This window comes from Lolium perenne, chromosome 6, assembly GCF_019359855.2.
Source record: "Lolium perenne isolate Kyuss_39 chromosome 6, Kyuss_2.0, whole genome shotgun sequence".
Classification (NCBI taxonomy): domain Eukaryota; kingdom Viridiplantae; phylum Streptophyta; class Magnoliopsida; order Poales; family Poaceae; genus Lolium; species Lolium perenne.
This window is the reverse complement of record NC_067249.2, coordinates 262,113,420-262,185,508: the sequence shown is the minus strand read 5'-3', so window position 1 is coordinate 262,185,508 and position 72,089 is coordinate 262,113,420. Positions and strand designations below refer to the sequence as shown.

Below are 72,089 nucleotides of genomic sequence, written 5' to 3'. Positions count from 1 at the left end.
GCGAGGAAGAGCGCAAATGATATCAATATTCTGAAGCCATATTCATACTAGAAGGAGATTCGAACATAAGATACTTTCATAGTATTGAAAATGAGAACATAGGAGGATACTTATTTATTCTCTAGATTAGGATGAGGGAATGATTCAGGGCCATGAGAAACTTAATTCACATTTAAAATTACTACAAAGATTTGTTGGGTATATCCGAGGAAGGCAAGTTGATGAGGACATCCCTACCAAACTACTACCTCCGTCATTACAAGATGAAGACGAAGCTGCTGTGAAGCTCAAGTTCAATAAAGTCAGGATTGGATCCATTACAAGGGCTCATTAGAAGCTACTTAAAGAGCAGGTGAATCCACTCCCAAATGGTACTTTGATCGATGAGAACTTTATACTGCCTAAGTCATTTTACTTGTGTATGATCAGGTACGAAGATGGAGCAAGCATTGCACGAGGAGGAGAGGAGCAGCTGGACATGGAGCTGAACATGAAGACAACTCATGGACGCGCGAGGGAGGAGAGGGAGGCATGCGCGAAGGAGGAAGAGAAGGTCTAGGCCGGCGCCACGCCCGGTCCAACCGGCCGCCACACCGGCCGGTCCGGCCCCCACGCCGGATGAGCCTGGCGCCCGCCGGGTCCTACGCCGGTACCAACCGGGCCATGTCCAGAAGCCCTGGCACCCCTGCCTGGTTCCAGCCCGGTTCCAGGTCCGGTTCCGACCGGCCCCCAGGTCGGCCATGTCCGAGTCAGTCTCGACCAGATCCCGATCTGGGTCGGTTATTATTGTTCTTTTTCAACTTCTAGTCGTCCTGAACCCCTATATAAGTGCCCAGGGCGCCCCCATAATAGGTTTGGACCACGTTTAAGATAAACTCTAGTTCATAGTTGATTGCTACACAACTCTATTGAATTCTATACACCAATTCGCATCGATCTGGCCTTTTACTACTGAAAGTTTGTGTGATTTGTTGTTCCATAGGGGACTAGAAGATTGCAATTTACCGCTTTGTGGTCGACGGCTACGTGCGCAAGTGTGTGGAGTTGCGAATATTTTGCAAGGTTGAGAGCTGTTGCATTGGCGACAGGAATCAATCGAGAGACTTCGTCGGCGTTATACAAGTTACCTCCACCTCCTCATCGTGTTATGTCCGTTGTGTTCATCGTGTGTTTATCACCACCTCCGTGCTTACTGAGAAGATCGGGCAACCCCTTATCATCTTGGTGGTATCAAGATTTTTTTTACTCTTTTTTTCTTATTGAGGGAGTTGTGGAAGATGTTTTTACTCTTTTTTTGCTCTATTTTTCACGGTTACTATAGCTACAGTAAAAAATTATTCTTATATTTGACGCTAATCCTTGTAACACGGCCAACAGAAATTGCAAAGCACCAAAACCCTAATGAGCAGCCTGTCGAGCGGTAAAACTAGTCTCTTCTGGGGAAGTTCCTAGTCACTTATATCGAAAGGCTGTGTCTATGATTGGGAACAAGCAAACTGTATGATATGTGGACTCGGAGCAACAAAAAGCAAACACTAGATGATAAACTAGAAGATCTAGAAACACAAACCGTAGACAATCTACTAGAAAACGAGATGGAGGAAAAAGATGCGCAAAAACAAGACACAAACAACAACTAAAACTCGAAATTAGTGCAATCTAAGGCTATGGAAAAACCCTAACCCTAATATTTTTGGCTTTTCCTGGATAGGAAACACTCACAACTCAACTATAGGGTGGATTGTGGATGGCTACCGAGGAAACGCTGAAATCTGATACCAAGATGATAAGGGTGCCCGATCTTTTCAGAGCACGGAGGTGGTGATGAACACATGATGAACATAGCGGAGATAACACGATGAGGAGGTGGAGGTAACTTGTATGATGCCGACAAAGTCTCTCGATTGATTCATGTAGCCAATGCAACATCTCTCAACCCTGAAGATATTCGCACTCCACACACTTGCGCACGTACCCGCCGACCACGAAGCGGTAAATTGCAATCTTCTAATCCCCAATGGAACAGCAGATCACACAAACTTTCTGTAGCAAAACACCAGATCGATACGAATTGGTGTATATAATTCAACAGAGTTGCGTAGCAATCAACTATGAACTAGGGTTTATCTTAAACGTGATCTAAACCTATTATGGGGGCGTCCTGGTGAAAGGATCGTATGCCGCACCTAGAGGGGGGGTGAATAGTTGCTAATCAATTTTTAGTTTTTTTTTAATTTAGGCTTGACACAAAGGTAAATTCTCTAGATATGCAACTATGTGAATTTACCTATATGACAAGGCCAACTACTAAGCAAGATATAGCTACGCAATATATAGAAGAGATAATTGGATAGAGGTAACCGAGAGTGGAGCAAGCGGAGACACGAAGTTGATTCCCGTAGTTCCCTTCCTTTGCAAGAAGGTACGTCTACGTTTGGAGGAGTGTGGTCGCTACGAAAGCCAGACCAACGCCACGAAGGCTTCACTCAGGTCTCCTGTGAGCACCGCCACGAAGGCCTAGCCCACTTCCACTAAGGGATTTCCTCGAGGCGGAAACCAGTTCTTACAAGGTTCTTGGGGCACACATCCACAACTAAATTGGAGGCTCCCAAATCTGTAACAACACAACAATCAACAACAAACAACTAGGGATCCAAAGACGAACACTAGCAAGGGGGCCCTCAACAAAATGAGGGGGAAATGCAAATCGCTTTGGTGAATATGTAGATCGGGGTCTTATCTCCTTCGATTCTCCAAAGTACAAAGGATTTGGGTGGTTGAGGGAGGAGATCTGACGATTTTGGTGTTCTTGGTGGCTCAGCAATGGTGGAGGAAGACTTTAGGGTTTGAGCAACCTTCCAAGGTAGGGGAAGGGTCGTTTTTATACCCCACCAACTATTTTGCCCGTTGGAAGCCATTTGGCGGCAGTGCTGGCCGTGAATCGGCTGAAGTGCCGGCCCCTTCAGAAACAGGCCCAGTTCATCGACAGAGTAGGCCTGCAGTGCCGGAGACGAACCGCCGGCAGTGCCGGGGTGCAGCCACCGGCAGTGTCGGCCCAACTCCACCGGCAGTGCCGTCCACAGGAAACGCTCCAACTCCACACTTTTCTCCTTTTTGAGTGGATCAGGATTATCAGATGTGGTACTTTTCTTTATCTGTCACTCACTTAGCACACAGTTAGATTGTCACCGGTGTTGTTAACAAACAAGCAAAACCCTAGAGATCATCAAATGCTCTTTCAATCTCCCCCTTTTTGGTGTTTGATGACAATACCGGGATTTCGCAAAGTAATGAGCAAAAATAGCATGGTGTTCGAAATAAGAGAGAAACTCCCCCTAGATGTGTGCATACATGAATTTTGTGTTTGAATATAAATGCACACATTAGGTATAGAGCAAGTGTAACTTTCCAGGTAGTAAACACAATGCTTACAAGACATATATGACAGATAATAGATGGGGGACAATAAAAGTTGAGATGTGGATATCATACCCTTCCATAAGGAAATCCTCAACTATGTATAATCTCGAACAAGAGTCCCATAATCATATCATGTATAATCTCGAACAAGAGATAAATCCATAGACAAGTTGATATATATAAGTTGATCATACCATTTCATAACGACAATCTCAACCATATTGAATTCCGAAAACCATAACAATATGTCACACACTAAACGGTCTTGCCACCACACATAGAATAGAGTTTTTAAACACCAAGACACAAACGATACAGTTCAACAAAAGCACAAATGATAAAAAGAGGACACAAGCTTTAAAGAAGTGGTAAATGAATATGCTTGTGCCTCCACCCTCGCAAATCCCGTGCAAGTAAATCCCGTGCAAGTCCTACTAGACCTTCTTCTCCCCCTTTGGCATCAAGGCACCAAAAAGGATAAAATAAGCGATGCTACGACATCCCATGGAAGCTCAGATATCCTCGGAGGATTCCTCCGTCTCTTCGTCATCTTCTGATTCTGCAGGCTTGGGCTCATCAACTTCATCATGACTAGGGGAGCGCTGCCGGCGAGAAGGATCGGGTAACCCCAGCTGCTCAAACTCAGTCACATTGCCATGCTTTGACAGTCATTCTTCCTTAGGAGTAATGACCTCTTCTGACCCACTCTCAACAGGAATGTCCAATTTGCGCATAATGAGCTTGGTGTTCCTCATGTCCATCTTCCTTTCCCTATGAGCTTGGTATTAACGCCTGTTGATGTCGGACTTGAGACAAAATATCTTGGCAAGCTTGGCCTCAATACGAGCAAACCATCCATTGTTAGCAGAGGGTACATACTCTGTGTCCAAGTCCTCTTCAACTGAATCATCATCACCGGGAAGACGAGGAGGAAGGGGCTGAGTCTTAACCTTGAGATCCTTGTGTTTGTGAGGCAAAAGGGTAACATCATCAATAAGTTTGCCATACCCAGCATTTTCCCAACGAGAGCAAATGAAGCACATGAAGTAGGGTGCAAACACCAGAGCCTTGCGAGATATGATGCAAGACCAAAACTCATTCCACAGAAAATCCATCACATCAAGCTGAAGGCCGGAGTCACGGTTCTGGTGAGTGAGATATAGAAGGTTTCCAAGATATCCATAAATTTGATCAACGCAACCAACCTTGGGATTGAGGACCTCTCGGTAAATGCGAAGAAGGATGTCATAAACTGGGTGAAGAAACTTCTGAGAGCCATACACCACTTCTCCTTCAAGATAAACATCAGCAAGAAGAGCCTTATCAATGGGCTTGAGAGTGTTGTGAGCCCGAAAGTATCCCCAGGTGCCATGTAACATGCGACCCTCGGTCATCCAAGTCATCGTCTTGGCATCATCATTATAGACATACACCGTCGCAAAGAATTGACCAATAACATCAACACAGTAAGGGTGATGAAACTTCATCAGGGGAAAAAGACCAAGTTGCTCACAAACCTCTCGAGCTTCTGCAAAGTACTGAGCATGCTTATCCATGTGAGCAAAGTTAATATGATGCATAGGAGCAACTCGATAGGTGGTATCAGCATAGAGATCAGAATAAGTCTTCTCTTGATATTTAGTCCAGAACAGCTCAGAACGGGTGTGCCTCGCAGCCTTCTGATGATGGCACCGTGAGGTTCAGGTGCAGCTAAGCCCTTCTCCTGACGAGATGCTTTCTTTACCGGTAAGATCCCAGCTTCAAAATCAGTAGGGACAGCCTGTTTGCCCGAGTTCGATCGGCGAGGACCACCTGCACCTGAGATAGCAAGGGATGGATGGAAAAGATGATAAGGTACACTAAAAGAGAGAAAATCTAACAATCAGTGCATGGCGAATGAAGTGTTCGAGTCAATTGTAGAGGCTAGATAAGATCTGGCAACAGCATCGCCGGCAGTGCCGCGGTGGTATGAGCGGCAGTGCCGGCCCAACCGGCAGTGCCGGCCTAGTGGCAGTGCCGGTCAAACCTGGAACATGCCAGATCTGCTGCAGACTCACACATTGTTCCTCAAATTTTCATCACGTGATGCAAGAGATCATCTACCACTATGGCAAAATCTACGGAGCGATTCATCCAACTATCTTTCTTCTAGGTAGGTCAACCCATCCTAGAGATGGAGAGAGAGGGAGAGGAAGCTCACCGGAGGATGAAGCCATGGAGGAGGGTGGCCTGTCCGATTCCAACCGACCAGGGGAGGAGGGAGGGCACAGGACGGCGGCCGGAGGGCTGTGCGGCGGCGGCGACGGCTGGGTCATCGTGTGGGAGGAGAGGGACGCGGGGGGAAAAGAAATGAGCAGTTGCCATAACTCTCCCCCCGAATCCATCACTTAACCCCACCTGACAGCGGCAGTGCCGCTCGGCCGAGGCCGGCAGTGCTGGTGCGACTGGTAGTGCCGGGGTGAAACCACCGGAAGTGCCGGCAAGCCAGCCCCAAGCCCAAAAACCCTTGAAATTTTCAGAATGGTTTTTTAGGAAAGGTGGGGCTTAGGATAGAAAGATCACACTGTTGATGGTACTTTATCACCCATATTTGCAAACATTGCAAACAAAGACCAAGCATGAGTGATTTCCCATAAGAACAAATGAAAGTCAAATAAAATCCATAAAAGATCCAAATAACCCCAACACTTCACAAAGAAGAGTGTGGTGGCCTAGGCCACCATGTAGGAGTGTTATATATGGTTTGGCACCGCGAACATATATCTTGGGCCCAAAACCAATACTCGTCATTGAAGCTCACATATCAATATGTATGATATAAAGAGAATGATTTCTTACTATTGGCATTATGGGGGAAGGGATAGCTCAATAGTTTAAACCGCACTTCCCCTATTTCCATGCCCACATCTAAACCAAATAAAGTTTTGAGACGAAGTTGTGTTTGCACGATGGTCAAGCTATACTCCTTGAATCAATGATATTTAGCTCATTCCTCAAATAGCAAAACCTTGCTTCATCAAGAGGCTTCGTGAATATATCGGCAAATTGATCTTTGGTAGGAACAAAGCATAGCTCAATATCACCACGGGCAACATGATCCCTAATAAAATGATTCCGAATCCCAATATGCTTCGTTCTTGAATGTTGCACCGGATTATAAGCAATCTTGATGGCACTTTCATTGTCACATAAAAGAGGCACTTTGTCACAAGTGACACCATATTCCTTTAAAGTTTGCCTCATCCATAACAATTGAGTGCATCCACTTGCGGCGGCAACATATTCAACTTCGGCGGTGGAGAGAGATATACAATTTTGCTTCTTAGAATACCAACACACCAAGGACCTACCAAGGAATTGGCAAGCCCCGGAGGTTGATTTCCTATCATCCTTGTCTCCCGCCCAATCCGCATCGGTGTATCCATTAAGAAAGAAACTTGAGCCTTTAGGATACCAAAGACCATATCTTGGGGTATCAACTAAATATTGAAAGATTCTTTTGAGAGCCATCATGTGACTCTCCTTAGGAGAAGCTTGATACCTTGCATACACAAAAACACTCAACACTATGTCCGGTCTAGATGCACAAAGATAAAGCAAGCATCCAATCATGGAGCGATATACCTCTTGATCCACGTCTTTACCATTGGGATCAAGTGCAAGATGACATTTAGTAACCATTGGAGTGGCTACTCCCTTCATCTCCGTCATGTTGAACCTCGTGAGCATGTCTTGGAGATATTTTGCTTGATTGATGAAAGTCCCTTCTCTCAATTGCTTGATCTCAAAACCAAGAAAGAACCTCATCTCTCCCATCATAGACATCTCAAACCTATAGGTCATAAGCTTTGAGAATTCATCATTGAAAGCTTTGTTAGTATAGCCAAAGATAATATCATCAACATATAATTGGCAAACAAAAAGCTCCCCATTGACCCTCTTAGTAAAAAGAGTTGGATCGATTAGCCCAACATCAAAACCACGGTCTATCAACAATTCTTTAAGGTGCTCGTACCAAGCTCTAGGAGCTTGTTTGAGACAATAAAGTGCTTTATCAAGCTTATAGACATGGTTAGGAAAGTCGGGATCCTCAAACCCTGGGGGTTGCTTAACATAAACCACTTCATGCAAAGGACCAGTAAGAAATGCACTTTTCACATCCATTTGTTGTAACTTAAAGTTGTGGTGTGATGCATAAGCAAGAAGGATACGGATGGACTCAAGGCGAGCCACGGGAGCATAAGTTTTTCCAAAGTCAATTCCTTCAATTTGAGAGAAACCTTGAGCCACCAATCTTGCCTTGTTCCTCACAACATTTCCAAACCCATCTTTCTTGTTCTTGAAAATCCATTTAGTGCCTATAACATTGCGGCACTCCTTTGGCTTCTCTACTAAAGTCCATAATTTATTGCGCTTGAAGTTGTTGAGTTCATCGTGCATAGCTTCCAACCAATCCGAATCTTCAAGAGCTTCAAATACTTTCTTGGGTTCCACTAAGGAGATATACGCATGATGATTGCTAAAGTTAGCCAATTGCCTTCTTGTGGAAACTCTTCCTCTTACATCACTTAGGACCTTATCATGAGTGTGTCCAAGAATTTCCAACTTCCTATCTCTTCTTGATAGACGACGGGCCTCGATCTCCTCCTTGGTTCTTCTTGTCCTTGGAGGTATCACTTGATCAACTTGATCATTTGGGTCCCCGTCTTGACCTTCAATTTGAGCTTCTCAATTTCTTGAGACTTGAGAGTGCTCAACATCATGTGCTTGATCTTGGACATTATTCGGTGAGAGGAGAATATTGAATGGATACTCATCGGATCCATCATGAATCTTAGATTGATCTTGTCCTTGATCTTGCACACTAGAGGGAGGGTCTTGTTCTTGTTCTTGGGTGGGTGCATCATTAGCTTCAAGAGATGGAGTATGTTGATGTTGAGAAGATGAGGGCTCCACCGTGATGGAGCATAGTCCTTCCCGAGACGCCACACCGTGTCCCTCAATGGGGCGGAAAAATCCCACACCCATTCTTATTATGGCATCTTGAGGTATTTCATCACCTGCACAAACATCAACTTGCCCCACTTGGGAGCCATCATTTTCCTCGAACTTCACACTACAAGATTCGATGATAATCTTGGAAGATATATCAAAGACTCTATAAGTGTGAGATTCGGCACCGTAACCAACAAATATACCCTCGAAAGCTTTAGGAGAAAATTTAGATAAACGAACTCCTTTGATTTTATAGAAACACTTACACCCGAACACCTTGAATATGAGATATTAGGCTTGTTACCGGTGAGTATTTCATATGGAGTCTTTTTCAAGCCCTTACAGAGATAGAGACGGTTAGAAGAGTGGCAAGCGGTGGAAATGGCTTCGGCCCAAAAATTATAGCGGGATTTATATTCCGCCATCATAGATCTTGCCATATCCATAAGAGTCTGGTTCTTCCTCTCCGCAACACCATTTTGTTGAGGGGTGTATGCAGTGGAATATTGATGTCTTATCCCATCACTAAGAAAATCATTGAGTGTGTAGTTCTTGAACTCGGAGCCATTGTCACTTCTTATTGCCATTATAAGGAGGTTGTGTTGATGTTGCACCTCGGTAGCAAAGTCAATGAAGATTTGTTGAGTCTCATCTTTCTTCTTGAGAAAGTAGACCCAAGTGTATCTTGAATAGTCATCAACAATTACCAAGCAATATTTCTTCGCACCAAGACTTGCATGAGTGGTAGGACCAAAGAGATCCACATGAAGGAGCTCCAAGATCCTCTTGGAAGAGATGATAGTCTTGCTTGGGTGCGGAGAGTCATGCATTTTGCCTTCAACACAAGCCCTCCAAACACGATCTTTGGCAAAAGAAACATTTTCCATTAGTCCCACAATATGGTTCCCCTTGTGAAGACTTTGCAAAGTTCTCACGTTGACATGGGCCAAGCGGCGATGCCACAACCAACCCACATCCGCCTTTCCGAATAGGCACATCGCACTTGAGGTGGTGGCTGATACGTCTCCAACGTATCTATAATTTCTGATGTTCCATGCTAGTTTTATGACAATACCTACATGTTTTGCTCACACTTTATAATGATTTTATGCATTTTCCGGAACTAACCTATTAACAAGATGCCAAGGTGCCAGTTCCTGTTTTGTGCTGTTTTTGGTTCCAGAAAGGCTGTTCGGGCAATATTCTCGGAATTCGACGAAACAAAAGTCAAACATCTTATTTCACCGAGACAGACCAGAACACCGAAGGGGAGCCGGAGAGGAGGCCCAGGGCCCCCACACCACACTCGGGCGCGGCCTAGGAGGGGGCGCGCCGCCCTATGGGGTGGGCCCCCAGGCACCCCCTTGTGCCGCCTCTTCGCCTATATAATCTCTCGTGATGTGAAAACCCTACAACAATTGACGAAACTCCAGAAAGACTCCAGGGACGCCGCCGCCATCGCGAAACTCCGTTTCGGAGGACAGAAGTCTCTGTTCCGGCACGCCGCCGAGACGGGGAATTGCCCCCGGAGTCATCTCCATCGACATCACCGCCATCTTCATCGCCGTTGTTGTCTCCCATGATGAGGAGGGAGTAGTTCTCCCCCGAGGCTGAGGGCTCTACCGGTAGCTATGTGGTTCATCTCTCTCTCCCATGGTGTGATCTTTATATGATCATGAGCTTTGTATCACTATTAATCTATGTGCTACTCTAGTGATGTTATTAAAGTAGTCTATTCCTCCTCCATGATGTAATGTTGACAGTGTGTGCATCATGTAGTACTTGGCGTAGGTTATGATTGTAATCTCTTGTAGATTATGAAGTTAACTATTACTATGATAGTATTGATGCGATCTATTCCCCCTTTCATAGCTATTGTTGACAGTGTGTATGCTATGTTAGTACTCGGTCTAAATTGCAACGGTCTATTATGCACTCTAGAGGTTACTTTAAATGAACTCCGGATGTTGTGGAGCTTGTTTACTCCGGCTTGAGGGTGCTCTTGTAGCCCTACACAATGAATGGAGTTTGTTATCCAACAAGAGAGTGTTTAAGAGTAGCATTTATTTATCCAATTATGTGATCATTGTTGAGAGTGTCCACTAGTGAAAGTATGATCCTTAGGCCTTGTTTCTAAGCATTGAAACACCGTTTCCAACAAGTTCTGCTACATGTTCGCTTGCTGCCATTTTTATTTCAGATTGCAATTGTTACTTATAATCATCCATATTACTTGTATTTCACTATCTCTTCGCTGAACTAGTGCACCTATACATCTGACAAGTGTATTAGGTGTGTTGGGGACACAAGAGACTTCTTGTATCTTAATTGCAGGGTTGCTTGAGAGGACTATCTTTGACCTCTACCTCCCTGAGTTCGATAAACCTTGGGTGATTCACTTAAGGGAAACTTGCTGCTGTTCTACAAACCTCTGCTCTTGGAGGCCCAACACTGTCTACAGGAATAGAAGCGTGCATAGACATCAAGCTATTTTCTGGCGCCGTTGCCGGGGAGGTAAGGTAAAAGGTATTCACATCCTCCGACTACTAAGCTATTTCCTAGCACTGTTGCCGGTGTGTGAGTGCTCGAAGATATCTCCTTTAGATCCTGCAATTATATCTTTTTGTTTCTTGTTTTTATTTTCACTAGTTAGGATTAATGGAAAACAACAAAAAAATTAGAGATCTTTATGTACTTTATCTTGAACTAGGCCATGATGTGTTTGAAGAGAGAATTAAAAAACCCATGGAACCCTGTTTGCAAAATAGTTGTAGCAATGTTATTAGCATGAACTCTTTGAATACTATTATTGCTAATGCTATGGAAGAATTTAAGCTTGGGGAAGCTGGTTGTGATATTTTTAGTCCCCCAAGTTTTGAGGAGAAAATTTTCTTTGATGATACTTTGCCTCCCATTTATGATGATTATAATGATTGTGGTATTTTGGTGCCACCTACTATGGAGGATAAAGGTTATTATGATTATACCATGCCTGCAATTTATGATGATTACAATGATGAATATGATATTTTCAGTCCACCTGCTATTGAGGAGAAAATTAATTATGATTACAATATGCCTCCTATATATGATGATTATGGTGATGAGAATAATAATGAAGGCTATCTTATTGAATTTTCTCCCACTACAATTAATAGTAATGATTATGCTTATGTGGAGAGTAATAATTTTATGCATGTAGCTCATGATAAGAATGTTTCATGTGATAGTTATATTGTTGAGTTTTTTCATGATGCTACTGAAAGTTATTATGAGAGAGGGAAACATGGCTATATGCATCTTAAGAATATTAAGTTTCCCCTCTTTATGTTGAGAATTTTGAATTCCTCGTGTTTTATATTCCTGTGCTTGTCACTTTATTCTTCATGAATTTATTTGTGTACAAGATTCTTATGCATAGGAAGTGGGTTGGGCTTAAATGTGTTTTGAATTTGCTTCTTGATGCTCTCTTTTACTTCAACTCTTATTTCTTGCGTGAGCATCATTAAAATCACTGAGCCCATCTTAATGGCTATAAAGAAAGCACTTCTTGGGAGATAACCCATATTTTATTTTGCTACTGTTTTGTTGTGTCTTGGAAGTTGTTACTACTGTAGAAACCTCTCCTTATCTTTATTTTATTGCATTGTTGTGCCAAGTAAAGTCTCTAATAGAAAGTTCATACTAGATTTGGATTTCTGCGCAGAAACAGATTTTTAGCTCTCACGAATTTGAGTAGATCTCTCTGTAGGAGAACCTAAAAATTCTGCAAAAATTCATGCGTGTTCCTCAGATATGTACGCAACTTTCATTAGTTTTGAGTTTTCTGATCTGAGCAAGTTAAGTGCCTCGAAAAAATTCGTCTTTACGGACTGTTCTGTTTTGACAGAATCTGCCTTTTACTTCGCATTAATATTGCCTCTTTTACTGTGTTGAGTGGATTTCTTTGTTCCATTAACTTTCAGTAACTTTGGGTAATGTCCAGAAGTGTTAGGAATGATTGTGTTACCTCTGAACATGTGAATTTTTGATTATGCACTAACCCTCTAATAAGATTGTTTTGAGTTTGGTGTGGAGGAAGTTTTCAAAGATCAAGAGAGGAGGATGATACAATATGATCAAGAAGAGTGATAAGTCTAAGCTTGGGGATGCCCCCGTGGTTCATCCCTGCATATTTCAAGAAGACTCAAGCATCTAAGCTTGGGGATGCCCAAGGCATCCCCTTCTTCATCGACAACTTATCAGGTCACCTCTAGTGAAACTATATTTTTATTCCGTCACATCTTATGTGCTTTACTTGGAGCGTCTGTTTGCTTTTATTTTTGTTTTTGTTTGAATAAACTCGGATCCTAGCATTCTTTGTGTGGGAGAGAGACACGCTCCGCTTTTTCATATGAACACTAGTGTTCTTCGCTTTTACTTTTAATGTTCAATGACAAAAGTTGAAAGCCGCTGCATTTATTGCTATTTGGTTGGGAACATGAAATGCTTCATGTGGTAATTGGTATATGGTCTTGAATAATTCGATACTTGGCAATTGTTTTGCTCAATAGATCATGTTTAAGCTCTTGCATCATGTACTTTGCACCTATTAATGAAGAACTACCATAGAGCTTGTTGAAATTTGGTTTGCATGATTGGTCTCTCTAAAAGTCTAGATATTTTCTGGTGAAGTGTTTGAACAACAAGGAAGACAGTTTAGAGTCGTATAATGCTTGCAATATGTTCTTATGTAAGTTTTGCTGTACCGGTTCATACTTGTGTTTGCTTCAAACAACCTTGCTAGCCAAAGCCTTGTACTGAGAGGGAATTCTTCTCGTGCATCCAAAACCTTGAGCCAAAATCTATGCCATTTTTGTCCACCATACCTACCTACTATGTGGTATTTCTCTGCCATTCCAAAGTAAATTACTTGAGTGCTACCTTTAAAATTTCATTCCTTGTCTTTGCAATATATAGCTCATGGGAAAATAGCCTTAAAAACTATTGTGGTAAGAATATGTAGCTTATGTATCTTATTTCTTATAAGTTGCTTGTTGAGCGGTAACCATGTTTCTGGGGACGCCATCAACTATTACACTTTTGTTGAATATCATGTGAGTTGCTATGCATGTTCGTCTTGTCTGAAGTAAGGGTGATTTATCATCATCAAATGGTTTGAGTATGTATATTGTTAGAGAAGAACATTGGGCCGCTAACTAAAGCCATGTATCATGGTGGAAGTTTCAGTTTGGACATTAATCCTCAATCTCTTATGAGAATATTATCTGTTGTTGAATGCTTATGCATTAAAGAGGAGTCCATTATCTGTTTTCTATGTTGTCCCGGTATGGATGTCCTTAGTTGAGATCTATCAAAAACGAGAAATCAAATGCGATTTATCTCCTTGGACCTTTGTACAGGCGGCATAGAGGTACCCCTTTGTGACACTTGGTTGAAACATATGTTATGCAATGATAATCCATGTAAATCCAAGCTAATTAGGACAAGGTGCGAGCACTATTGGTATTCTATGCATGAGGCTTGCAACTTATAGGATGTCTTATGCATAACACATATGAATTATTACTATCGTTGACAAAATTGTTTCTATGTTTTCAAAATAAAAGCTCTAGCACAAAAATAGTAATCCATGCTTCCCTCTGCGAAGAGCCTTTCATTTACTTTATGTTGAGTCAGTTTACCTACTTCCTTCTATCTTAGAAGCAAACACTTGTGTCAACTGTGTGCATTAATTCCTACATACTTGCTTATTTGCACTCATCATATTACTTTGTGTTGACAATTATCCATGAGATATACATGTTGAAGTTGAAAGCAACTTCTGAAACTTATATCTTCCTTTGTGTTGCTTCAAAACTTTCTACTAAGAATTTATTGCTTTATGAGTTAACTCCTATGCAAGTCTTATTGATGCTTGTCTTGAAAGTACTATTCATGAAAAGTCTTTGCTATATGATTCATTTGTTTAGTCATTGTCTTTACCATTGCTTCGAATCACTTCATTCATCGCATATGCTTTACAATAGTATGATCAAGATTATGTAAGTAGCATGTCACTACAGAAATTATTCTTTTTATCGTTTACCTACTCGAGGGCGAGTAGGAACTAAGCTTGGGGATGCTTGATACGTCTCCAACGTATCTATAATTTCTGATGTTCCATGCTAGTTTTATGATAATACGTACATGTTTTGCTCACACTTTATAATGATTTTATGCATTTTCCGGAACTAACCTATTAACAAGATGCCGAGGTGCCAGTTCCTGTTTTCTGCTGTTTTTGGTTCCAGAAAGGTTGTTCGGGCAATATTCTCGGAATTCGACGAAACAAAAGCCAAACATCTTATTTCACCGAGACGGACCAGAACACTGAAGGGGAGTCGGAGAGGAGGCCCAGGGCCCCCACACCACACTGGGGCGTGGCCTAGGAGGGGGGCGCGCCGCCCTATGGGGTGGGCCCCCCAGGCACCCCCTTGCGCCGCCTCTTTGCCTATATAATCTCTCGTGACGTGAAAACCCTATAACAATTGACGAAACTCCAGAAAGACTCCAGGGACGCCGCCGCCATCGCGAAACTACGTTTAGGGGGACAGAAGTCTCTGTTCCGGCACGCCGCCGGGGCGGGGAATTGCCCCCGGAGTCATCTCCATCGACATCATCGCCATCTTCATCGCCGTTCTGTCTCCCATGATGAGGAGGGAGTAGTTCTCCCCCGAGGCTGAGGGCTCTACCGGTAGCTATGTGGTTCATCTCTCTCCCATGGTGTGATCTTTATATGATCATGAGCTTTGTATCACTATTAATCTATGTGTTACTCTAGTGATGTTATTAAAGTAGTCCATTCCTCCTCCATGATCTAATGTTGACAGTGTCTGCATCATGTAGTACTTGGCGTAGGTTATGATTGTAATCTCTTATAGATTATGAAGTTAACTATTACTATGATAGTATTGATGCGATCTATTCCCCCTTTCATAGCTATTGTTGACAGTGTGTATGCTATGTTAGTACTCGGTCTAAATTGCAACGGTCTATTATGCACTCTAGAGGTTACTTTAATATGAACTCCGGATGTTGTGGAGTTTGTTTACTCCGGCTTGAGGGTGCTCTTGTAGCCCTACACAATGAATGGTGTTTGTTATCCAACAAGAGAGTGTTTAAGAGTAGCATTTATTTATCCAATTATGTGATCATTGTTGAGAGTGTCCACTAGTGAAAGTATGATCCTTAGGCCTTGTTTCTAAGCATTGAAACACCATTTCCAACAAGTTCTGCTACATGTTCGCTTGCTGCCATTTTTATTTCAGATTGCAATTGTTACTTATAATCATCCATATTACTTGTATTTCACTATCTCTTCGCCGAACTAGTGCACCTATACATCTGACAAGTGTATTAGGTGTGTTGGGGACACAAGAGACTTCTTGTATCTTAATTGCAGGGTTGCTTGAGAGGACTATCTTTGACCTCTACCTCCCTGAGTTCGATAAACCTTGGGTGATTCACTTAAGGGAAACTTGCTGCTGTTCTACAAACCTCTGCTCTTGGAGGCCCAACACTGTCTACAGGAATAGAAGCGTGCGTAGACATCAAGCTATTTTCTGGCACCGTTGCCGGGGAGGTAAGGTAAAAGGTATTCACATCCTCCGACTACTAAGCTATTTACTAGCACTGTTGCCGGTGTGTGAGTGCTCGAAGCTATCTCCTTTAGATCCTGCAATTATATCTTTTTGTTTCTTGTTTTTATTTTCACTAGTTAGGCTTAATGGAAAACAACAAAAAAACTAGAGATCTTTATGAACTTTATCTTGAACTAGGACATGATGTGTTTGAAGAGAGAATTAAAAAACCCATGGAACTATGTTTGCAAAATAGTTGTAGCAATGTTATTAGCATGAACTCTTTGAATACTATTATTGCTAATGCTATGGAAGAATTTAAGCTTGGGGAAGATGGTTGTGATATTTTTAGTCCCCCAAGTTTTGAGGAGAAAATTTTCTTTGATGATACTTTACCTCCCATTTATGATGATTATAATGATTGTGGTATTTTGGTGCCACCTACTATGGAGGATAAAGTTTATTATGATTATAGCATGCCTGCAATTTATGATGATTACAATGATGAATATGATATTTTCAGTCCACCTGCTATTGAGGAGAAAATTAATTATGATTACAATATGCCTCCTATATATGATGATTATGGTGATGCGAATAATAATGAAGGCTATCTTATTGAATTTGCTCCCACTACAATTAATAGTAATGATTATGCTTATGTGGAGAGTAATAATTTTATGCATGTAGCTCATGATAAGAATGTTTCATGTGATAGTTATATTGTTGAGTTTGTTCATGATGCTACTGAAAGTTATTATGAGAGAGGGAAACATGCCTATATGCATCTTAATAATATTAAGTTTCCCCTCTTTATGTTGAGAATTTTGAAGTTCCTTGTGTTTTATCTTCCTGTGCTTGTCACTTTGTTCTTCATGAATTTATTTGTGTACAAGATTCTTATGCATAGGAAGTGGGTTAGGCTTAAATGTGTTTTGAATTTGCTTCTTGATGCTCTCTTTTACTTCAACTCTTATTTCTTAATGGCTATAAAGAAAGCACTTCTTGGAAGATAACCCATGTTTTATTTTTCTACTGTTTTGTTGTGTCTTGGAAGTTGTTACTACTGTAGCAACCTCTCCTTATCTTTATTTTATTGCATTGTTGTGCCAAGTAAAGTCTCTAATAGAAAGTTCATACTAGATTTGGATTTCTGCGCAGAAACAGATTTTTAGCTGTCACGAATTTGAGTAGATCTCTCTGTAGGAGAACTTAAAAATTCTGCAAAAATTCATGTGTGTTCCTCAGATATGTACGCAACTTTCATTAGTTCTGAGTTTTCTGATCTGAGCAAGTTAAGTGCCTCGAAAAAATTCGTCGTTACGAACTGTTCTGTTTTGATAGATTCTGCCTTTTACTTCGCATTGCCTGTTTTACTGTGTTGAGTGGATTTCTTTGTTCCATTAACTTTCAGTAACTTTGGGTAATGTCCAGAAGTGTTAGGAATGATTGTGTTACCTCTGAACATGTGAATTTTTGATTATGCACTAACCCTCTAATAAGATTGTTTTGAGTTTGGTGTGGAGGAAGTTTTCAAGGATCAAGAGAGGAGGATGAGACAATATGATCAAGAAGAGTGAAAAGTCTAAGCTTGGGGATGCCCCCGTGGTTCATCCCTGCATTTTTCAAGAAGACTCAAGCATCTAAGCTTGGGGATGCCTTGGGCATCCCCTTCTTCATCGACAACTTATCAGGTCACCTCTAGTGAAACTATATTTTTATTCCGTCACATCTTATGTGCTTTACTTGGAGCGTCTGTTTGCTTTTATTTTTGTTTTTGTTTGAATAAACTCGGATCCTAGCATTCTTTGTGTGGGAGAGAGACACGCTCCACTTTTTCATATGAACACTAGCGTTCTTCGCTTTTATTTTTAATGTTCAATGACAAAAGTTGAAAGCCGCTGCATTTATTGCTATTTGGTTGGGAACAGGAAATGCATCATGTGGTAATTGGTATATGGTCTTGAATAATTCGATACTTCTTGGCAATTGTTTTGCTCAATAGATCATGTTTAAGCTCTTGCATCATGTACTTTGCACCTATTAATGAAGAACTACCATAGAGCTTGTTGAAATTTGGTTTGCATGATTGGTCTCTCTAAAAGTCTAGATATTTTCTGGTGAAGTGTTTGAACAACAAGGAAGACAGTGTAGAGTCTTATAATGTTTGCAATATGTTCTTATGTAAGTTTTGCTGTACCGGTTCATACTTGTGTTTGCTTCAAACAACCTTGCTAGCCAAAGCCTTGTACTGAGAGGGAATTCTTCTCGTGCATCCAAAACCTTGGAGCCAAAATCTATGCCATTTTTGTCCACCATACCTACCTACTATGTGGTATTTCTCTGCCATTCCAAAGTAAATTACTTGAGTGCTACCTTTAAAATTTCATTCCTTGTCTTTGCAATATATAGCTCATGGGAAAATAGCCTTAAAAACTATTGTGGTAAAGAATATGTATCTTATTTCTTATAAGTTGCTTGTTGAGCGGTAACCATATTTCTGGGGACGCCATCAACTATTACACTTTTTGTTGAATATCATGTGAGTTGCTATGCATGTTCGTCTTGTCTGAAGTAAGGGTGATTTATCATGATCAAATGGTTTGAGTATGTATATTGTTAGAGAAGAACATTGGGCCGCTAACTAAAGCCATGTATCATGGTGGAAGTTTCAGTTTGGACATTAATCCTCAATCTCTTATGAGAATATTATCTCTTGTTGAATGCTTATGCATTAAAGAGGAGTACATTATCTGTTTTCTATGTTGTCCCGGTATGGATGTCCTTAGTTGAGATCTATCAAAAACGAGAAATCAAATGCGATTTATCTCCTTGGACCTTTGTACAGGCGGCATAGAGGTACCCCTTTGTGACACTTGGTTGAAACATATGTTATGCAATGATAATCCATGTAAATCCAAGCTAATTAGGACAAGGTGCGAGCACTATTGGTATTCTATGCATGAGGCTTGCAACTTATAGGATGTCTTATGCATAACACATATGAATTATTACTACCGTTGACAAAATTGTTTCTATGTTTTCAAAATAAAAGCTCTAGCACAAAAATAGTAATCCATGCTTCCCTCTGCTAAGGGCCTTTCTTTTACTTTATGTTGAGTCAGTTTACCTACTTCCTTCTATCTTAGAAGCAAACACTTGTGTCAACTGTGTGCATTGATTCCTACATACTTGCTTATTTGCACTCATCATATTACTTTGTGTTGACAATTATCCATGAGATATACATGTTGAAGTTGAAAGCAACTGCTGAAACTTATATCTTCCTTTGTGTTGCTTCAAAACTTTCTACTAAGAATTTATTGCTTTATGAGTTAACTCCTATGCAAGTCTTATTGACGCTTGTCTTGAAACTACTATTCATGAAAAGTCTTTGCTATATGATTCAGTTGTTTAGTCATTGTCTTTACCATTGCTTCGAATCACTTCATTCATCTCATATGCTTTAAAATAGTATGATCAAGATTATGTAAGTAGCATGTCACTACAGAAATTATTCTTTTTATCGTTTACCTACTCGAGGGCGAGTAGGAACTAAGCTTGGGGATGCTTGATACGTCTCCAACGTATCTATAATTTCTGATGTTCCATGCTAGTTTTATGACAATACCTACATGTTTTGCTCACACTTTATAATGATTTTATACATTTTCCGGAACTAACCTATTAGCAAGATGCCGAGGTGCCAGTTCCTGTTTTCTGCTGTTTTTGGTTCCAGAAAGGCTGTTCGGGCAATATTCTCGGAATTCGACGAAACAAAATCCAAACATCTTATTTCACCGAGACGGACCAGAACACCGAAGGGGAGCCGGAGAGGAGGCCCAGGGCCCCCACACCACACTGGGGCGTGGCCTAGGAGGGGGGCGTGCCGCCCTATGGGGTGGGCCCCCCCAGGCACCCTCTTGCGCCGCCTCTTCGCCTATATAATCTCTCGTGACGTGAAAACCCTACAACAATTGACGAAACTCCAGAAAGACTCCAGGGACGCCGCCGCCATCGCGAAACTCCGTTTCGGGGGACAGAAGTCTCTGTTCCGGCACGCCGCCGAGACGGGGAATTGCCCCCGGAGTCATCTCCATCGACATCGCCGCCATCTTCATCGCCGTTGTTGTCTCCCATGATGAGGAGGGAGTAGTTCTCCCCCGAAGCTGAGGGCTCTACCGGTAGCTATGTGGTTCATCTCTCTCTCCCATGGTGTGATCTTTATATGATCATGAGCTTTGTATCACTATCAATATATGTGCTACTCTAGTAATGTTATTAAAGTAGTCTATTCCTCCTCCATGATGTAATGTTGACAGTGTGTGCATCATGTAGTACTTGGCGTAGGTTATGATTGTAATCTCTTGTAGATTATGAAGTTAACTATTACTATGATAGTATTGATGCGATCTATTCCCCTTTCATAGCTATTGTTGACAGTGTGTATGCTATGTTAGTACTTGGTCTAAATTGCAACGGTCTATTATGCACTCTAGAGGTTACTCTAATATGAACTCCGGATGTTGTGGAGCTTGTTTACTCTGGCTTGAGGGTGCTCTTGTAGCCCTACACAATGAATGGTGTTTGTTATCCAACAAGAGAGTGTTTAAGAGTAGCATTTATTTATCCAATTATGTGATCATTGTTGAGAGTGTCCACTAGTGAAAGTATGATCCTTAGGCCTTGTTTCTAAGCATTGAAACACCGTTTCCAACAAGTTCTGTTACATGTTCGCTTGCTGCCATTTTTATTTCAGATTGCAATTGTTACTTATAATCATCCATATTACTTGTATTTCACTATCTCTTCGCCGAACTAGTGCACCTATACATCTGACAAGTGTATTAGGTGTGTTGGAGACACAAGAGACTTCTTGTATCTTAATTGCAGGGTTGCTTGAGAGGACTATCTTTGACCTCTACCTCCCTGAGTTCGATAAACCTTGGGTGATTCACTTAAGGGAAACTTGCTGCTGTTCTACAAACCTCTGCTCTTGGAGGCCCAACACTGTCTACAGGAATAGAAGCGTGCGTAGACATCAGTGGCCCCCGAGAAGTCCACCACATACAAGTTATGTTCGCGATACCCAACGAAAGAGACTTTTAGAGTCTTGCTCCACAAGAGGACCACAATATCATTATCAATAAAGACGGCAAAACCCATCTTACCAAGGGCGGAAACGGATAATAAATTGTAACCAAGGGTTTTGACAAGCATGACATCCACAAGAGTAATGTTGTGTGCAACTACAACCTTGACAAAACCCAATACCTCGGATGTAGAATTATCGCCAAAGGAGACGGTGATATTATTTATGTTGGGCGTCAACTCCTTGACGATATTCTTGCCGCCGGTCATATGACTTGTGCATCCACTATCAAGCACCCATTAAGACCCTCCGGCGGCATAGTCCTACATGAGATCAATTCTTGGATTTAGGTACCCATTTTTCAATGGGTTCTCTTTTGTTAGCAACAAGGGTCTTTGGTACCCAAATATACCAAGCAACATAACCATCATATGGGCCAACATATTTTGCATAGACATCACCATAATAATATTTAAATATAACACAGTGAGGGTTAGCAATTCCCGCATTATCATCATTAAAGTTTTTGGCCTTAGTGGCTTCACCATTAGTGATAGCTTTCTTGTTTTCTTGTGCGGGCTTGGCCTTCTTCTTGTTTGCCTTCTTTGCCTTGGCATTAAAGCCAATGCCCTCCTTCCCATTGTTTGACCTTTGCTTACTCAAAAGGTCATCCAAAGAAAGTTTACTTTGGGGAGAGGAGGCCTTAGCAAGTTCATCCTTCAACCTAGCATTTTCCTCAACAAGATTTGCATGATCACAAGAAAGGGTAGAGGAGCTAGGCACATCATATTTAGCAAGCCTAATTTGAAGTTGCTCATTATACTTGGAGAGGAGAGAGTTTTCACTCTTCAAAGCTTTGTGAGCCTTGTCTAGTTCATCTAGATCCTTCACAAGTTTCTCATGATCAACACGAATTTGGATTTTTCCTTTTAAGCAGTTTTACCTTAGCCCTAGCAAGATCTTTATCTTTAGTAAGCCTATTAATTTCATCTTGAGGCTCTTCAAGAATTTCTAGCCTCTCTTCAAGAGAAGCTATAATTTCTTGTCCTTCCTCAAGGGCATTTTTAAGAGCGTGAATTTCAAGAGAGTCCTCTCTCTCTCTCTATTCATTTTTATCAAGGGTATCATCTAGTTGTGCTAGTCGAACCATGAGATTTAAAACATGCTTTTTAGTGTCACCTTTCAAGTTAAGAATGAACTCATCAAAATCAAGCATTTCTTGTTTCACTTTTAAACTAGCATGATCAACCCCTAGATCATTTGATATGTTAGGCATAGAGGGGTTAGGGGATGATACCTCGGAAGATTTAGCCATGAGGCAACTTTCTTCCTCCATGTGAATGTCTTCATTGGGGAATTCACTTGGTGATGAAGAGTTGGTGGAGAGGTAAGCAAGAGCACCAATCCATTTGAAGTTTCATCATCATCATCATCATCTCCGGAGGTATATTCTTCTTGAGTTGATAGCACAATAGATGTGTCCAAGGAGGATCTAGCCATGAAGCAATGTGCATTCTTGATGTGAGGGTTCTCATTGGGGGATTCAAAGAGAGATGAAGAGCGAATATTGGTGGTGGCAATGGGGGCCACTTCCTTTGAGGTTTCTTCTTCATCACTACCACTCTCAACTTCATCAGAAGAATACTCTTCCTTAGTCATTAGCACAATCCTTGAGGGCCTCTTGTCCTTCTTACCCTTGTTGTAGAATTTCTTGTTGGGAGCCTTTGAATCTTTGCTCTTGTCCTTGGGAATGAGCCTTCCACCGCGAGTTTCCCTATGCTCATAGGGGCATTGGGCGATGAAATGGTTCTTGTCACCACAATTGTAGTACGATCTTGTTTTTGGACCCAAACCCTTGAACCCACTTGAGTTGTTTCTCTTGATGTTGTCTTCCTTGGCCTTAGATGGATCAATCCAAAAGGTTTTTGCATGGAATGCCATGTGATCATTGTAGTGGTATTCCAAACCATCCGGATAGGACATACTCCAAGATGCCCTATATGGTTCTTGAGGGTTCACCTCTTCCACGGTATTGACCCTCAAGGCAAGGTTTGTACCTCTAGACATTCCAATGGCACGATTGCGAGAGTCATGGGAGTTTTGTTCGGCCACCTTGAGAGCTTGCAACTCATGCACAACTTGTTGAGAGGTGAGAGAGGGGTAGCTTTCTCTTCCAAGGAGACTCTTGACATCAACGGGTTCAAAAGGCATCATGCAATCGATGTACTTGTCCTTGATCCAAAAATCATCAATATGTTGGGCACCCACATTCGGAAATGCATCGGCAACGGAGATGAGCCTTCGATACATCACTTGATGATCTTCATCCGGCAACCTCATGAATCCTTCGGCCTGATTCCGAAGAGCACTATACTTGTTTCTCTTCATGCTTTCACTTCCCATGAAGCTAATGGCCAAACCCTCCCATGTTTCCTTGGCGGTTGTGAAACTTCGAACAAGAGCCAATTCTTTTGTCCCCACACTAGTTTGAATCATGTGCAAGGCAATCGAGTTGAGTTGGTTATCAACCTCTTCTCTTCTAGTCAAACTTTCGGGGTTGTAAGGCTTGTACCCTTCCAAGATGATTCTCCAAAGTTCATTGGAGGCACTGCACACATAAGAGCAAAACTCAAATTGCCATGTACTGAAATCTTTATCATTAAATTTAGGTGCATCACCCCTAGTGTTTATATGAGGATGGGGAACCGGGATATCGGGTGAGCGGAAAGGTGGAGCCACATTATTGTAGCTCACATCCGCACTAGATGCTCTAGGAGAAGCATTGGGGGCTTTATTCTTGTCTAAGTTATCAACATCCAAGAGTGGGCTAGAAGAGGGTGTTCCCAAAGCATCTCCCTTTTCTAACGCACTCTTGTCCCTTTCCTCTATGAAGGGGATGACGGAGGGAGCCGGCGGCAAACGGTCGGAAATCATTTTCATCATGCTTTCCGTTTGAGCTTCCATGGCGGACCTCAAGGATGTTTCCATCGACTTGAGATCATCCATGGAGACCGGTTTCGCGGCCCCTTCCGTACCCTCATTTTCCGGCATACTCTTAGGCGGTTAAGCCCGAAATAAGAGCCAAGGCTCTGATACCAATTGAAAGGATCGTATGCCGCACCTAGAGGGGGGGGGGGTGAATAGGCGCTAATCAATTTTTAGTTCTTTTTTTTTAATTTAGGCTTGACACAAAGGTAAATTCTCTAGATATGCAACTATGTGAATTTACCTATATGACAAGGCCAACTACTAAGCAAGATATAGCTACGCAATATATAGAAGAGATAATTGGATAGAGGTAACCGAGAGTGGAGCAAGCGGAGACACGGAGTTGATTCCTGTAGTTCCCTTCCTTTGCAAGAAGGTACGTCTACGTTTGGAGGAGTGTGGTCGCTACGAAAGTCAGACCAACGCCACGAAGGCTTCACTCAGGTCTCCTGTGAGCACCTCCACGAAGGCCTAGCCCACTTCCACTAAGGGATTTCCTCGAGGCGGAAACCGGGCCTTACAAGGTTCTTGGGGCACACATCCACAACTAAATTGGAGGCTCCCAAATCTGTAACAACACAACAATCAACAACAAACAACTAGTGATCCAAAGATGAACACTAGCAAGGGGGCCCTCAACAAAATGAGGGGGAAATGCAAATCGCTTTGGTGAAGATGTAGATCGGGGTCTTCTCCTTCAATTCTCCAAAGCACAAAGGATTTGGGTGGTTGAGGGAGGAGATCTGACGATTTTGGTGTTCTTGGTGGCTCAACAATGGTGGAGGAAGACTTTAGGGTTTGAGCAACCTTCCAAGGTAGGGGAAGGGTCCTTTTTATACCCCACCAACTATTCTGCCCCTTGGAAGCCATTTGGCGGCAGTGTCGGCCCTGAATTGGCGGCAGTGCTGCCCCCTTCAGAAACAGGCCCAGTTCGTCGACAGAGCAGGCCGGCAGTGCCGGAGATAAACTGTCGGCAGTGCCGGGGTGCACCCACCGGCAGTGCCGGCCCAACTCCACCGGCAGTGCCGGCCACAGGAAAAGCTCCAGCTCCACACTTTTCTCCTTTTTGAGTGGATCGGGATTATCGGATGTGGTACTTTTCTTTATTTGTCACTCACTTACACATAGTTAGATTGTCACCGGTGTTGTTAACAAACACGTAAAACCCTAGAGATCAAGAAATGCTCTTTCACCTGGGCACTTATATAGGGGTTCAGGACGACCAGAAGTCGAAAAACAACAATAATAACCGACCCAGATCGGGATCTGGTCGAGACTGACTCAGACACGGCCGGCCTGGGGGCCGGTCGACCGGGCCAGGGGCCAGACGGGCCGGTCGGAACCGGACCTATCATCGAGCTGGAACCGGGCAGGGGTGCCAGGGCTTCTGGACATGGCCCGGTTGGCACCAGCATAGGACCCGGCGGGCGTCGGGCTCATCCGGCGTGGGGGCCGGTATGGCCGGGCGTGGGGCCGGACCGGCCGGTGTGGCGGCCGGTTGGACCAGGCGTGGCGCCGGCCTGAACCTTCTCTTCCTCCTTCGCGTATGCCTCCCTCTCCTCCCTCGCGTGTCCATGAGATGTCTTCATGTCCAGCTCCATGTCCAGCTGCTCCTCTCCTTGTGCAATGTTTGCTCCATCTTCGTACCTAATCATACACAAGTAAAAGGACTTAGGCAGTATAAAATTATCATCGATCAAAGTGCCATTTAGGAGTGAATTCACCTGCTCTTTAAGTAGCTTCGCACGAGCCCTTGTAATGGGTCTAGTCCTGACTTCATTGGACTTGAGCTTCACAGCAGCTTCGTCTTCATCTTGTAATGACGGAGGTAGTAGTTTGGTAGGGATATCCTCATCACAACTTCTATAAGGATGAGACTTGAACATACGACATACCCTAATTATTGCACCTTAATCCGAGGAGGAAATAAGAAAGTATTTTTTTCAAATGCAACACAAAAAGCTCCCGGTTTAGATGGGTTTTCAGCTGATTTCTACCATAACTTATGGGATGTCATTAAATTGTACCTTCTAGATTTGTTAAGCTTTATGCATGATAGATTCCTCCTGAAATTTTGTGAGATAATTTTATTACCTAAGAAACAAAGCAGAAAGGATCCAACAACATCTGCCCGTATGTATTTTTAATGTTAGTTTTAAAAGTTTCACCAAGGTTGCAACAATCAGGCTAAACATAGTGGCAGATCATGTGTTTCATCCGGCTCAGGCTACGTTTATGGAAGCTCGTAACATCCTATATGGGGTGGTTATCCTTCATGAAACAGTCTACAAACTTCATAAGAAAATTTTGAATTGGTAATTTTAAAAATTGATTTTTTGAAAGTCTATGACCAAATCAAGTGGGTTTTCCTCCAACAGATTCTCAGAATGAAAGATTTTTGTACAGAGCAGCGTCCTTTAATTCATGGATTTTTGTCACGGGTTAGTGCTGCCATTGAACTTAATGTTGACATTGTAAAATACTTCCAGACAAAGAAAGGAGTATGATAGGGCGGTCCATTATTGGCAATGTTTTTTTAATATAGTGGTTGATGCTTGCCATCATGATTGGGCATGCAAAATATGATGGCCATATTGTAGGTGTGATTCCTCATCTTGTTGAAGGTGAATTATCTATCCTACAATATGTTGGCGATACAATCCTTTTTATCGAACATGACATCGAAAACACACGGAATATGCAGTTAATTTTGTCAGCTTTCGAGCAACTATCAGGTATAAAATTAATTTTTATAAGAGCGAATTGTTTTGTTTCGATGAGGCTCAAGACGAGGCCAAACATTCTGCCGAGTTATTTGGCTACGGATATGATCAGGTTCTTGTTAGGTATTTGGATATTCCGATTCATTTCTGAAGACTCACAAATGCCCTATGTAAATTAGTGGAGTAGTGTCTACAATTAAGATTAAGTAGTGGGAAAGCTAAAATATTATCATTGGGAGGAAGATTGCTTATCATTAACCGGCACTAACTAACATGGTAATGTACATGATATTTGTTTTCCAACTTTCAATAGGAGTTTATATTTCCGATCAAGACTCTTTTGGCAAGGAGATAGTGTCTAAAAGAAATATCGACTGGCTAAGTGGTGTGAGATTCATCACGCTGAGGATCAAGGAGGGTTTGGGATTTATGACCTTGAGTTCAAGAATAGAGCTTAATATACACGATAGTGGGAATTCATAATATGTACAAAACATTAATCCAGCCAAACATGCCGGTTGATATAAAAAATTGTGGAACATGAAGATTCCGCTCAAAACTAAGATATTTGTGTGATATCTCCGTCGAGGTGAAATCTTCGCCAAAAACAACCTTGTTAAACATAATTGACATGGAAGTAAAAAAATTGTGTCGTCTTTCACCATAATAATATTACAAAACGCTTATTCTTCTACTGCTCTTTTGCTAGATCTATATGGTAAAACATCCATATAGGTTCTACTTTATACCCACCAGGTAGCATTGCGGATATATTGGGCAATTAGCTCAATGGTGTGGCTTATATGTTTGAACTACTTATTAGGGTCGGAGAGATTACCGTTATTTGGTCGCTATGGTTATGTACGAATGAAAAGGTGTTTGATGACAATAATTCTTCCCTCACTCATGCACCTCATTCATGCAGGTTATCTACCGGTGGATAGCTATGTTCCGTTTATGGTCGTCTCTACAGCGTATGGAGCATGGCGACATGTTTATTGTTTTGATGAAGGGAATACATTAGTACACGAAGACATCAATTACACCCAGACTCTGCAACAACGTCATACCCCAATGGTAGTGCGGAGGCGCACAGCCGAAAAAAGAAGCTAACAAGGAAAGTCATGTTATAGTGTTCCAGTCCTTACAACAACCAACACAAACACCACCATGACCACACCTGAAGTCCAAGTTCTCCAAAAAATGACTCGCTTAGGATGTGTATACGCGGTTGGAGGATACTGCTAGGAATATTTTTTACCTACCATTTTTTTCGATAAAGGGCACTTTATTACTCAATTTTTTTAATCAAATTACCCGGCATTTGCATAGCCGAAGATGTTCATAGCTGTCCAACAGTATAAAACACACCAAAACACTACAAGATTGCGGAAACAAGAACAACTAGTCATCAGAAAAGGCCACATGAGGCAAAATCATACGATTATGTAGCCAACCATGCTGGGTAATAAACTCCTTAGCCGTTTCCTCCAACTATGTAGATGCCTCTGTAAAAAGGTCACGGTCCTCCAAGCGCTGGAGCGGTGGCCATGAACGGAGCAAAGTCATACACCGATAGATGACCTGCATTAGAGAAGAATTTTTATCATCAAAAATCTTATCATTCCTACATAGTCATAGCAACCATATTATGGCAATCGCTCCCACTCTAATAAGAACCTTAAACCTAGAATCCATCCTATTTAGCCAATTGCTGAAAATATTTGCAATCCTTCGGAGATATAAGGTAGAGCCTATCTAAATGATTGACCATATAGACCTAGCTAACCGACACTGAAAGAAAAGATGTTTTATTGTCTTTTCTTCATGATAGAAAACACATTTCGTACAGTCATGTTAGTTGCATTTTGCAAGGTTACCTTTAGTAAGAATAACGTAACGACGAAGGTCCCATGCAAAAAACCTTAGTTTTCAACATTATCTTCGTCTTCCAAATGTTTTTTATTATTAAGCATCGGCTGAATGGGTTTAACTAAATCCTTATACATGGATCCTACCGAGAATACACCATTCTTGATAAGTTCCCAACAAAATTCATCAGATCGTGTAGCAACCCGACTAAGTTTAAGTATTGTAGCATCTCATTCCAAGAAGCAACCGGGGTCCAACATTTATGGCAGCGTAATCTATGAAATAGTCGACCATCACCATAGGGGCCTTCGCAGTTTCTGTGATGTTTACTTGTAGTGCGCCTTTTATCTTTTATTTTGTTGTTAACACTTTTGAATGTGTGCCGTTGTGTGCATCTTTGTAATGCAGAAGGCAGTATAGTGCTTAAATCTTTTAAATAATAAAGCACACTTTATCGAGAGAATAAAAATCACATTCTTATTTGCTTGTTTCCTCTCGAAGTTTGCACTCACACAAAGTATGATTCGTAGTAGCTGTAAAAAAAGTATCATTCACTGTATTATTATGTTATAGATTCAGTCGTACGACTGATTAGCCATATTATTATTGAAGCAAACCCTCTGTGCCAGTCAAACTAGATAGATGGACAAAGGGATTGAGGTGGAGAAGGGTATTGGGTGAATCTTTCACCTAATCCCCGTGAGATAATACTCATTAAAACACCTGAAACCTCAACTGCCAAACAAGGCCTGAAGGACTAGCCAGCTAAGCAAAATTAGAAGTGCTTGACGGAGGATAATGGGATCTTGGTGGCGGCGCGCCCGAACGTTATGGGGCAGCAGCAGACGAACTGCAGGTTGAGGAAGCTGCAGAAGCCCCTCTCGTTGCCGAGCCCGATCCGGACGCAGTGCTCCGTGCACATGTCCTCACTGCACGGCACCATCCGCTCGCACTTGGACGGGTCCGTCGACATCGGCATGGTCACCGCCTCCTTCTCCTGATGCGTCTCGCCGCCTGCACACAAGATCGCACACGTCGAGACCACATAGAAAGAGAACGTGGAAAGTGCATGGAGTAGTATTATGTGTGTTTTAGCAAAACAAAAGAAATATTGTGTTTTGCACGAAGCCGGAGATTCAGAACATACCTGTGGCGTGTGATGCGCAGCAGCACGACAGCAGCAGAGCGGCGGCGAGGAGGAGAAGAGCAGCCTTGGGACTGCTGGCCATTTTGGGTTAACGGACGGACAGATGGGAATGGGTTTCTTCTTCTCGAAAAAAGAGTCCAATGTATAGTCTGTTATATCGTTTGCAGTGTTATTTGGTTGGACGTCGGGTTATATACACGCGCGATGGGTGAAAATTAGCACTGGATTGATATGCCTGTGAATCACGTGGTAAATCTGCTTGAGATTTTCTTGGTATATTAATGCAGAGATTTTCTCTTCTATGCCTTCGAGTGAATTGTACTACTCCTTTTGATCCTAAATACTTGTTGTAGATTTAGGCTAAATATAAGCTAAAATTTCTCTAGATTTACTGAACTTGTGACACATATTTAGGGCCGGAGGGAATAATTAATTTGCATTCGCGATTTCGCGTGGTGGAATGATCTTGGCCGTGCTAAAAAAAGACAACCGAAATCTTACAGAATATGGACGAGATATTTGTGTATATATCCTTAGTATTGGCATTAACAGCTAGCATATTTTTCTGTCGCACCATTCTTTTTTTTTTCATGGTTCATCATATTTTCATTGATTGCATGTCAACATAATATTTGGAATGCTTAAGCTATTTACGATTTATAGTATAGATTTTTTCTTTTGACCGGGAGGATAGACCATTGATCTGGCAGTGTTCAAGAATCAAGTGACATGTCTATTTCAATATACGAAGATTGCACCGAGGAACGAAATGAAAGCAACGTCATACTTTAAGACCTGGAGTTGGGCATGACCTTTGAGATTGTGCGCGACGTGCGAGGGTACTACAATGACAAATACGCAAAAGCAAAAGGATCTGGTGCGACGAGAAGAAACCCAAACATCAATGATAATCGAGATGTGAAGTACCTTGCTCTTTGTTGTTCTCACTAGTCACTAGGGCGAGACTCACTCGAACCCAAGAAATATATTGAAACCAAATTAACTACTGGCCCGATGGCAAGTTTCATCTTTCAACAGTCATTTTGGATTACATTAAACCCACATAAATCTTGGCTATTTAGATGCAACAAATGGTTGGACTTTTCTGTTAGGATGATCTCCTCGCGTCCGAGCCCAACGGCTCGAACTCGGACCCTTGACCTCGTCCGCGCCCTGATCGGGGGCGCCTAACCGCATCTGGTTGCTGGGCCCTTGTCGCCTGTGCTATATATACAGTGGTGGGGGCGGTGGCACACGTTACGAGGTTGACCGGAGTGCCACTCGCCCCACCAACACCCACCGATTAGGGTTCGCACAGTGCCGATGGGAAGCTCCGCCGCAACCCCTCTCGTTCGACCTCACGCCGTCGTCGTCGCCATCGCCACCATGTCTACTTCGATGGATTCGTCCTCCTTGCAGGAGAAGGTAAACCTCACAGTACCAGTGCATTCTTTACAGAGATAGTGAGCACCCGTTTTAGATCTACACCTAGACAATCCAGCCATGTAAACATTGGTATCAGAGCCTCTCTGGTGTGTAGATCTAGTGCCATGATGGGTAGAAAAGAAACAGAACGCAAAATTAGAAACCCTAGTTCATCCTTGCGACCAAACCCTACCGAAACAAAAGGGAAAAGAAAGTTTCCTACTGGCTGGGGCCTTGGGCTCGCCGGCAAGACAGAACAGGGGAAGTGGGGCCACCGCGCCGCCATCGCCAACAGTCACCGGCTGCTGGCGCACGCCGGCAAAGAAAACCGCGCCGCCACTGAGCCGCCTCGGGCTGCTGTTGCTCAAGCTCATGGTGCCGGCAAAGAAAGAAAAGAGCACCACCTCTTGAGCCGCTTGCCGGCGGTGCGCCCACGCAAGGGTGCACGCACGCGCCGGCAAGAGGGCCAAAAGGGGCGCTGCTGCTGCTTCTCCTGGTCGCCGTCGGTGGATGGTGGCTGAGAGAGAAGGGAGGAGCTTTTTCTCTCACAGACGGGGCGGCGTCGCGCGGAAGGCTGCTGCTAGGCGGGGCAGGCGCGGGCTGCTGCCGCCGTCACCGGCAGCGAGCGAGCGGGACGGGGCAAGCGCGCGGGAGGGCAATCCTCTCCGCCGCCGCCGGACAGAGAGACACAACAAGGGGCGCAGGTCAAATGGGGGCTAGGGTTAGGGTTTGGCCGGTTGGCACCCTTTTTATACCGCCCGAAAGTGATGGCCGACCGTCGGATCTAATCCGACGGCCAGGAACGAGCGGCGCCGGCCGGGCTGCGTGGTCTCCGCGGCCGGGCCGCGTTGGCAGGCCGTGTGGGCGCCGCGTCCCTGTGCGCCGCCGGCCGCGTGGGCGCCGCGTCGGCTGCGTGCCGCTCAGTGCTTAGCGGGCCGCGTGGGCCGCGGGCTGCACTGTACAGTAACAGTCAGTTTTTACTGTTTTATTAATTACAGAGGCATTTTAGGAATTTTTTGAGCTGTTTTTTGGCCAATTTTTGTCTAGTTTTTTTTTCCTAACAAATTGAACCAACGAGATATTTGTTTTAGGAAATGAAAAGTAACAGTAATGTCTCTGAAAAGTTAAAAAGTTAATAGTTTAAAGTTAAAGTTTCCGCTGCAATAGTTAAAGAAGCATTTTTGTTAAGTTTTTTTCTGAGCAAATTGAACCAACGAGATATTTGTTTTAGAAAATTAAAAAGTAACAGAGATGCTTCTAAAAAAGTTCAAAGTTTAAAGTCACAGTTTCCGCTGCAAAAATAGAAAAGTAGCATTTTAAATGCAAAAGTGACAATTAAATTTAAAAAGTTGCTTAAAAGTGATTGTTGAAACAATTATGATCCTGTCATTTTATGACCAACGTCATTGATGGTATGATCATGTTTTGTTGCAATAATATGTGCAAAAGTGACAGTTAAAATGTTAAAGAGATGATTAAAGTGATTATCGTGACAATTATGGTTTTGTTATTTTTAACCAACGTTATTAATGACATGATCATGGTCTGTTGCAATAAGAAGTGCATTTATCTCTATTTCTGCCCAACGGTGACATAGTTTTAATTGCACAAACAGTTGTATGTTCTAATTTTGACCAACGTTGGATTATTGCATGCAATTGTTGCTATGATATCATTTCATTGTGGTTTAAAGGAGGGTACTACTTGATAAGTTGCATCAAGGATGTTCCAACCCTCAGAGGTGATAACTACATTGAATGAAGAAAGAAGGTCGATTTGTGCTGAGGTGGACTGGGTCCCCACAGCCGGTCAGACCAAAAGATCAAGTCAGAAATGACAAGGATGATGATGCTGCATGGCAGAATAATAAGTGGCTAAGTGCCATTTATAAAGAATATAATTGAGAACGCTATTGTGGGCTCAATTACAGAGTGTGCTTCCGTAGGGGAGTATCTTGAAAGAATAAAGAGCCAGTTCACTGGTTCTTCAAAGTTATGTGCGACCCAGCTGCTGTAGCAACTGGTGACAGAAATGTACACATGGACAGGAAGGACATGGCAAGTGTGCCATATGGTGTAATAATGCTTATGTTGGTGTTGTTTATGTGTAATGTGAGTGAAAAAGTGTTGTCCGCGTCGGACAAAGAACAAAAAGAAAAGAAAAGAACTGATGAATCATCGAAATTATGGCACTGTCGCTTATGCCATATTTCGAGGGGGGGGAATAGAAAGACTTGTTAAAAATGGTATTCTTCCTCCATTAGAATTCTCAGACATATAACAGCGCATCGATTGCATTAAAGAAAAATTTGTAAAGCAAATTAAAAAGGGTGCAAATCGATGCACAGCAACACTAGAAATAATTCACACCGAGATATGTGGATCATTTCCTATGAAAAGTGTGGATGGCTATGATTCGTTCATAACATTCACGAATGATTACTCCCGATATGGTTATATTTATCCAATAAAAGAAAGAACAGAAGCGTTGGATAAATTCAAAATATTCAAAGCTGAAGTTGAAAATCAGCATGATAAAAGAATAAAGATAGTCAGGTCTGATCGTGAAGGGGAGTACTACGGTCGACATACTCCATATGGCCAAGTCCCTGGACCTTTTGCAAGGTTTCTATAGAAGACTGGAATAGTCGCCCAGTACTCGATGCCAGGCGTACCTCAGCAGAATGGGGTAGTTGAAAGGCGCAAGCGTACCCTTATGGATATGATGCGCAGTATGATGAGCTATTCCACCCTACCATTGGGATTGTGGATTGAGGCGTTAAAAACCGCTATTCACATTCTAAACAGAGCACCAAGCAAATCGGTGCCCAAAACGTCGTATGAGCTATGGACAGGGAGAGTGCCTTCTCTAAACCACCTGAAAGTGTGGGGGAGACCTGTTGAGGCTAAAGTATTCAATCCAAATATCGCAAAGTTAGATACCAAAACAGTCAGCTGCCATTTTATTGGCTATCCTGAAAAGTCAAAAAGTTATCGTTTCTATTGTCCAAAGAAATACACAAAGTTTGTGGAAACGATACATGTTGTCTTCTTAGAAGACGAAATGATGAGGGGGAGCATGGTAGCTCCAAAAATTGATCTTGAGGAGAAGACGGTGCATGCACCTAATCCGATGACTCAGGAGCCATTTTGTGCTACCATGTGCACCTGTACCGACGATCCCAGCGATTGTGGTGCAAGCGCCTGTTGTGACTCCACCCATGACAACGATGAGTGAAAGTTCGGAACCTGTCCGTCAGGAGCCGAATGAACCATTTGTTGAGCATGAAAGGGAGCAACAACAGCCACCTCCTTAAAAAGTATAAAGCACGACTTGTGGCAAAAGGATTTACACAAAGAGAAGGGATAGATTACAATGAGATATTTTCTCCGGTCTCATGTAAGGATTCCTTCAGAATCATCATGGCACTAGTTGCATTTTGATTTAGAGTTGCATCAAATGGATGTAAAGACGGCATTTCTAAACGGGGATTTAGAAGAAAATGTCTACATGAAACAACCCAAGGGTTTTATCATGGAAGGCAAGGAAGAAATGGGATGCCGCCTAAAGAAATCCATTTATGGATTAAAGCAAGCCTCCAGACAGTGGTATCTAAAATTCAATGAGACAATTAAGAGATTTGGATTTAAAGAAAATATTGAGGACAATTGTGTTTATGCAAAGTTTAAAAGTGGAAAATATATTTTCCTAATCTTGTATGTGGATGATATTCTGCTTGCCAGCAGTGATGTTAGTCTACTGCAAGAGACAAAGAAGTTTTTGTCCTCTAATTTTGATATGAAAGATCTTGGTGAAGCGTCATATGTTTTGGGCATAGAAATTCACCGAGATAGGAACAATGGAGTATTAGGACTATCGCAAAAGGCTTATTTAGAAAAGATTCTAAGTAAGTATAATATGCATAAGTGCAGTGCCACACCTGCCCCTAGATTCAAGGGCGACAGTTTTGGGAAACATCAAAGTCCCCAAAATCAATACGAGCTCGATCAAATGAAAGCGGTTCCATATGCTTCGGCTATTGGAAGCCTACAGTATGCACAAGTGTGCACTCGCCCTGACTTAGCATTTATCACCGGAGTACTCGGTAGATATCAAAAAAATCCAGGTTTTGAACACTGAAAAAATGGTAAAGAAGGCATTGCGTTATGTGAAAGGCACAAAAAAGTTACATGCTAACATACAGAATATCTGATTCCCTAGAAATAAGAGGGTATTCAGATGCAGATTTTGCGGGGGATAAAGATGATAGAAAATCCACATCTCGATATGTATTCACCCTCGCAGGGGGAGCTATTTCGTGGAGAAGCTCCAAACAGACGATAGTTGCATCATCCACGATGTATGCAGAATTTATAGCATGTTATGAAGCCACGGGGCAGACATTATGGTTAAAGAAATTCATACCCGACTTGAAAGTGGTAGATTGTATTGACAAACCACTAAAGATGTACTGCGACAATGAGCCTGCAGTATTTTATGCTCACAACAACAAGTCGAGTACAGCTACGAAACCGATTGAGGTTAAGTATTATGTTGTGAAACACAAGGTCCAGGATCAAACAATAAGTCTCGAGCATATAAGGACAAAAGATATGCTTGCGGATCCGCTAACAAAAGGCTTACCACCCAGCGTGTTCAAGGAGCACGTAGCCGGCATGGGTTTAAGGGAAAGTCTTACCTATCCTGGATCATAAGAGGCCCAAAAGTAAAAGAATTTGTTTCAAAACAGAGAAGTGCATTGTGGCTGTCTGATTCTATCGGTAATAGAGCTGTGACGATGAAACATGCCCTATGTACTGATCCAAAATGAAATGAATAAAATAAAAATATAAAGTTAAAAGAAAAGTTGAGATCAAGGGGGAGAATGTTAGGATGATCTCCTCGCGTCCGAGCCCAACGGCTCGAACTCGGACCCTTGACCTCGTCCGCGCCCTGATCGGGGGCGCCTAACCGCATCTGGTTGGTGGGCCCCTGTCGCCTGTGCTATATATACAGTGGTGGGGGCGGTGGCACACGTTACGAGGTTGACCGGAGTGCCACTCGCCCCACCAACACCCACCGATTAGGGTTCGCACAGTGCCGATGGGAAGCTCCGCCGCCACCCCTCTCGTTCGACCTCACGCCGTCGGCGTCGCCATCGCTACCATGTCTACTTCGACGGATTCGTCCTCCTTGCAGGAGAAGGTAAACCTCACAGTACTAGTGCATTCTTTACAGAGATAGTGAGCACCCAGTTTTAGATCTACACCTAGACGATCCAGCCATGTAAACATTTTCATGTTAAGAGAAGGCTTGAGTTTAATGACCGGCCTGGAATACGAGTAATCAAGAATTTTACTCTTTTTTTGTGACCTTTGGCAAGAAAGAATATCGCAACTACCTTGAGAAAATAAGAACATGCAATCCGGCAATCCAATCGTTTCTAGTGCCATTGATGTTCAATTGTTGATGATGAATCTCCACCACGTAATGTATTTTGAGCTGATGGAAGAAGTATAGCAGTTTATGACCCTTTCAATGACAGTCATAACTCTCGGCGCCACATGCTTGGTGAGCAAATATGACACGCCGTTTGCTTGTGCTTGCAGGAGCGAATCATCATGCACAACCTGCGTTGTTATGATGTGCTTTATTGGTTATCAAGTGGTGATACTCAAACATTTGTTTGGTTGTTTGAAGCGTGGCTGACGTGCACGTTAAATCGTCAACCAAAAGCTATCGTGACCGATCGAGCATAAGTAAATAAGAATGTTGTGCAAAATGTTTTTCCAGATTGCTAGATATAGTTGTTGCCTGTGGCATATCACGGAGAAGATACTACCTGAGAAGATGTGAAATATGATTACAGCAAAGATTGCTATTGGTTGTCTATGATTTTTTAGGAGGGCGATTGTATCCTAACTCACCAGAGATTTTAGTGGGAGGCCTCAGTCTTTCGGAGATGCTCGTAGGGTAGGATGTATGTACGCGAGCGTACCTTGTGGTGGAATCAGCCCACTCAGGTTTAAGTCCTAGACTTGGCATGAGTGTTGCATTTACCTGGATTTATTTCAGGATTTAATCGGCGATATGCTTTCTGTGGTAGGTGATGTGCCCGTCAACAGCGAGGAGCTAGTGGTGACTTCGTTAACTTCAAGATATGTCGACACAGTCCCTCGGAGGTGCTCATAGGGGTAGGGTGTATATGCGTGCGTTCATAGGGATGTTTGTACGTGCGTGTTTGTGAGCGTCTGTGTTCTCAAAAAAAAAAAACGAGCATCCGCATTTCTACCGTGTTTCTTAAAAAAAAAACAGCGTCCTGCCATCGTGCTCGTCCACCCTCAGTTATATGTTCCTTGCCCGTCGATGTTCAAGTTGCTGGACCGACACGACATACGTACATATTATATGATCTGCACGGAGCAAACTCTAATGTTGTATGCACGCAAGAGGAAGAACTTTATTAACGCAGAAATGCTACGTATAGGTCGTGTGCCTTTCGGCCACACTCTTAATTTACACGCACGTACGAAGAAAGAACTAGGAGGAGATGACTGGCGTCTTGGCGGCGGCGGTGCGGCGGAAGGGGACGGAGCAGCAGCAGTAGAAGTTGAGGCCGCGGTAGCTGCAGAAGCCCTTGGAGTCGTGCAGGCCGATGAGGACGCAGTAGTCGTTGCAATTATCGGGGGTGCACCGGAACATCTCCGAGCACTTGGGGTCCGTGGTCCGCCCCGTGGTCGTCGCCGGCGCCGGCGCCGCCTTCACGTCGCCTGCAGGCACATATCAAAAATGCACGTCAAGATCGACCACACAAGACAGAAAACACGTGCAAAATGTAGTATGTACCAACAGGCAACGGCCAAGAGTTGCATGCCTTGAGTGGTGGCGTCTGGAGACGCGTAGCAGGACGAGACCAGGAGGCCGGCGGCGAGGAGGAGGAGAGCTGCCTGGAGAAACAGCGACTTGGTACTGGCGGCCATTTTGGGTGGACGGAACGGATCGGAGCGGAGTGTCTGGAGACGGGATTTCTCTCTTTGTCTGTCCTGTGTACCGTGTGTTTTGCTCTGTGATTTTGGTGGGTGTAGCAGCTGTTATTTATAGGCTGGTAAATAAATTTGGGCGTGCGGGATCATCGGCTTGTGATTCGCCTCGCGAATGCCAGGGAATACGCTCTTAATGTTGTTTCCCCCAGTCAATGCTCAGTTAATTTGCCACATTTTGGCAGTAGAATCGCAACGAATAACAGCACACGATCTCTCTCTCTCTCTCTTTGCAATACCGAATTGTCATGAACCGTTCAAAACTAGTGCGTGTAGAAAGTTATGCTGTAGACCAAAACACGTGTCTAGTATATCGATCACAACCGATCAAAGTGTCATTTCAAAGCTGTACCGTAGTACTATGATGTATCGCAGACAGCAAAACCTAACAGTTGGGAGTATGCGTTGCAAGTGTCGCTAACATTTCGCTCCATTATCAAAGTCACTGTTGGAAATGGTTCCTCTACTTCCTTCTGGTTTGATTGTTGGATTGGCAACATACCCCTCTCGGAGCGCTTCCCTGCCTTTTTTTCTCACTCTGTTAGGAAAAACGTTTGTGTTTCTTCCATCCTTAGCTCAGGCATCCAGAACAATTTAGGACCACGCTTGTCTAGTGCTTGTCATGGAATACCTCCTTACGTTATCCACTTATTCTACGAATTTGGCTCTGTGGTTCTGCATTCCGATGAACCGGATCAACGAGTGAGCCACCTCTCTAATACCATGTTCTCGAACAAGTGTTTCTATGCCAATTCTTTCAAGCATCTACATGTGGATGTCTTGGCGAAAAAGGTCCAGAGAAACGCATACCCCTTGGAGTTCAAGATTTCCAGCTAGCTGGCTAGGCGTCGATGCCTCCCCACAAACGGAAGGAAGACGCTTCCGACATCTTCTAGCAACCTCTGCCTCCTACCCCTCCTATGTTCAAGACGAAGACACCGAGCATCTGCTCCTCAAATGCTCCATGGCGTGCGAAGTTTGGGCCGTGTTCTTCCCACAGTTCAGCTCCTTCCCGACGAGCTTTCACTTATGGTCTCTTCGCAGCCGCTCTTATGAGGACTCCACCATGATCACCGTTGTAGTCCCAGTCAAAACAAAAACTGTCGCTAACATCAGTGTACCATAAGCCGGTGTACCATAAGCCAGTGACGCAAAGTTTCCAGCCTCAAAGTCAGAGAATCCCATTCACATTTGCACAGATCAAATAGGAACAACACTAAGAATTCAGAACTTACTTTATAGGTCGCTCGCAAGGCTCAGCGATTTCACAACTGTCAAACGCCAATTGCAGTGAGTTCCAGTTAAGCACCCAAATGTTACATTTTACATCTCATAAGAACTAACAAGATGGAACACGGGAGGCAGCTTTAGGCCTTTTCTTCTATGTCCTTTTTTGGGCTACACACACCTATCGAGAGAAAATACAGTTTCTTCCTCAAACTCACCGCAACCATCACTAAACAGCTCAACCGCAAGGGGAACCAGCTACACTTCCTTATTCGCCTTGGGAGTACAACACAATCGATAACGCATAACATCGCCGAACTCAACTCATTCTATGACACGGCTGAAGAAATGTCAATTATCTGGAGAAGAAAAAGAAACTATCTAGGTGCATTTTCTTATTATTGCTACTTCCACAACTTGACAGAATTGTCGTGGCTCGCAGAAGCCACCATTCCAGTTACTGGTGATTGTGCCAGCGCCGCAATAAGACCTTCATGAGCCTGTACCGTCATGCTTTGGTTCTTTACCATGTTCCATAGCTCCATAGACTGCACCGATAGAATGTTGATGAGAAATTTATAGTAAAGCACGCATACACAATATGTAACATGTTCTACGCAACAAAACCTGGGCATTACAAAACATATCAATTGGAGTTTCTGCTAGCAGGTGATAGTTAGATAAGAAATTACTAGTACGTATGTTATAAATTAGAGTAATTTCTTGTAAACAAAGAAGAAAATACTAAAGAAAGGTAAGTTTAAGGCCTTTAGACAGAATTCAAATATATATTATTAGAAGTTCAAAACTCAACGGAAGAGCAAGTACTACCTGGTAGCCTCCAATCACCAAGAGATTGGTATAACTTGGGTGGAACACACAAGAATGGAACTTATTTCCATTTGAGCTGACCTCATGAATGCACTCTCCTGATGATATTGACCAAACCTTTACTAGATCCTGGCTAACAGAAGCAAGGTACTCCCCGGTGTTGTCCCAGCACACTGACTGAACGTCTGTGTTATGGCCCTGAGATTAAAATCAAATCCTTAAGTTTCATGATTACTTGGCAAAATCAGATTGATTACATGCACAACTTCATTAAAAATCTCTCAATGCCGGAATGTTAAATGTGCATGTGCAGAAGAAATGGCAGAAGAAAGGATTGCAAAAGAACTTTTTTTTAGATAGAGAAAAGGCACTTGGCCTGGCTTTATAGAAAGCACACTGCGAAAGAACTTCTCAGTGAAAGGAATGAAACATTGACGTGGTGATTAACAACAAACCTGCAGGATGTACTTTTTGGTATGTGTGTCAACATCAAATATAGAAACAACATTTTCAGAAGCAGCTGCGAGAAACTGTCCGGTGTTAGGTTGAAAACGAACTTGAGCAGTACCACCCTGTCAGAGAGAAGTAGTCAGAATTATGAAATGGCAAATTATTCAATCATATTTTTTTGTTTATTAGATAAGTTCTTAAGAAACTTTTAAGGGGCCAGAAAGAAGAGTACTAACCTTTATAACACGCACACAGGCAAGCTGAGTCACGTTCCAGTATCGAATTTCACCATTGCCATCACAAGAGCACAACAGGTCTGTCTTCTTTGGATGAAAATCTAGCGATGTGACATGACCATTATGCCCAGTAAATGTATGCTGAGAGTATCCAGGCTGCCAAACAAAAAAATCAAGTTTTAAGCAATATACAAATGCAAACAGACATACAGCCAATTCTAAACTCAGGTGTATGATGGTGGTACAATTAAACAATCACAACAGAGTGGACATACTGAACTCTGATTTCTTAATAGCACTTATATATATGCCTCTAATTTATTTTTACAATGATCAAGCCTCATATTATATCCGCACAAATAATATTGGGTAACTTGATATAACATGTACTGGGAGGCAGGGTGTGTGAGCATATGTTGCAAGAGGACGCAGTGAGGCACACCAAAATAGCCCACTAAGCAATAGCTTGCCACTAGTAGCACATACGAGTGCAATATTGGGCAAATTTTGGCTAAACTCGCTGGAAATCAGATTTCAGCAGTACAAAAGTTAAACTGGACAACACTTGTTCCAATTTCTTGTATCTTTACTAAAAAAGAAAAGAAAAGTATGAACTGCGCCAACACATGAGGAAACCTGGTGCTGACTGCCAAGTCTTATTCACCGTAACACTCAGTCTGGGTTTAAAATCCCATCAATACCCAGCCTGGTTTTCTATTTCTTTATCACTAACATGCTGTCTCACAGCTTAAGAGCATGACAACAGAAATGCCTAGCGTGGAAGTCGAACACGGTATATGATGGTTGTGCTCATGCAATCTTTTGCCACTAGGCTAGATGCATTCAACAGATTCCCAATGTGGTGCAGTGCCATTAATATACTAAACAACATTCAAGTTTGATTCACAAAATTCGAACATTTTTTTCTGAACTTCCAGAAATCTCACTCTTGTTTTTAACAGATATATTTTTCCTGGCACATAAATAAACTGACAAGCATAACTTACGTCTGCAGCGTTCCATAGTTTAATTGTTCTGTCAAAAGATGATGTTGCCATCTGCATGGAGATAGGTCTGAAACGGACATCAGTGATAATGCCAGTGTGCTCTTCTGGTAAATAGTGTGTCTGGAAAGTGTCCATGTTCCAAAGTACAGCCTGAGAGGAACAAAAATCAAGGAACCATACTCATAAATACCAACGGTGCAAAGGGGTTCCACTCTTAATAGGAAAAGGTTCACCAAAGTATGGCAGCTGCACATACCTTCTTTTCGTGTCCAGCACTAGCCAAGATCTTCCCGTCATACGAAAAGTTGCAGCATACTATCTTGCTGTTGCTTGTTCGCCAACAATTAACCTCACTAAAGGTAAAACCTAAAGAAAAAGGGCATGTCATACGATGTTTGAAAGATACTAGAAACATCAGAAATTCTACCTTTCGAAGCTGCTGGGTTAGGCTCTGTGGGGCCTCCTTTAAGTGCGGCAAAAATATCCCTGGCATCTCCATCATCATTGGACAAGAAAGATTCGACATTATCATCTAATGAGCCAACATCACCAAAAGGTTCAAGATCATCCTGTTAAAAATAACAAAGACCTTACATATTTTTCTGACATAGAATGATCATTAGATACATCCAACAAAACATATTATATGGAAAAGGTAAATGAGCTACCATTTGATTTGACGAGGATGCAAGTCCAGCTCCATCTGCGCCATACATCATTAAATTTTTTGGAACATGCCGCATATTGCCAGCCATTCCAAGTCCTTCAGGTGTATGTGTGGATGGAGTTGACGGCGGAGAGTTGGCAGAAGGGCCAACCGTATTTCCTGTTCCAGTACTATTTGCTGGGCCTGACGATGTAGTTTGCTTTCTTTTTCTATTGTTCTGGATATAAACAATTAAATACTTAGTAAAAAACACAGTAGATATAAGATGACCACGAGTACATCATAAAGAAGCAAATTTCAAGAATCATAAATTTAAAAATATTTTTTCTGGAAAACCAGTTCATTAGTCAGCATTAATTAATTCAAACTGAAATAGACCCAAAAATGGAAAATGAATCAGAGGTCAAATAACTTTTTGACAGTTACATGTATATAGAGTTGGGACACCTGGGTTGTGGATTGGAGTAGCCACCAACTAGTTTGAAATAGTTTGATAAAAGAAGAAAAGAAAATAAAAGATAACCTGTCAACAAACCACCCCAGCACCACTGGACAGGTGTGCAACCAGGGAAAAAAACAGGAAGAAAAGGTAAAGAAGACATTTGCAACCGTTAATATGATGGAGTTGGATATTGGAATTTTCTAAATGGAATACCTAAGTCAAACAGAAAGAAACAATACTATACTGTGTTGTCTTTTCCTGGCTTTTACTAGTAAACATCTTAATTCATATTGTGTGCTCTGTATTTCAGATAAATTAATAATAGAACTGAAACTTGTTGACAAAAGTGCAACAGTAGGGCGAAAGGCTTTTATTTCTAGACAGGTATAGAGTTTTAACTTTGTAGGAGTAAATTTGCACACTAATAAATTATCATGAATAAAAAGATAAATTCCAGGGGTAAATTTAAACATGGATTAACTTTCAAGAATAGAAAATATATCCCACAGACTGGGCAAACTGTCAAAACCTGTTGCATTTGCTGCTGTTGATTTTGCTGCTGCTGCTGTTGCTGGTTCTGCTGCTGCTGTTGCTGAAGTTGTTCCTGTGGTTGCTGAGAAGATGTTTGCTGCATCTGTATAATTTTCAGCTCTAGTTAGATTCCAACAATCTAGAGATAAATAAAACAATATCTTAAGATCAAACTCCACGCAAGGGATACACACTTGCAAAATAAACAAACCTTCATGAGATATTCTTGGTCTGGTCTAATTTTTGGTGAACTGGATTGCATTGGGGAACTAATGCATCCATCAGTCCCAACAGGTTGTCCGTCTTTACCATTCATGCCAACCCCCCTGGCTAGTGTTGTAAATCTACGGGGGTCCATATCTCCATAATGACTTGAGTTACCAAGGCTCCCTTGTACTTGAGCCTGTGCTAAGAGTTGCTGCTGTTGTTGCGGCGACATAAGTTGAAACTGTGACTGTGTTGAAAGAAATGGCTTCTGCATTTGAGCACCTAAATTTGGTCGAAGTTGGTCTATTCCCTGTAAGAAGGTTATTAGATTCCAGAGCAAAACATGAATATGGCAGACAATAAATATATAGGGAGCTTACAGTTAATGGCCAGCCCTTCAAAGGTAGACCACTCACTCCTTGGTTCAGTCCTGTTGACAAGAAGATATATCTCACCAAGAAAGCAGAATAAAAAAACGAGAGAAGGATAATTTTCCTGTTGAACTTGATTATGAATATCTCGCATTATATTCATGAGATAATCCAATTATAACCAAACAAAAGGACCCAGAACAATAGATTTAGTATGTGTTTTAACATTATACGGCTAGTATTGCACAACTTTAGTCATAAGCTATACAAAGAACAAACAGAAGTTAAGAGAATTATTATTTCATGTCAATTGTTGACTCTAAAAAGGAATTAGAATATAGAGGAAAGCTACCTGCACCACCTAATCCAGGTTTTTGCTGCATTATTCCCTGTCCATATAAGGACGATGGATCCATGGGCATAGATCTTTGGGCTACACCCATGTTAGCTTCACTCTTAATATCCTGTTGCAGTGTATTCATTCAATCAATAGACTAATGGAAGAAACTGTGAACTGAAATAACACGACAAGGGGAGCTATAACCCACAATTGATTGCTGATTCCGAGCCTGAATCTGTTGCAGTGTAGTAGATACATTTCCTGCAGTTCCAGGAACTAATTGCCTATTTGCACAAAACATGATATATTTAGTGAGAATGCCAATAACACTTTGATATTTAATCTAACTTCTTTTTTCCGAAAAATCCATCAAAATGAGGAGATGATATATGGAGGATCACCCTGTATGGTTTGTTGCTGCCGACTTAAGAAGAGCCATCCTACTAGCATCGATAAGCTGCGATCCCTCGGAATCCATGGAATGAGGGTGCTTCAAGCGCTCTTCGTACATCTTGGCAGCCAAAACACTTGCTGTCGATCCCAGAATGCCATCAGAGTTTAGGCCATTTATTGGGCCATTAAGCGAAGGATGGCCTGAATTGGTTCGCTGCATTTGAGCATGCCTTTGTTGGATAAGTTGCAATTGTTGCATCTGCATCTGCTGCTGGTGCTCTCTTGCTTTTATTTGTTGTGCCTGTATCCAAAGAAATATAGATTGGGCCAGAATGTGCAATCAATAACAATTGAACACATGCATGGCGAATGACTAAGTGATTCGAAGATTCCCAATTTACCTCTAGGTAAGCAGCTGCAACCTCAGAATGCTTCTCATTTGTCCTTGCAATAAATATATCCCAAAAGACAGACCACCACTCAAAGAGAAACCCCCCAGGAGCATCAATTGCTGCATGACAGACCAAATTTTATACCACAGTAAAATGTGTGCATCTCCTATAATAATAATAATAATAATAATAATAATACAGTTGCTAAAAAAATGGACAGAGGTTTATGTGGCACAATGTACCACACTGTGCAATTGCATGGGGTAATCTACATATCTGCTCATCGCCAGCTTCTGTCTGTTATAAACCACAACCTTGCCCTCAAGACCTAACATTAACACATGATGATACCTGGAATCTAGCAAACTCTTATCTTCCTTTTCTAGTTAATTTCCTCAATTAAGTCTTAACACACGATGCCATTGCTACCTCCTTTAGGTACTCTTACTCTTGAATTTTTATCTCTTTGAGGCTTCAAGTTATCAAAAAAAAATCCAACATGGAAAAAATATTCTCTAAATAACTGAGATAGAAAAATGACATGCACTGTGTCTTTTGGTGGGGCCAGATCATACGTTTATACTAATCAGATACTACTACTATAAATTTACAAGTGTAAAACAGAAAAACTATACTCCCTCCGATCCATAATAAGTGTTGTGGTTTTAGTTCATTTTTATTCAAATTCGGACTAAAACCATGACACTTATTGTGGATCGGAGGGAGTAGCAAACACGTATGTTCTTTGAAACCATTTGTTCGATTCAGCGGGCAATTCGGTGAGTTCAGATTTAGACAAGAGCCAATTCCAAGAAAACCACTTGTATAAGGTGTTGTTGAGGGCACACAAAGTATTACTAGCTAGCCCTTTATAACATATATCTAGCTGTAGTAAGCAAGTAGTTTGTTTGCAACTAAAATGGCAATTATTCAGTTTCACAGCATTTCGTAAGAAAATTAGTTCATATCACAATTGTCTGTCCAGTTTGCTCATGTTACTAACTCTACCATGCATGTGGCAATGCACAAAATTAGATTGGAGGCTTTCCACTCTAGTTTTCTTTCAAATGTGTATATGTGCCATTGTGGGGTCTTGTGAAGGTAATTTCCAGGCAGAGCTGATTCGAACCCAAGACCTCCAGGACACAAGTGTAGGTGCTCTGCCAGTGCGCTAGGCCGCCCTGCGATATTTACTGCTAAAATCACAATATAAAATTATCTTGATTCTAGAAGTTGTGCACGTAAAGTTCTGCTATACAGACTGCAGTACCATTATCGTCTATCGGTTAGTTAGGTTTGGTAGTTACCCAATAGGCATTCCCCCATGAGAATGAAAATAAAAACCCTTATTACTCACATGTCGGAGTGTATTTATCATGTTTCGTGGGTTGGTATTGGTCAGTACAAGCATGTGTGAAAATTCGACTTTCATAAAGTGCATCTGCAATTCATCTGTATAATCTATCTTTTTGTTTCGTCGAAAAAGTGAAATATGGAAGATACCCTGCATTTAACATGACCCGAATACATCCAGTGTTAATTTATCCACACACAAAAAATCGAGTGTTAGAATCTTTGCATATATAATAGTGGCATTAACCCTGAATCTCCATTAAGAAACCCATCAGTATATATGGTATATCAAAGATAGTTCATGCACGAAGAAACACCAAAAGTAAGAGATCCATGAAGTTTGTCTTTGCATGCATCCGCAGGGGAAGGATCCCTGTCGAGTTTTGTATAGAAGAATTCGTGAATATGACCTGGTGTTGCGAGCACGCGCGGAGGCTCGAACCCAGGCTGGCAGGCACGAGTCAGCACGTGTCCACCAGCCAGGCTACGCCTACTAGAGAACAAAAACACTATTAAGCTATAACAAAAACACTACAGATAAACCAGATCCTCACAACACAGTTAGTAACACCATCGAAAGTCATAGGTACAATAAAATGTAGCCTTGATCCAATACGAAGAGTGCACGCGCGAAGAAAATTTCCTAAGCACGAACGGGCCACGAATATCACCACCGTAGCTCGGAGGATGGCTCATGCAGAAACTACGCGCCAACTTAACCATGAACCTCCCAACCCCCCTCTTTGAATTTGAAAATTTCCACCTTACTTCAGCTCAAACTCGCCTCGAGCATCTGTGCCGGATTTTGCCCAAAACTCTGCAAAGGCACCTTCAAGGCTAGAAGTCCCTGCCCTGATTCGGCATAGGACTGCCAGCTAGATCAAGTAAGGTTACCGATTCCCAGCCCTACTTAGCACGAACCCTCCATTAAACCCGAGTCTCGAATTCTCGGAGCAAATTAAGCTCACAGCCCTGCCAACCACTTGACATTGCGAATTCCCATCCCTGCCTAACACACACGAACACTCGCTCACTCTTCGCAAACCAAGTTGGCCCCATGAAATAGCACAAGGATTCAGACAGATGAGCGGCAGCGGGGGCACACTACTCACCAACTGGGTCAGCGGCGACCTTCCCCTCCGCCATGAAGGCCTTGGCGGTGGTCTGCAGGTTCCGCTTGAGCAAGTAGTCGTAGATATACACATCGAGCCTGCACCACGGGAAATTAGCCAAACCATAGCCGCGAACAAGAAAAAATAACCCACGCCGAGAAAACACATCGAGAGGCAGCGCAGCTCACATCTTATCCGCTTCCCAATTGCTCTGCGCCATTCTGCAGCGAAAACCCAGGGGAAATCAGCGGGGGAGCGGGGCGAATCGAGGCCGAATTCGCGGGGGAAGGAAGGGATCAGAGGCCACATTACCGATTGGAGGCGATCCCGCGGCTCCGGGGCCCGAGAATCCGTCAGAAATCGCGCGACGGGGGGAGGAACCGCCGGGAGGCGCCGGCGCGCGGGGAGGGATCCCAATGCTCGATCGGAGACGGCGGCGGCGGCCCGCGCGTGCCGGGAGGCCCGCCGAATTCCGGTGTGGGTGCGTGCACGCGCCCCGGCGAGAGCTCGTGCTGGCTTCTGCTAGCACCGCCTCGGAATGAGAGAGGAGTAGAGTGGATGGGACAGGGGAGGAGAGGGGAAGGAGAATGGAGATGAGGTAGGCTCGGAATCGCCGGTTCAAGAAGGTTCGGATGACAGGCAGACGCCGGAATTTTGCAGGACTCGGCTCCGGGAATATACTATTTTAACCTTCTTCAGCTTGCTTGCTGCTAGTAGCAGAATATGATATGATAAGATGGCAAGACTTTTCAACCATGCCCAATTTGAAAACCATACCAATCAATATGCGCCAACAGTTTTTGGTTGCACTGTTAGAAAATTATGTGTGGATTAAACAAATCATGATAATATATTTTTGTAGGTGGAAGGTACTATAGAAATTCTTATATAATCCTTTGAGTCAAAAAAGCATTGAATATTGTTGCTATACAAACAAGGGGTGGTCTTATATATTTCAAAGAATGAACCTAGGCTTTGTTTGGAAATAGAAAAATATTTGCATGTTGTGTGCCACAAGGATAGTCATAGATGATAATCAATACGGAGTAGGAAGTTTCCGACCATTCTGCCGGAAACGGAAAAGATGAGATAATATGGAAACGGAAACCCAACTTGCGGAACGGGAAAAGAAACTTTTGAGCGAAAGAGAATTGAAAGCAAGGGGTGTGTTTTTTTGGTGAAACGGACATCCGTTTCCGTTGAATATACAACTTTTCATTTAATGTGGTTATCATCCGTTTCCGTTCTGCTTGCCGCGATCCAACGACCCCTTGTCGATATATGCGAAACGGAATGAAACCATTAGATTCTACTAACCTAGGGTTAGGGACACATCAGAATGCAAACGGAGTAACGTCGTGTCGCGCTCACGTCCAATGTTTTCCCATATGTGTCCTGACAATAAATGTTACCTTATTCCTTTTGCCGGTTCCTCTGTTCATTTCCGCTTCCGTAAGATAATCTAAAAAAAACTGAAAACATACATGAGTTCCGTCAGTTTTCGCTCTACTTTCATCCCTAGTCTTAGTGGGTGCCGATCTCCATGGAGACCTGTTGGTCGGTTCGTTTTGCAAATACATCTGAGTCAATCAGTTGGACGATAATAGAAATATGAGACTAATACATGAACTTAATTTTCATGCAAAAATAGTAATTATCTTCATGCGAAAAATAAAATAAGAACCACTCAAATCGATCCCTACGTCCCGTGTTGGCAATATGGTGAGAAAACAAGGAGGGCAAAGTGATTCGGTCCGACTAGGCTCGGACCCGAAGCAGCAGCAAGGGTCGGGTGGCGTGGGGATTGGAGCACTTGATTAGGTCCGGATTACTATGGTCCTTGCCGTGCGCTAGTCCAAACACCACACACCGAAACTCACCAACCCAGCGCGAGCTAATGATGGGGCGACGCGAACCATTGGACCAGGCGGCTGTCCGCTGCGCGTGACGGGATCTGCGAAAGGGACGGGTGAGGTGGTGAGCTTTCACAGTGACCATGTCCCGCGCGCTCGGGATCCTGTGCGGCTCGCCCCGCTGTTGCCCATGCTGTGTGGCCCTTGTGAACTGTGAAGTGTGAAGGTTTTGGGTTTGCTTGCGTCCACGGAAAGTAGGCAGCACCGAAGAGCTGCCTATCGTTGGCCAGTGAGACGGTGTGTGGTACAGAAAGGGTAGCATAGTACAAAAAGAGTGCCTAGCTAAAAGAAGTGTAGATACACCATGTCTAGTCCAATTTAGAAATGGGGCATGCTATTTGCGGGGATTATGTGGTCCTGGCTCCTAAAATAAGTGTAGCCATGATGCCTACCTGTGGTTCCCTCAAAAAAAATGATGCCTACATGTGGTTAATCTTACTATCGTGTTTAGGGTATAGGGCGTTTATAGTTCGATAATATTATATTTTACGCAGAGAGAATTATCATCTCGCTAATTAACGAAGCGGTTAGAAAGCCTACGAGGTTGTTACAAGGAAGCTACTCTAGCTCCCGGCATAATTGCACTCGGATGCTTGCTCTGTGTGATCGACCAATTTTTGGCCTCCTTCATGATCTTCGAGACGATGATGAGAGGTGGCGCAATTTTGTGGCGAGGCTGCGAGGAAAACAAACCTCTTATTTCACTCTTCCCATACGATGAAAAGAATGACGCGTACAGCTTTGGACAATAATATTGTTACTTCTAACTATTCGTTATGTTTTTTGGCACAAGATGGAACGGGACTTTTTTCCCCGATGTTGCAGTAAACAAAAATATTGTTACTCCTACAATAGTTCACATTGCCAACACCAAAATAAGCATGCATACTAGCACGTGCTTAATACACAAAAAGTGTCTTGCATTTTGCATGATTTCAAACGACATCACGTGGATATTGTACGTGGAGATTCCATGGAAGTACATATGGAGGATGAGGAATTGCTAGGAAATGTAGGGCAATTCATAAGAGAGGTTCCTGACTACGGGATTCAACACGAAGTTTACCTAGGTTCACCTCCTACATGGAAGTGGTAAACCCTATTCCCGCATTAGATTATTGCCTTGTATGGATTTTCTTAGATAAACGCTAGGATGATGCTTGCATTTATGTGTAGTGATGTTGCCAACTATAACTCGTGTATTGATGGTTAGAAGTAACGCCCGCATTAATGAGAAGTCCATCGAAGAGTGACGATTTAGGGGCCTAGGACTCAGGCGACACTTCGGTTACTGGCCCATTGTAGTGGGCCAAATCGGGTGGCCGTCATGTGCAGGGTCTTAGTTCATCTTGGGTTTGTTGGCCCATTATCTTCTGACATGCTAGGTAGGTGCGTTGATCACTCATGTATGCTTACTCGCTTGATCTTCACCAATATAGTACATCAAGATTTATCAAATAAAGCATGTTTTCGATGTATTAGAAGTTGGCATGCATGAGTTTGAGAGGATCTTACTTTGTTGCTACCCACGCCTAAGGAGTCGAGAAGAGGGCAACAACAATGTGTGGTAGGATATTTGCTAGTATCGTCCACCCTAGAAACCTTGCTCCATATAGGAAGTTGTAAGACACTACACACATAATATACAAAACACACAAGGGTGGTAAACTATGTTGTGGGTGGAACAAAGTTGTATATGATTGTAATTCGTTTTCTATATCAATTTCCATGTACTAAATATAATCCAAATTAAAATAAATAAAAACATAAAAACATATTCCTTGAATAAATATGCCTTTACATTAACAATGGTATGGCGAGTTAGGTCACTATCAATTTTGAATCTAATGTTAAGATAAATATGTGGATTGTTCTAGTTTTGGATACAAGTGGAATAACATTAAGATTGCATGATAAAACTTGGTGTAAATATAGGTAAGATTTGGTTCTTCGATGATTTATAAAAAGATAAAGATGTTTAGTATAAATTAACAATAACTTATTGGGCGAGGCGATTTGGCTCCTGAGCTCACATGAGCTCGATTTCTAGACCACACATTTATACAAAATTACTCGGGCACCACGGGTCTTACAAAATATTATGTTGTTGCACATAATCAGCTTACATTGCAGTGCATTTTGCAGAATTTGCAGAATCACTTTTATGTGCTAATTATGTGAATTGTGTTGATGGTAAATAACAAAGGATCATGTGGACCGTAACAATTATGTCAACAGATAGTGAGTTTTATTGTATGTAATGAATGGAGAGAGATACTACAAATGTCCATAAGTGGATGTGCCATTTTCATGCCGATCTGTCAGAAGAAAGAGAAAACTGTAGCTGCTGAATTTTGGTTGAAGAATGCGGTGTTGAATACCCATCTCTTTGCTAATCCTGAATCAGTTGGGTGGCCAAGATAGAGAGTGCATGTGAGACCGAGATCAATATAGCATTTCTCTAACTTATTAGTATGCTCTCTTAAGTTTATAAGACATGTCATGAAAGTCTGTGGCCGACGTAACCGAAGAGAATGATATTTGAGTTTAGTGAGTCACATAGATATTTATCAACAGTTCAATCTAACATCCGTGATTTATTTAGCTAAAAATACATTCAAATGCACTTTAAAGTTGAAATATGTATTCCTGATAATTATTATACAACGCAAAATATTGATTTTATATAATGATGTGAAGGGCCCTGAATTCTAGTTTGTTCTGGCCCTGAAATCTTACGACCGGCCATGATTACAACCCGATTACGCCATTACCTTCACTTTTACCTGTTCAAGAAAAACAATGCGCTTGACTAGTGCTCTTTTGTTGCTAAAAAAAAAAGACCGAGTGCTGCTCTCATAGAATCATGCTACCACTTGAAGCTACCACGTCCCAAGGCTGTGCTACCCAGCTGAACCTGGAGCGCAACGGATGCCACAGGAGCGGCCACAGGGAGGATCAAGCTCAGCGGAGGAGGGGACAGGGTTGCGGTGGCCCGCGCCAGCAGTGGGGACACTCCACTCCACGCGGCGCTAGCTGTTCGTGTGCGTGTTTACATGGTACAGGCCAGAAATAGCTCACGCGGAATCTGCACCGTCGATCGCTCTCCCGCGCACGGTCGCGATTTATTAGGCCGTCCATACGCGCGGCGCGCGTGAGGCGCACGAGCCGTCGTCGTTCGGGTTGTTTGGGTGCAGACGGAAACCCTGGGCTCCACGCGCCGTTTCCGTTCGTCTGAGGTGGTTTAGAAAACGAACGGCAGTAGCAGCAATAATGGTTGAGGCAGGGACTCAGTTGTGGTTCTTCTTCCTCTGTTTTCCATTCTCTTCAGAACATACCATTTCCAGTCCAATTTTTTCATTCCAATAATTCCTGAAAATCCTAGAGGCCCATGTAGCCCATTCATGCATGGCAAGCGGTGGGACAAATGTTTAGTCCCACATTGCTAGTTGAGAGAGAGCTGGAGTGGTTTATAAGGAGAGCTGTTCTAGCACTTGTATGTGAGTGAGAACAAGAGGGAATCCTCGCGCACTCCACCTCCTCCTCGCTCGCTCGTTCGACACGACACGACACGACACGACACGACACGGGTTGCGGGAATGCCTCGAGCCGAGAGCTTCTCTATCTTTTTGCCGCGCGTGAATGGGAAATAATCTGAACGGTTGCACAAAGCTGAAACGAATTTTCGCTAGTGGGTTTTTATTAGGGCCGTTCGGCTCCGGCTGCTGTCTCCTCGGTTCGCCTCCCACTGACTGTTCGTTTCATCTCCCGTCGCCGTCTGTTCGCTTGCCTGCCCGTGCCTATAAAAGGGAGGTCGCTCCTCACCTCACGTACAGGTTCTTGCAAACGCTTTCCATAGCACTGCGCTCGTTTGCTGTTCTTCTCCATCCCGTCTTGCGGCGTGCACCGCGATCCGGACAAGAGGGCCTCCGAAACCCCGCTTCTTCTAGTCCCGTACGGGAGAAGGGCGATAAGGTTTTGGGGAGCGCTATCGCCGCGACCATCGACTTCATCACGGACTTCGACGACCACTTCCCCGATGAGGACTTCTTCCCCGACATCAGCAGTCTCTACCTCGACGACATGGCTGAAAACGACAACGTCAATGCCAACGCGGGCGCACAGCTGTATGGTGTTTTCTTTCATCTTGTTCAGATCACCACCATGCTCTCTATTTGTGTCGCACCTATAATATATGGATCAATCTCTCCGAATATATTTCCATTATCTTTCTTCTCCTACATACATTGTTTATTTCCCATTAATCTAGTCATGTTTTTCTTGCGGTCTATTTTGTCTAAATTACTTGGTAAATTGCTAATTTTCTCAACAATCCAAAAACCTTATTATAGGCAATTTACCCCAAGTGGCTTTGTCGCATCTGTGAAGCCGCCCCTTTTTGAGGGTACTCACTACAAGAGATGGCGCGCGAGAGCGCTTCTTCCGGTTTGAAAACATGAACCGCTATGACGCCACTCTTGGTAAGCCTCGAGGAGAGCTTACTCTGCTCAGGAGCAAGTTTTTCGTAAAACCGACAGCTGTTCAGGGCTGCTCTGTTATCTGTACTTGGAGAGAACATTATTGAACCCTATATGTCCTTTACTAATGGCAAGGACATGTGGGCTGCTCTCGAGGCCAAGTTTGGGGTCTCGGATGCAGGCAGTGAACTGTATATCATGGAGCAATTTTGTGACTTCAAGATGACTGGTGATCGCTCAGTTGTTGAGCAGGCTCATGAGATACAGGCACTAGCCAAGGAGCTTGAGTACTTCTCCTGTGTGTTACCGGACAAGTTTGTTGCCGGAAGCATTATTGCCAAGCTGCCTCCTTCATGGAGGAATTTTGCTACTTCCCTAAAACACAAGAGACAAGAGTTCACTGCTTCGGATCTCATTGGGACTCTTGATGTGGAAGAAAAGGCGAGGGCAAAAGACACACTTGCTCGTGGTGCTGAGGGTGGTTCAAGTGCCAACTTGGTACAGAAAAAGAACTTCCAGCCCCACAAGTTCAAGAACAAGGGCAAGTTTGATGGCAAGAGCAAGTTCGACTGGAAGAACAAGCCCTCACAGTCTACTACTTTCAAGAAGAAGACTGATAAGAAGAAAGGTTCCTGTCATGTGTGCGGTGATCCTGAGCATTGGGCTCCTAGCTGCCCCAACCGTTATGACAGGCTCCAGCATGGGAAGGGCGGCAAGACCGCCAATGTTGTCATGGGCGATGTTGATATGAAGGATGTTGGATCAGAGGGACTCAGTCCGTGCTGATGGGGAACGGCTCGCATGCTTCTGTTCATGGTTTTGGTATGGTCGATCTGAAGTTCACTTCGGGAAAGACCGTGCGACTGAAGAACGTGCATCATGTTCCCTCAATAAATAAGAATCTTGTTAGCGGATCCATTCTATGTCGTGATGGCTACAAGATTGTTTTCGAGTCCAATAAGTTTGTACTTTCTAAGTTTGGTACTTTTATTGGTAAAGGATATGAGTGCGGAGGTTTATTCCGCCTATCACTGTCAGATGTTTGTAATAAAGTTGTGAATCATGTTTCGTCTGATCTTATATCAAATGTCTGGCATTCACGTCTTTGTCATGTTAATTTTGGTTGCATGACGCGATTATCAAAATTAGATTTAATACCAAAATTCACTTATGCCAAAGGATCGAAATGCCTAGCATGCGTGCAAGCAAAACAACCTCGCAAGTCGCATACGACTGCAGAGGTGAGAAATTTGGCACCACTAGAGCTCATACACTCTGATCTTTGTGAGATGAATGGTGTATTGACAAAAGGTGGAAAGAAATACTTCATGACATTGATCGATGACTCTACGAGATACTGTCATGTGTATCTTCTGAAGACAAAAGATGAGGCTTTGAGCTTCTTCAAAATTTATAAAGCTGAAGCAGAAAACCAACTTGATCGAAAGATTAAGAGGCTAAGGTCTGATCGAGGTGGAGAGTATTTTTCCAATGAGTTTGATTCCTTTTGTGAGGAACATGGTATAATTCATGAGAGGATGCCTCCCTACTCACCCCAGTCAAATGGAGTAGCCGAAAGAAAGAACCGAACTCTAACAGATCTGGTTAATGCCATGTTAGACACATCGGGTCTCTCTAAGGAATGGTGGGGGGAGGCACTGTTGACCGCGTGTCATGTCCTAAACCGAGTTCCCACAAAGAACAAAGAAATTACTCCATTCGAGGAATGGGAGAAGAAAAGATTGAAACTCTCTTACCTACGGACTTGGGGATGTTTGGCCAAAGTCAATGTGCCAATTCCCAAGAAGCGCAAGCTTGAACCAAAAACTGTTGATTGTGTTTTTCTGGGCTATGCTTTTCATAGCATTGGCTATAGATTCTTGATAGTAAAGTCTGAGGTATCCGACATGCATGTTGGTACAATCATGGAGTCGAATGATGCGATTTTCTTTCAGGATATATTTCCCATGAAGGATATGCCTAGCTCATCGAATCAAGGGATGCCTAGTACATCTATCCAGGAATTCGCTACAATTCCTGAATCCACCATTCCGATAGAACACCTTGAGAATCTGGAGGAGGATAACAATGAAGCTCCTAAAAGGAGTAAGAGACAAAGGACTGCGAAGTCCTTTGGTAATGATTTCATTGTGTATCTCGTGGATGACACTCCCACTTCTATTTCAGAAGCCTATGCATCTCCAGATGCTGACTACTGGAAGGAAGCTGTCCGAAGTGAGATGGATTCCATTTTAGCTAATGGAACTTGGGAGATTACTGATCGTCCTTATGGGTGCAAACCCGTAGGATGTAAATGGGTGTTTAAGAAGAAGCTTAGGCCTGATGGTACAATTGAAAAGTACAAGGCACGGCTTGTGGCCAAGGGTTATACCCAAAAGTAAGGTGAAGACTTCTTTGATACGTACTCACCTGTAGCTAGATTGACTACCATTAGAGTACTACTATCACTGGCTCCCTCATACGGTCTTCTCATTCATCAAATGGATGTTAAGACAGCTTTCCTAAATGGAGAGTTGGATGAGGAAATTTACATGGACCAGCCAGATGGATTTGTAGTAAATGGTCAAGAAGGAAAGGTGTGCAAACTATTGAAGTCTTTATATGGTCTCAAGCAAGCACCTAAGCAGTGGCATGAGAAGTTCGAAAGAACTTTAACTGTTGAAGGATTTGTTGTAAATGAAGCTGATAAATGTGTGTACTATCGCCATGGTGGGGGCGAAGGAGTCATTCTTTGCTTATACGTCGATGACATACTGATTTTTGGAACCAACCTAAATATCATCAAGAAGACCAAGGATTTCTTATCTCGCTGTTTTGAGATGAAGGATCTTGGGGTAGCTGATGTAATCTTAAACATCAAGTTGTTGAAGGATGACAATGGTGGGATTACACTGCTTCAATCTCACTATGTGGAAAAGATCTTGAGTCGTTTTGGGTATAGCGATTGCAAGTCTTGTCCAACGCCTTATGATCCTAGTGTGCTGCTTAGAAAGAATAAAACGACTGCTAGAGATCAACTGAGATATTCTCAGATTATTGGCTCGCTGATGTATCTGGCTAGCGCTACGAGGCCTGACATCGCCTTTGCTGTGAGCAAACTTAGCCGATTTGTCTCAAATCCTGGTGATGATCACTGGCATGCTCTTGAAAGAGTGATGCACTATCTAAAAGGCACTGCGAGTTATGGCATTCACTATACCGGGTGTCCGAGGGTACTAGAGGGTTATAGTGATTCAAACTGGATTTCTGATGCTGATGAGATTAAGGCCACTAGTGGATATGTATTTACACTTGGTGGTGGCGCCGTTTCTTGGAAGTCTTGCAAGCAGACCATCTTAACGAGGTCAACAATGGAAGCAGAACTCACAGCACTAGACACAGCCACTGTTGAAGCAGAGTGGCTTCGTGAACTCTTGATGAACTTACCCGTGGTTGAGAAACCAATACCCGTTATCCCAATGAACTGTGACAATCAAACTGTGATCATCAAGGTTAACAGTTCTAAGGATAATATGAAGTCATCAAGGCACGTGAAGAGGAGATTAAAATCTGTCAGAAAAATGAGAAACTCCGGAGTTATTGCATTGGATTATATCCATACATCTAGAAATTTGGCAGACCCCTTCACAAAGGGTCTATCACGCAATGTGATAGATAATGCATCAAAGGAGATGGGTATGAGACCCACAATATGAGTTTTCCACAGTGGTAAACCACTCTATGTGATCGGAGATCCCGTGAATTAGAATTGGGAGACAAGCTGTTGGTTGACTGAGAGGAAAGTATCCATATTTTAATAAACACCACTCCGTGAAGATGCAATACTTTCCTATTCTGCATGGCAGGTTGATATTTATCTTAATGTGTTCTAAGTGGCTTATCTTAAGCAGAGATGTTGTCCTGCAGAACATCTTTTGAAGAGCACACCTATATGAGTTTGACTGTTAACCGTCGCAGTCTATGAGAGTTGGGTGCTCTCTAAAAAACTCATGAAAGGCCATGGAGTATGACGCATAAGCTCCACCCGCGGGGAAGTCCCACGGCAACCTAGTATTGGTCAAGGCTTTGTGTGAAGCTAGGATGCAGCAAACTTGCAGTTCAAGGCATAGTCCACTGTACAAGTCGCCGCCTAGTGTAGCATAGAGTTCTAGGTGGAAGTTCAACTTAACAGTCTCTACTGCAGTACCAGTATATAAACAGTGTTTTGAAACCAAAGGCAAAATTACATGTGCCTCTGGGATCTGGTGGGGGATTGTTGGAATTTTGGCCCAAAATAGCCCAGTCCAATTTTTCCATTCCAATAATTCCTGAAAATCCTAGAGGCCCATGTAGCCCATTCATGCATGGCAAGAGGTGGGACAAATGTTTAGTCCCACATTGCTAGTTGAGAGAGAGCTGGAGTGGTTTATAAGGAGAGCTGTTCTAGCACTTGTATGTGAGTGAGAACAAGAGGGAATCCTCGCGCACTCCTCCTCCTCGCTCGCTCGTTCGTTCGTCACGACACACGGCGGGTTGCGGGAATGCCTCGAGCCGAGAGCTTCTCTATCTTTTTGCCGCGCGTGAATGGGAAATAATCTGAACGGTTGCACAAAGCTGAAACGAATTTTTGCTAGTGGGTTTTTATTAGGGCCGTTCGGCTCCGGTTGCTGTCTCCTCGGTTCGCCTCCCACTGACTGTTCGTTTCATCTCCCGTCGCCGTCTGTTCGCCTGCCTGCCCGTGCCTATAAAAGGGAGGTCGCTCCTCACCTCACGTACAGGTTCTTGCAAACGCTTTCCATAGCACTGCGCTGCTATAGGTTCTTCTCCATCCCGTCTTGCGGCGTGCACCGCGATCCGGGACAGTAGGCCTCCGAAACCCCGCTTCTTCGAGTCCTGTACGGGAGAAGGGCGATAAGGTTTTTGGGGAGCGCTATCAGCGCGACTACTGACTTCATCACGGATTTCGACGACCACTTCCCCGACGAGGACTTCTTCCCCGACATCAGCAGTCTCTACCTCGACGACATGGCTGAAAACGACAACGTCAATGCCAACGCGGGCGCACAACTGTATGGTGTTTTCTTTCATCTTGTTCAAATCACCACCATGCTCTCTATTTGTGTCGCACCTATAATATATGGATCAATCTCTCCGAATGTGTTTTCATTATCTTTCTTCTCCTACATACATTGTTTATTTTCCATTAATCTAGTCATGTTTTTCTTGCGGTCTATTTTGTCTAAATTACTTGGTAAATTGCTAATTTTCTCAACATATCTGACCCACCATCAGCTCGTAAATTCACATGAAGTGGTCTATCCCTCACAAATCCTTGCTCAAATTCCAGGTTTAAAAAGTAAAGATGATACTTTGTTTAGAAGATGAGTTATATTGTTATAGCTCCAACTAAAAGCAAATTCGGCGATTAGCCAAATTTTCCTTATTTTTGGCTAGTTTTCTACTACCTACAATTTCTAAAGGGCATGGAGCCTGGACAATAATATTGTTACTCCTAACTATTCGTTTTGTTTTCGGTCGAAGATGGAATGGGTCATTTTTCCCCGCTATTGCAATAAACAATAATATTGTTACTCCTATAATAATTCACATGCCAACAACAAAATAAGCATGCATACTAGACCCAACATGTTCTTAATACACAAACAGTGTCACCAATTTTGCACGACTTCAAACAATGACTTGTATTGCAACATTGCGTTGATATTGTCCGGTGCCGTGGAGATTTCACGGAATCACACATGGAGGATGAGGAATTGCGAGGAATGTAGGGCAAGGCGTAAGAGAGGTTCCCGGGTATGGTATTCATAAGAGGTTTAACTAGGTTGACATGGTCAGATTACAATAATGGCCGAGTGGATCGGTTACCAGTAACTACCTAATGACTAATGACGCTTGAATTTATGTCTAGTGGTGTAGCATACTATAAATTATGTATTGCTGGTCAGAAACGCCCGTATTAGTGATAAGTCCATTGCTAGTTGATGAAAGGGCCCAAGCGATGCTTCGGATGCTCGCCCATCGGAGTGAACTCGAAGTTGGCCAATTCATGTGGTCGTCATGTGTAGGGTCTTGGGCCATCTTAGATATGTTAAATCATCTCCTTTCCTTAGGCCCGATGGCTCCTCTCGTTATCTTTGGGCCTCCTCGTAGATCCTGGTGTCATATGGTTTGCGTGCAAACTGAGCCACATGAGTTAGAGTACTCTAACATGGGATCCCTCACATTTAGGTCTCCCATCTGATAGCCCCACATGTCAATTATCCCACATCGGATGCATTAGAGGATCCCTTCTCCTTGCATGCATACTAGGTGGTATACCTAGACATGGACATCCCGACCCAAAATTTCTAGGCCTAGATTTGGAAATTTTGGTCCAAAGGCCCTTCCTAGGCCGGGCGTGGGTAGTGCAAATGGGTGAAATAGGAAAGACGGCCAACCCGGTGGGCCTTTGGGCTTTTTGGCTGAGCTAGACCCAGGCCTAGTTCTTAAGCATCCGTCTTTTTTTTGTCCTAGTCTGCCTCGGAGGATGCCCAGATATGCTAGGTGGTTACAATATTTTTTTACGGAACTAGGTAGGTGTGTTGAGTGTTGACCACTCGAGGTATGCTCATCTGCCAAACTCACATGATCTTCACCAATATAGTATATCAAGATTGATCAAACAAAACACATTTTCCATGTATTACAACGTGAAGGTTATGCCATTACGTTAATTTTGTATTTTAATAAAAACAATGCGCTTGACGTACGAGTGCTCTTCGGTTGAGAAAAATAAAAAGACCAAGTGCCCTGTAAGAATCATGTCGCCACTTCCCACCACTGTAGTATCCAGCCGAACCTGCAGCAGGGCGGAGGCCACATGAGCGAGCACATGGAGCATGGAGCTCAGCGGGGGAGGGGACATACGGTTTCCAATCAATTGTGGTTTGTTTCATTGCCGCGATTTGGATGTGGCTCCTCTCTGGTTCTTTCTCCTTCGCATCGAAAGAAGTGAGGTAGCCTGGGGCCCCACGCACGAGGGAACGATTCAGTCAGACTACTTGTTGACACCTCATATTCCTCTAGAATGTTTCGTTGGTTCTAAGTACTATGCTACGCAGTGGCACTCTGAATATTGCCACACTCACATATCCTATATTAAGATGATCAAGAATACACAACATCCAGTAAATCCAAATGACACAAATAAACCTAGGATATATGTGTTTTCCTCATTATTTTTTGCTTTCCTAGATTTCAAAGTAAAAAAATTTTGATCTAAAATATGGCAAACTACTTTGATTCTTTAGTACAAAGCAAGCGATGTATTTCTAGTGCTACATGATTGAATTGTACAACAACAAGCCTCAAGTTACAATATATACATGGTGTCAACAAAAAAGAAGTGTTTAGTATTGTGCGGGGTGATGCTACGTAATAATAATGTTTAGTATAAATGCGCGAAGACAATTATCTTTTAGCTTTCCACTGTACTGATGTGAATAGTTACTGTAACTAAATTTACACCCCCAATTTGAAATTTGGGAAAAAATCATCCATTTTGTTTAGAGTAGGTAGAAATATTGATTACCATAACTATTTGAGGAATCATTTAGCAAACAGATACATTGGTCAAATACAGGCTTAAAACTCCAATTCTGGTCAAATCTTATTCCACATTTCAAATCTTGTTTATGCTTTTCATGAATATTTTGATCGATTCGTTCAATGTTTTGTGAATGGAACGGTGTGGATTCAAGATGCTATGGCAAATCTTTGGCTATTTAGATTGTGTTGGTAATGTGTGTAGTGTTCTTGTTATGCATGTTTGGTTAGGAGTTTATTCTCTGTTCCGATTGGAAGCTCGCAACTGCTACACCTTATATGTGATGCTATTTTGACAAGCATTTGTCATGTAGAAAGCCATTTGTAGTGCGTTCTCCCATGAAGGAATCTCAAAGCCACTAGAGAGACTAATTTCTTGTTTTGTTGATTAGGCATAATTGGAGGGTAATTCAACTTCTCTCCGTAACAGCCACAGCTGCAATTTTGTTGATGTAATACACTTCTCGCTAATGCACAAAAAAGTAGCCCTAAACATGATGCTACACACAGACACAATAAATAATTGTCATCTTGCACCCTTAACCGTACACCACAACACCTCAACGATGTGAGTGCTACCATTGTTCGGCCTTCCTAGCTTCTTGGTTTGTCTATGACCCTGATGATGATGTTTTCTATAATTCCATGATTCTTAATTTTACAAGCCCATCGACATCATGGCTTAGCTCTAATTTTGATGCCCCACAAAACAAGACCATCCTTCAAAATTTCTCCGTTTGTCTCCATTAGGCTGGCGGACACCTCGCCACCGTCACCTTCCTCATTGTAAAACTTGCCTAGCTCCACCTCCATCCAGCCGTCATCCCTTTAGAGACACCGCACGGCGATGCGGAGGAAGCGATCTGTTATGCCGATTTGATATAAACAGGTACTTATGAGGACCCCGTCATCCCCATCCTCCTCCATGTAGCCCTCGAGGCAAACTCGCCGTGTTGAATTGCTCGCTCTGACGCTTATGGATATCGATGCCTCCTGAAACGGGAAGTCTAGCTGGTTGAAGCCGTCGTCTGCTAGCTTGAACACCATGTAAGCAGCGTATGCTAAGTTTCGAGATAGGAGTGTGCTGCGGATCTTGCCACGTGGATTTCCAGCCACCAAACATCCCGGAGTTTAGCTGCTTCAGCTGCCATGGCAGTAGAGGATATACAGTATTAACATATATACATCTAGGAGAACATTTTGGTGAAAAAAATATGGTGGAACACCATGAAATCAAAGTTATAACTAGTTTAAGTCACCCAAGACGCCAGGTCAGAAGACTGTCACCTGTTGTTTCTTTTGGTCTCATCAGAACCGAGGTTGATCCATGTCCAGTAGTTGGGTGTGTCGCCCCAGAAGATATGCATGGCCCTTGGTGAGAGCGTGTAGCACTTGGCGCCCATAGCCCTGTCTAGATGCATGCTCTGCACCAAGAAGATGTGGATCGATCAGTTAGCCGATTCTGAGTTTCTGATCTAGCAAAAAGAAGTGGCCAGAAGTAGCCGATTCATTTTTTTATCATTAGATCATATTCAAATGAAGACTGAAGATGTGATTTTTTCTGGATCAGCTGCCTTGAAGAAGATCTTTGTATCTCTAAACATTGCCTCCGAACTCTACCTACTCCAATCTCCTAAACGCCAGCAGAGCGCGCAGGCCGACGGCAACAGCCTCGGGCTGGCCCAACGCGGATGAATGCCAAGGTGCGCTGCGATGCGCTCTAACCCCGCCGGCAAGGCCGGGCAGTCGGCCGCCATCCTCGCGACATCGTAGACCTGCACGCTGTGGAACTAACACACAACGCCGAGGAACTTATCCATGTCGGGTGGAAGCAAGTCACCACCGGTGATGATCTTGAGCAGCTACGCGACTGGATAGGCGCCGGTGTATGTGATCCACGAGGCCGTTCTCGGGGCCGATCAGGCCGGAGCTCTCAGCAGCATGGCACCGAGGCTATGGGCGTTGACGCCATGTTGTGCGAGCGTGTCGATGTTGAGGCCGCGGCCAGCGAGGTAGTCGATGGAGTTCACGTCCGCGGTCGGCGAGGCAGCGGAAATCACGGAAGTTGAACTTCCAGGCGTGGCTCATGTATCGCTATACAATATGTTCTTGTTTTTCCTAATGGTAAGGTTTTTTGTTCTACTCCAATATCTCACACACCAACTACATATTGCATTATGTTGATGACAACATGTTCTTAATTACCTTCTATCAACAGTACGTGTATTTGCTCTACCCAAGATCTTACATGAACTACACGTCCAATAGTAGAGAAGAGGTCTTTTGTCCAAAACTCCAGTCACGGTTTTAAAGCAAATCATTGGTTCCGGTTCGTTCCGCGCGGGGCGACCCCATCCATTGGTCCCGCTCCGTTTGGGGTCTTTGGTCCGGGTTTGTAATACAAACCGGGACTAAAGGAGCTGCAGCAGGGCATATTAGGCTGTGTCAGGCCTCGGACCCCTTTAGTCCCGGTTTGTAATACAAACCGGGACTAAAAGCCCACCCTTTGGTCCCGGTTTTTCTTACCAACCGGGACAAAGTCTCCATCTGCCTACATATAACTTTGCCCCTGCCCAAGTGTGAGCCACACTTAGCCATTTTTCCACTTCTTATCACAAGAGGGGTGTATGTTATTTTGCTCTCTTCACATGCACAAGAGGTGTTCGATGAAATGCCTAAGAGATTTTGCCACTTGAGTTCACACAAAACAAGCCACACTTAACTGTCTTTTTTCTTCTCCATCGAGGTTAACAACTTTATCCTTTCAACTGTCATTGATTAAATGCATGTGTATATATATACATCGTTTTACTAATCATGATGTTCTGTAATGGTTTTTGATAAGCTTAATTATATCATGCAGATGAATCGGCAATGGATGTACATTGACCGACGCTTTGATGAGTTCACTTCGGGTCTGAGTAATTTTATCATCGTGGCTGAGGCAAACAAACATGGTGGCTTTATGTATTGTCCATGTGTTGACTGTAAGAATGGCGTAAATTACGCTCACTCGAGTACCATTCACGACCACCTGCTGCGATCCGGTTTCATGCCCCAGTACTATTGTTGGACCAAACATGGAGAAAGAGGGGTTATGATGGAAGACAATAAAGAAGAAGAGGATAATGACTGCATTCCCATGTTCCCTGAATACGGTGATACTGCAGAGGGGGTTGTTTTCCATCAGAAGGCAATGAAGACAATGAAGCAGAAGATCAAGAGGCACCAGATGAGCCTGCTGATGATGATCTTGGTCGGGCCATTGCTGATGCAAGGAGAGAATGTGAAACTGAAAAGGAAAGGTTGGCCTTCGACCAGATGATAGAGGATCGCAACAAATTGTTATACCCAACTTGCGAAGATGGCCATAAAAAGCTAGGTAGCACACTGGAATTGTTGCAATGGAAGGCAGAGAACGGTGTCACTGACACAGGATTTGAAAAGTTGCTGAAAATAATTAAGAAGAAGCTTCCAAGGGGTAACGAATTGCCCGCCAGTACGTATGAAGCGAAGAAGGTTGTCTGCCCTCTAGGATTAGATGTGCAAAAGATACATGCATGCATTAATGACTGCATCCTCTACCGCGGTGAGTACGAGAATTTGGATGCATGTTCGGTGTGCACTGCATTGCGGTATAAGATCAGACGAGATGACCCGGGTGATGTTGAGGGCGAGCGCCCCAGGAAGAGGGTTCCTGCCAAGGTTATGTGGTATGCTCCTATAATACCACGGTTGAAACGCTTGTTCAGAAATAAAGAGCACGCTAGGTTGTTGAGATGGCACAAAGAAGACCGTAAGAAAGACGAGATGTTGAGACACCCTGCTGATGGGTCCCAATGGAGAAAAATCGATAGAGAGTTCTCGTACTTTGCTGAGGATGCAAGGAACTTAAGGTTTGGTGTAAGTACAGATGGCATGAATCCTTTTGGAGAGCAGAGCTGCAGCCATAACACCTGACCCGTGACTCTTTGTATATATAACCTTCCTCTTTGGTTGTGCATGAAGCGCAAGTTCATTATGATGACAGTGCTCATACAAGACCCGAAGCAACCCGGCAACGATATTGATATGTACTTGAAGCCATTGGTCGAAGACCTTCTACAACCGTGGTCCATAGTAGGTGTACCTATGTGGGACGAACACAAGTAGGAGGAATTTGACCTACGAGCGCTGCTTTTCGTAACCATCAATGATTGGCCTGCTCTTGGTAACATTTCAGGACAGTCAAACAAGGGATACAATGCATGCACGCACTGTTTAGATAAGCTCGAAGGTGAATATTTGGATAAATGTAAGAAAGTCGTGTACCTGGAGCATCGTCGATTTCTTAGGCATACCCATCCCGTAAGAAAGAAAGGCAAGCATTACAACAGTGAGGCAGATCACATTTGATCCCGGTGCACATTTGAACCGGAACTAAAATATTGACCCTTTAGTCCCGCCTGTTTGATCCCGATTCGAAAACCGAGATTGATGGTCCAAATAGACCGGGACTGAAGCCCCATTTTTTACTAGTGATCGGTGCCGAGTGCTTAAACTTATCCCTGGCTTTCACAAGCCTCATCTATTTATAACGAAAGAAGACTTTGCATTCCAAGTACGAGTATGCTCATCCAATATTGCCTTGCAATCACGCTAGTAATGATGTAGTGTAGTCATGCAATTTTGTCCTGTAGTCAGACATGTTGATGTAAGTTTTGAGATGGTTTTGGCATTGTGTCTTAATGAACCATTATTTTTCCAGGAGGAAGCATTGTCGGCACTGTCATAAATTTGGATACATTGCCATCTATACCTGAATTTGATATTTATATTACTCAGATGTTCTACATATGCAATGCATGTAAAATGATTACCCACCTCAGGTGAAGCCACACGATCGACTCTAAGCATTATCACGGGACATTTAGCCTAAGTTGTATCACCAAAATTACAAAAGGCGATTAATATGAAATTAATTTAATGTCTGTTTGAAGAGCTCTCGGGAGTTAAAATTAATTTTCATAAAAGTGATTTATTTTGGAAAGGCCAAGGATGAGGAGGATCAGTAAAGACAGGTCTTTGGATGTGACGCTGGTTCACTCCCCTTTAGATACTTGGGTATTCGAATTCATTATAGAAAGCACATGAATTCTGATTGGTATTTGGTGGAAATCCGATTTTAGAGCAAGTTGGGAAGCGGGAAAGGGAAATTACTATCCTATGGTGATAGGCTAGTCCTTATCAATTCAGTTTTAACTAGCTTACCAATGTTTATGATGTCCTTCCTGTTGGGGTAAGGAAGCGTTTGGACTTTTATAGATCAAGGTTCTTTTGGTAGTCTGATCAACAGAAAAAGAAATATAGACTCACGATCATGAAATGAATATGGTATGTAGACCTAAAGATCAAGGGGGCTTAGGTATTGAGGTTCTCGAAATCAAGAATAGATGTTTATTGAGCAAATGGCTTTTTAAACTTCTTAATGAAGACGGGGTGTGACAAGAATTGCTACAGGTCAAATACTTAAGACAGAAGACCCTATCTGAGGTCCAACTCCTCTGAATATTAGTTTCCGGCGGGTATTGAATGGTAACAAACGGACTTTCATGGTTACAATTGTGTCACAAATTAATGACGGTAAGCTTGAATGAAAAAAAAGATCTTTTTTTTGTTTGGAATCTCTCACCAAATGGTTTGTTTACGGTCAAGTCTATGTATGAGGATCTTATGAGTGATCACACCCCTTTTTTGAGAAAATATACCTGGAAGGTTAAAATTCCTCTCAAGATAAAGATTTTCATGTGGTTTCTGAGTAATAAGATTCTGTTAACTAAAGATATTTTAGCCAAACGACAATGGAATGGGTGTACGAAATGTGTTTTTTGTGGAGAAGATGAAACTATTCAACACCTTTTCTTTGAGTGTCCTCTAGCTAAGCTTCTTTGGTGCATAGTTAATTTCACATATGATCTTTCACCTCCAACTAATACTACTAATATGTTTGGTAATTGGTTGAATGGAGTAGATAGGCAATCTAAGGCTTTTATCCGTATTGGGGTCTCTGCCTTATGTTGGTCTATATGGAGGATCAAAAATGATATTATCTTTAACAAAAAACAATCTTTTCACTTCTTGCAGGTTATCCATATGGTGTCTCATTGGGTTCGGCTTTGGGCTCTCATGTCGCCGAAGGGACAGCGGGTTGCCATGATTTATGGATGCACTCGGCTTCAAATGGTCGCTCAACATATTTGGTGTCAGGCTAGCTGGTGTCATACTAGGAGACTATTTTGATGTGTTTTCAGAGTAGTTTATTCTTTTTTCGCTGGTTGATTTTTTATCAATCTTTGGTGATGCTTGAGTTGTAATACAGTACTGAATGAAAATCTTTTTAATAAATGACCGTGTGCATCATCATGATGCAGAAACCGGGGGTTCTATCCTCATTTCAAAAAAAAAAACTTTCAGTTATGCCGGAGTACAAACGAGCAAAACGTTCCCAATGGGATTACGAACTTGATCGTACCAGCCACTTGCCTTGCTGCAAGCCTGCAAGGTCCATATCGCAAGCCAGGCCATCTCGCTCCCTCAGAGTGTGCCGCCTGCCATGATTGCAGCTCCAGTCAACTCCCTCATTACAGGAATCAAAATTGATGTTTGTTTCTGTGCGATCCGATTTAGAAAAATCAAAGACGAACCATGCGTCCGTCCTGCTATTAACGAGCAGCGTCAGACCTCAAGTCCATCCATTAAGAACACGTGTTTAGAAGAAAACTACACATCCCGAAAAAATTATTCTCACAATTCAACAAAGCACTTCCCACACGAGTGATGCTCAACTCTGAGTCGGCCTTCGCTAGATTGAATGGGGAGGAAAGCATCACAATGCAACAAAGCACCTCCCACATCGAATCAAAACACAATTTGTAAATAGACATATCATAAAACATAGGGAGGTGCTCTGCAGGACAAGGTTACCGGTTTTGCCCAACCTTCAGGTGATCAAGCTCATGCAGAACTTCAAGGAGTTCCTACGCACCTTCCTCAACCTGCCATCTGAGATCGTTCCCAACATGCTCAAGAAGTCTGGCAAGATCCTGCCAAAGGAGAGAGAGATGACGAGACCTCCCGATTCGCCCATCGTTGTAATATCCCAGGTTTAGAGAAAACAAAATGAGATAACACCAAAGTGTGCATTGCATTCATGCATAGAAAATCCGGGGAATTTTCGTGCTTTCAAATAAAACTTACCACAGTAACTGAAGTTTCATTTGACTTGCTGGAATTGAAGTAGATCATCAAGTCAAGCGCTATAAACTTCACTGTGACCTTTGCTAAAACCTTGTTTTGGATAGAGATGATTTGATCTATGAGCTAGATCAAATAGAATTAGTTTTACAACAAACAACACCTTTAGTAAGGATCAACTACAAGATCTTATAAAGGATCTCAACATGTCATTCCTTACAACAACACATGAATAATTATTCAATCCTAAATCAAAGAACTCAATTAATTAAGAAACTAATCTTTACTTATCTTTTCCATGTCTTTTACTAAATAAATATTTCTACCATGATTCACATGGTATATCTTTTCAACTATAATAAGGAATCCATGCCAAGGACATTCATATTTATTCTTCATTAACTTTGACCATTCCAACCTTGTTTCCCAACTCATTCCATTAAACCTTAGAGAAAGGAGAGCACCATTCATATGCTTATATTATGCATTCAATAGAACCTAGCTTAATATTTAAACCTTATCCAAGTGAGGTACTTGTTGATACTAACCAATGATACAAGAAATATAAGTCAAGTATTAAACCCTACTTGACCTAGCTCACATTTTATGGTAAGTAAGAACCTATTCTTCTAGTAATTATAGAGAGGCATGTGTTGTGATCATTACAACTTGGTAATGATCATAAACCCTAGAGGAACCCTACCTATTCAGAAGAGCTCAACCTAAAGAGGTATACTCAAGTATATGGACTTATACTTGATCTTGGAGAGAGAACCATAATTCACCAATGAATTGTTATGAGGCCAATACTTTGATCATTACAAATTGGGTGATGATCATAAACCTTAAGAATCTAAGTGAGTGTGTTGAGAGAAGTATTAAAGAAGAGAGACTAGTGAGGAATAAGTGGATCATGTATAATGCATGATCTTACCTTATAAATTGAGGTAATAAGTTAAGTTTATAGATGTGATCAATAGATCTCACCTATCACATGAAATGATAAATATATCAATAGTAGTTAATCCAGACCAATACTCATGCCTTGTGTAGTTTTGATATGGTATTTAAACCTTGCCTATCCAAACACTTAAGACAAACCTAGCATTGCCTTGATACAATAATTCTACCTAAGTGAGGAGGATAACCCTAGCCACTAAAACATGATCAAAGCTTATACCATATCTTAATCCTAGTTGTGTATCACATTGGTGATCATAACTAAAACCCTAGGCCATATTTGAATTCCAATCCAAGCATCACTTTGGATCATAAGTAAAACCTTGCCATGCCTCATGCCTATTTAATACTTCAAATAGTAAAGTATTCCCAAGACCATAAACCTTTTCACATAGAATCCACTCCACATAAAATATTGTCCTAACTTGTGTATCATGGATCACAAGTAATAAACCAAGCCATATATACCTAAGGCCTAAATGTCATTTGGTGATTGTAAAGTTTATCCAAACATCTTCTTGAACCCTTAGGAATAATTTTTCACATAAAATCATGATCCCATTTCCATCCTCATTTTCACCACTACTTTAAATACTAGCCATAATAAAATGCATGAAAACAATCAATATTGTTAAGCACACTAGTTAGACCTAATAATATTTTCACCATTCACATGATCTAAATTTCAAATCATTTAAACAGATTTTGTTCCTAAATAAAAAGGAATAGAGATAAACATTTAAACCATATCCATTTTCAATTTAAAATGCACTTCACAAGAACACCAAGTTAATCATCTATTAAATAGTTGTTTAAACAAAAGAACTATGCAGTGAGTATTATCATGAAGTGATATTGATATTCAAGTAAGTTAGGACCTGCAACACAAAACAGAATTCAAATTTGAATTCAAACAAGAAAATAGAAAACAAAATTCAAAACAGAAATTTAAAAGAGAAAAGAGAGGGAAAGCCTTACCTTGCCCAGCACCGTAGCAGGCCAACGCAGCCCAGACTCGGCCCCAGCCCACGAACGAAAACAGCCCAGATACCGTTTCGGCTTGCTTCTAAATTCATGCGAGGCAAGTCATCGTCTCCTTCTTCTTCCCCGGCGTCGACAGCGCTGCGACGCCAGTAGGCCACGACCTCCTCATCGATAAGCTTGCCCGGACGTCGCCAAGACTCTCAAAACCACGCCCAACTCGATTCGCGTCCGAGCTTATCCACGCCCGAAGAGATCCATGCCAGCCAGAAGCTTCCAGGCACCGCCACATCCCGAACAGGGCCGTCGCCGTGTTGAGGCCTCGGGGCTTCCCTTGGCCTATAAATAGGTGGAGAGCATCGCCGTGCACGCCTTGTTCGCCTCCGCAACTTCATTTCCTCTCAGCACATCTCTATCTCTCATATTCTTCCACGTACTGTCGCCGGCGTCGATGACGAACCTGACGGTACAAGCCATCCCGGAGTCCATGGCGTGGCTCAGTCGACGCGCCTGGCCACGTAGATCACCCTGGAGGAGCCGAGCATCAAGGGGAGCCAAGTCGAGGAGGAATTTCAGCGTTCCCTTTCCCTCGGGTTCGCCGGGAAATCATCAATCGCCGTCGTCTCTGTCGACCATCGCCGGAGCCGACCACACCTTGAGCTTCAGCGTAAGATTACGCATCTATAGACCTCTATCTTGCATCGTCTCGACGTCTGTAGCCTATTTTGGCATCTTGGCCGAGCCGCGCCGCCGCAGTCGAGATCACCGGAGTAGCTCCGGCGACCTTTAGGTGGTGGCTGATACGCGTACATCACGCGTCCGTTGGGAACCCCAAGAGGAAGGTGTGATGCGTAGAGCGGCAAGTTTTCCCTCAGTAAGAAACCAAGGTTTATCGAACCAGTAGGAGCCAAGAAGCACGTTGAAGGTTGATGGTGGCGAGATGTAGTGCGGCGCAACACCAGGGATTCCGGCGCCAACGTGGAACCTGCACAACACAACCAAAGTACTTTGCCCCAACGAAACAGTGAGGTTGTCA

General features: G+C 42.8%; 3 protein-coding genes and 1 pseudogene across 3 annotated transcripts; all 4 read right to left on the bottom strand.

The window, feature by feature from the left end:
* Nucleotides 1–29,248: 29,248 nt before the first annotated feature.
* LOC127309189 (uncharacterized) lies at nt 29,249–30,011 on the bottom strand. The gene is made up of 2 exons (XM_051340136.1): nt 29,860–30,011; nt 29,249–29,726 (listed from the first exon to the last, which is right to left on the bottom strand). Exons 1-2 carry the CDS (start codon nt 29,939–29,941, stop codon nt 29,488–29,490), a joined length of 321 nt encoding a protein of 106 aa, XP_051196096.1. The 5' UTR covers nt 29,942–30,011; the 3' UTR covers nt 29,249–29,487.
* Nucleotides 30,012–37,719: 7,708 nt separating this feature from the next.
* On the bottom strand, nt 37,720–38,370 carry LOC127305400 (uncharacterized). The gene is made up of 2 exons (XM_051335817.2): nt 38,159–38,370; nt 37,720–38,054 (listed from the first exon to the last, which is right to left on the bottom strand). Exons 1-2 carry the CDS (start codon nt 38,262–38,264, stop codon nt 37,825–37,827), a joined length of 336 nt encoding a protein of 111 aa, XP_051191777.1. The 5' UTR covers nt 38,265–38,370; the 3' UTR covers nt 37,720–37,824.
* A 1,171-nt stretch (nt 38,371–39,541) lies between these two features.
* Nucleotides 39,542–48,520, bottom strand: LOC127305399 (transcriptional corepressor LEUNIG_HOMOLOG). Its single transcript, XM_051335816.1, has 18 exons — nt 48,196–48,520; nt 48,072–48,104; nt 47,884–47,981; nt 45,428–45,537; nt 45,035–45,327; nt 44,842–44,917; nt 44,646–44,757; nt 44,303–44,352; nt 43,927–44,232; nt 43,714–43,818; nt 42,744–42,959; nt 42,503–42,644; nt 42,332–42,441; nt 42,076–42,225; nt 41,069–41,224; nt 40,838–40,954; nt 40,383–40,580; nt 39,542–40,099 (listed from the first exon to the last, which is right to left on the bottom strand). Exons 2-18 carry the CDS (start codon nt 48,101–48,103, stop codon nt 39,956–39,958), a joined length of 2,415 nt encoding a protein of 804 aa, XP_051191776.1. The 5' UTR covers nt 48,104; nt 48,196–48,520; the 3' UTR covers nt 39,542–39,955.
* Nucleotides 48,521–62,554: 14,034 nt separating this feature from the next.
* LOC127309839 (F-box protein PP2-B11-like) lies at nt 62,555–63,699 on the bottom strand (annotated as a pseudogene).
* Between the last annotated feature and the right edge of the window lie 8,390 nt (nt 63,700–72,089).

Coding starts and splice junctions, on each gene's coding strand:
- LOC127309189 (XM_051340136.1), bottom strand. CDS start 29,941: ATGGCCAGCAGTCCCAAGGCTGCTCTTCTCCTCCTCGCCGCCGCTCTG. Junction 29,727..29,859: donor CTGCGCATCACACGCCACAG/GTATGTTCTGAA, acceptor TCTTGTGTGCAG/GCGGCGAGACGCATCAGGAG.
- LOC127305400 (XM_051335817.2), bottom strand. CDS start 38,264: ATGGCCGCCAGTACCAAGTCGCTGTTTCTCCAGGCAGCTCTCCTCCTC. Junction 38,055..38,158: donor TCCAGACGCCACCACTCAAG/GCATGCAACTCT, acceptor ATGTGCCTGCAG/GCGACGTGAAGGCGGCGCCG.
- LOC127305399 (XM_051335816.1), bottom strand. CDS start 48,103: ATGGCGCAGAGCAATTGGGAAGCGGATAAGAT. Junction 44,353..44,645: donor ACCTGGATTAGGTGGTGCAG/GTAGCTTTCCTC, acceptor TCTTGTCAACAG/GACTGAACCAAGGAGTGAGT. Junction 40,955..41,068: donor CCTGTGTGCGTGTTATAAAG/GTTAGTACTCTT, acceptor TCTCTCTGACAG/GGTGGTACTGCTCAAGTTCG.